Source organism: Pelecanus crispus, chromosome 4 (genome assembly GCF_030463565.1).
Source record: "Pelecanus crispus isolate bPelCri1 chromosome 4, bPelCri1.pri, whole genome shotgun sequence".
NCBI lineage: Eukaryota > Metazoa > Chordata > Aves > Pelecaniformes > Pelecanidae > Pelecanus > Pelecanus crispus.
This window is the reverse complement of record NC_134646.1, coordinates 60,285,883-60,357,528: the sequence shown is the minus strand read 5'-3', so window position 1 is coordinate 60,357,528 and position 71,646 is coordinate 60,285,883. Positions and strand designations below refer to the sequence as shown.

The following is a 71,646-nucleotide window of genomic DNA, read 5'->3' as shown; positions in this document are numbered from 1 at the left end:
GGCTGGCGGCGGCACCGGCAGCCGCAGGCCGCCCCCGGCCCCGCACGCCCGAGGCCGGGATGCGCCGGAGCCGCCCCGGGCGAGGGCAGCGGCGCTCCCCCGGCCTCCCGCCCGCTCGCAGCGGCAGCGGGCCGGCCGGAGCGGCGGCACGGTCCCGCCGCCGCTGCGGGGCACGCCGCAGCCTTCCCTCCCTCCCTGCCTCCCCTCCCTGCCTCCTGGCCCGGCCGCGGAGCGCACCTGCCCGCCGCGCCGCTCCGCGCTGCGCCGCCCGCCCCCGAGGCGCCCGTAGCCCGCTGCGGGATGCGGCCAGCCTTCCGGAAACGCTTCCCAGCCCGCTGCGCTTACCCAGGAAACGATTCCGGCCGCCGGCCGCCGCCGCCCCTCCTCTCCCTCCGCCCCGGCCGCCGCCCAGAGCCGCGGCCCGCAGGGGGCCGGGCGGGGCGAGGCGAGGCGAGGCGAGGCGGGGGGGCCGGCCGGCCGCCGCGGCGCCATCTTGTGTGCCCGCCGCCGGGCCGGGGCGCGAGGCGCGGCCCCCGGCCTCCGCGCCCGCCCCGACCGAGCCCGGGCCGCGGCCGGCGGCCTCAGCGCTGCGGCGCCGGCGGGCCTCTGCCAGCGGCGGCTGCCAGAGCGGCGGGCCTTGTGCGGAGGGGTAGGGGTTGGGCGTGGGGGCACCCCTGAGAAAAAAGGAAAACTCTTTTTTTCCCCTCCTTAGAAGAGTCAGGCTCGTGTAGGCAAATGTAACAATACCCTGATCAAGGTAGCGATAGGACGAGAGGAAACGGCCTCAAGTTGCGTCAGGGGAGGCGTAGATCAGGTATTAGGAAAAATTTCTTCACAGAAAGGGTGGTCAAGCATTGGAACAGGCTGCCCAGAGAGGTGGTGGGGTCACCATCCCTGGAGGTGTTCAAAAAGCGGGTAGATGTGGCGCTTGGGGACATGGTTTAGTGGGCATGGGGGTGTTGGGTTGATGGTTGGACTGATGATCTTACAGGTCCTTCCCAACATTAATGATTCCTAGTTTTACTTCCATTAAAAAATAGTCCAGCCACCAAGCCAGGGAACATGAAATGAATTATTACTCTGCCCTTAACTGGTTTAGTGGTGGACTTGGTAGTGTTAGGTTAATGGTTGGACCGGATGATCTTAAAGGTCTTTTCCAACCTAAACAATTCTATGATTCTACGATTCTAAGGTGAGGCAGTAGCAATTAAGATCCTGAAATGCCACCTGCAGTATCCCAGGACTCCAGCAATAACGAGAGCCAGAGATGTAGACAGCCAAGTGGGCTTGGAAGCCCACCTAGAAGGATGGGTTGTTTCTCACACTGGATATGGACTCCAGCAGCGGCATGGGGGTGGGCTGAACACCCATATGGCTGATGAACATCAGCGAACCCCTCTAGTCGTGGACTAACGGAGGGTGCTTGACTCCACCATAGCAGCTGTGTTCTGCTGGGTCTCAACAGTGACGTAGCCAGCATGGACCGAAAAAAACGGGGGGTGTTCTCAAGTGCGGAAAACAAATGAGTAAAGGGACCAGTCTTGGAAACCTCACACTTGCAGTACCGTAGAGTAAGGTTGAGAGTAAATCCTCCATCTTGAGATGAATGAGTGGAGAGTCACAGCAACCTCCCAGACAGTTAGTAGTGAGGCTTAAAAGAACGCACCCATGGGAAGATCATTCTGTTTAAATCCTTCCCAATATGGGGGATTTTGTCTGTTCTGTCAAGATGGGCTTTTGAGATTACAGGAGAAGAAACTGCTCATTGCCAAAGCAAAAAATTTAACATGGGATGGTAGCTTGCTGGAAAGCATGTAACTGCTAACAGACCTTTTACTCCTATACCTTCTAACAGTCTTACAAAGTCCGCGGAACAGCAGATGCAAAACAATCAGCAGTAAAATACAGTGCCATATTGGAGTGACCCAAGGCACAAGGAGGTCAAAGAAGACTATTATCATAATGAAATGGCCAGTCTCATTTTCTCTTAAATAAAAATACATTTAGCAATCCTATTGACGTGCCCAAGTCTACTTAAAATTTATCACACCATTTATAGTGGCAAATCTATTTACCTGGAAGGGATGATTTTTCATCAGTATTCCAGAACCTTCTTCGGTATTTTGTTCCCTGGCTTTACACTGTGCTCCTGATAACGGCATAACGCTCATGAACTGAGCACAATTAAAGACATCATTAAGATGAACAGGAATATAGCCTCTTTAATTAGAAATATTTATGGTTTTAGAAGATCATATTGACATCCACCAGCCTAAAGAACAGAGAAAGAAATTTGCAATTATAAGCACTACAGATTAACAAGAAGCAGCAACAATTAGGCAAAGATGTAATAATTCAGAGCAAAGCACCTGGAAATTATACTTTAATACTTAATAACTTAAATGTATTGTTCTTGTTTGTAGTGGTACCCACATTTTTCCATTTGTCTTAAAATTGGATGTGATTTAATCTTCTAATTTGTTTAAAGAGAGCAACACTTCTATAAGCTAGAACTCACATTTTAATTTATATTTTTAGATCCAGAACTATGATGAAGCTCAAAAAAAAGCCTCCAAATAGTTCTAATGATCTGTAATATAAACGTGTCATCACAATCAGTTCCAGAAGGACCGATGACCTCCTGAGACATCCAAAGGTGATTCATCAAATTCCAGCATTTGCAAATCAGGGTGCTTCCCTCTTCAACAAAGCACATCATCCAGCAGGAGGGAAAGCTTTTACGCTTTGACGGCATACTGGAGCAGAACTCTCCCTGGAATTTGCACTTTATCTATTGGAGAGATGCAAGACAACTATCGGGTTACCCGAGATTATTAGTGAATAGCCTATTAATATATTTCCCTGACAGAAATGGCCGGGCAAGATACTCATAAATTCATGTTCCTTTGATGAGAAGTGTAAAAGCACTGCGTTGTGGTTTTCGCTGTGCGGTTAAAATTATGATTAACGTTTAGTTAACATAGTCTATATAATGCACTTTGGATTGCAGTGTAGTAAGCAGAGTCATAAAAACGAAGTGTTGGGGAAACTAAATAAGGATTTTCATATACAACCTAAATGGACAGCCACTCAATACACTCAGACTTCTCAGAAGCGTTTCCAGGTGGATGTACTGCTTGCATAGGCTCAGCCAGCCTCATCAAATATAGATCTCTGGGTTTAGAGCAATCCAATGTGTTAACTTTCTAAGTACAATGAAAGAGTTCCTGCAGTTGTGGCCTTCCGGAATTGATACAGAGCACTTACTGCCTCTGTGCATAAGACATAAGCAGCTTGGGAAACAGTGATTATAAACGTAACGGGGGAAAAAAAGAGGCCTTTCTATATTATCAGCTCATACCAAAATAATTTCATCGTCATCTTGCTGTTTCTATGTTTGAACTATGACTGCAGATTTATTTTGGTCAAAGTCCACCCGACTTTGCAACAAGGAACGACTGCCCGCAGGAGTCTCCACTGGCAAGTAACCCCCTGCACCCGGCCTTCCTCAGTACGGCACAGGTCTGCAGACCCTGCTCCGGGACTGGCTGTGCCCCCCAATGCTATTTCAGGGGAAGTTCATAGATTTTCCCCCACTTTCTTCTATATACCGTCTTTTTACTTAAGGGAAGTTCATAGTTTCTCCCCCTGTTTTCTTCTGTATACCAGCTTTTTACTTAAGAGTTAGTCTATGTAGGGGGATAGTTAAAGTACGCAATGATCCCATCTCTTGAGAAACTGTCGCTGCAGAGGCAAGTAGAAAAGAGGTGATGATGAAATAACCAAGGCTACCATCTAGTGGTGCAACTGTACTTCCGTATTTCAGAGGAACCTACACTACCAAATAACCATTTTCTGAATATATTGATCCTAAAGCCAAGCTTAACATAGAAATTTAATTAGGGAAATTCATTTATAGCAGAATGGTAATTTTCTTTGGAACTGTTTCTCTAACATACTCACAAAACTCACTGTGACATTAAGTCTCCATCTTAAAATACTACATCGAATTATTTTTCCAGAAAAAACAAAACCCACCATGCACATTACACATGCAGCTAGGAGATTTAAGAATTAAACTTGTAGCATATAATTTTTCATTACAGGCTTGAACATGGTCAGAGGGTTCAGCCCCCCTGGACACATTACTTCCCAGGACCTGTGCAAAAGCATGTATTGCTCCTGCTACTTTGAGTTCCCATCTCATGAGTGCTCCCTGGGCAAGCATATAGTGAAAGACTAATTCTGCCATGGAAGAACTTCCCTGTGTTATTTATGGAGAAGCAAAGACCGCGAGACATCAGTCTCAGATAAGATTACGCCAGTAGTTCAATCAAGCCAGGAACTAAATCAAGGCCTCCTGTTATACTCATGGAGCCCTCTCCCGTCCACTGCATTAGCTATCTCGGGCATGTTACCACTACATTAATGAAGGCTGTATGGGTACAAGTTCAGTCCAGAGCAATCTGCAGGCCAGCAGTTTGCTGGTTTCTTGACATGCCAAGCAAGGCAGAATGGTAATTCCCAAGTTTCTTTCTAGCTCTTCAGGAATGCAAAGCCTTGCATCCAGGAATAGTTGTAAAATAAGTTATAAATGATCTCTTAGACATCTGACTAGATGCAATTCTCTGATCTCTCCCTTCCCTGCCTGTTATACAGCAGTATATTGGGATTTCCTATGGGTGAGGTGAAGGAAAGGTGGCCTGGCCTGGCTCCCAGGCATATAAACTCCCCGATTACATGATGCGCTTACCGAGCCCACCCACTCATCCAGACAGGGGCAGCTCCATTTTTTTTATCATTACAGGCAAGTTCTGGGGGAGGCGAGCAGGATGACTGCGTTAGCTTGCAAACAATTGCAATATTTGAAATAGGAGAACATACCAAGTGACCACTGCAGGAAAAGAGTCCGTTTTGGACTTCCTTCTAGCTGGAAGGGCCAGGCGAGGGAAAGCTGCTGTTTGTAAGAAAAAGCTGCTATTAATGCAGAGTTTCTAAATCCTACAGCAGCTGCTTAGGCACTCTGCTAGAAGGCAGTAGGTGCTTTCAGAGCTGACTTCTCAGCAAACTCTGTTTTACTGTTTTATGTGGCTCTGGCAGACAGAAACACTCAGAAGCTGCCACAGAGCAAGGCCTGTAATTATAGGTAGTCAAATAAAGATAGTAGCTCACACTTGCAAAGCTAAGGTGTAGCTAGATTTTTCTTGCCTTGGGTGCTTAAAATAGGAAGTATTGCCCTGCTTTCTCATGGCTACTGAAAAGTATGATCTGCAATATTTTTCTACATCTGAGAAATAGGAATGTGAAACAGAGATTTTGGAATGCCACTTGCCTTTGAGACTACAATTTTTCCATATTTAGAGAAGGCAGTTATTCAAACAGCACAAAATAAAGCATAGCTTAGAAGTTTTAGGCCAACACCTCTCCACCGCCGGCAGTTGCTGTGTTTCAGCCCTGGTGCTCTCACACCTTGGAGCATTCCCTGGAATTGCTGCGCTGCCGGTTCTGCTTCCCCATGGGCAGCTGAGGTGGTGCAGCAGTACAGCATATATGCACGTTCACATCCACTAATACACATTAATTAAGAGGTGTAGAAAGCTAAGATAAAATTGGAAACGCTAGGTTTACTAACAGCAGAAGGCTAGTGCTTTGTCTCTGAAACAAGAGACAAAAGTCTAGTGTCTAATGTCCTAAATACAGCTAGAAAAGCGCAGGCTGCAAATGCACTCAATGGGAGTTTTGCCCTATGTGTATAAAAATACACTGGAAAGAGCGGCATGGTTTGCGTTTATATTTGCAGCTGCAGAATGTGATACAGTCCCATTGTTTTTCTCATCCATAATGTAGTTCCCCTCGTCATCTAAATATTTTTTTCCACTGAGACAGGGATTTGTTTCAGTGTGTGTATTCATAAGCTAAACACCTCCACTAAAACAATAAGGCTCAAGGGCCAGACGATGGTGTTCTTCATACCCCTGTGTGCTTTGGGTAAACACTTCAAAACAGGGTTTGTTAAACTGATCTTCGGAAAAACAGTTTCTCCATCAGCGACAAACACTGTCTAAACATTTCTCTGAAGGTGGGGGGTTGGAAATACTCTCCTCCTTGAATAGCGTGGAAAAAATCCTGGAGCAGAGAGGGAGAAAAGCCTCCTGTTCTCAGTGCTGCTGGTGCTCTGAGACCAGCCTCTGAAGGCGCACAGGAGACACTGCGGAGCTAGGCTCTGAGAGTGGCTCGGGGCAAAGGCAAGCCTGGAAGGGATGATGTTTCTAGACTGAGCTTGTTTCACTGTGGTTTTAATACTAATTCCTTGCAGCTGAGCCAAGACTGATAACCTTCCACAGGTGACACCCACAGTAGTGTCAGAGCGGTTGGGCCCCGCTGGTAAGAGCAGCACGTACAACCCAACTGCTTTGCATTAGCGATATGCTGGGTGGTCACCATGTGTAAAAAGCTTTGTGACAGAATTAAAACTTAACTAAGGGTTATGTTCTGCCAGATGTACTTCTGGAAAGTGGTTATTAATGTGGCGTTATGTCTCATTCTTACACATTTTGAAATCAAAGCCTTGTCTTATGAGTACAAGTGAATAGCTACTGTTAATTTGTTATTAACATAGGGATTGGTACAGGCAAGACTTTGGAGATCTTAGCGGCTAAAAAGCACATACTGAATTCCACCAGCATGACTAAGGGATCCATTTAATGCTTCTACCCGCTGTTACAGAGTGGAGAAGCAAGAGCAGCTCAGATCTAGGTCTATGAGGCTTTGTATCTACCGTGGTCACACTGGAAAGTGACAGAGCTGTGCTGCTCTGAGTCACTTCTGAATCACCAGCCTGCCAGAGCTGCACACCAAAGATACATATATATATGTGTATATATATATATTGTGGCTAGGAACTCTAAGATGTGCCATAGACCTTAAGAGTGATGAAGAAGAGGTAGTTTGGGACCTGCTCAGATGCAGAAAATGTCTTTCCCATGCAGTCCCACACAGCCAGCCCACTTCAGGACAGGACTAGGTAGGCAGGCGGGTCTCAGGGCAATCCAGGGACCTCAGGCTCTTGGCTTCACTTAACTGGGCTGGCAGCAGCTCTGTGCCAACATCGCTCCCCAGGTGAAGAAGCTCTAACAGAAGAACCATGCTTGAACTTCTCACAAACTGTCTGCGGCTGAGGCTTTACTTCAGGGCACTTCTCTAACTAAAAACAAAAACCCCATGCTTCTCAAGAGCGTGCACATGTAGGTGAGGAAATAAATCCTTTACCACAAGTTGGTGTAAATATTGTGGTATGCATGTCCCTGTTGATGTATAGAAGTTCCGGGTAGCTTGTACTACTTAAAACATTTTTGTTACGGAAGTAGAGTTTTCAGAGAACATGCTGAGCTGAGCACGCCTTATTTCAGAATTTATATAGGTGGGGGTGAATATGTATATAAAAATCAGATGGAAACATTTAACCAGGAAACTACTCATAAGATACAGCAAGAGTACAGGACCAAGTCAGATGTCTGGAACAAAGCAAGCATCTTTCAGGATTCTGTGTCTGAGTTAGCTAAACAGATTTTTTCTTTTTCTAATGATGTAGCTTTGTTGTTCACTGATTTCAAGTGTCAACTACTTTAAATTCTGCTAAAGGTCGTCATTTGCATGAAAAAGACAGGATGAAAGAATGCCTTTTACATCTGGGTTAATCCCCATCACTATCCATCCCCTCTTCCCTCCCACAAAAGAAGATAAGCTGGACACAGTGTAAGATGGTTTGTGCTGCTGGACTGGAGATGCGACAACAGTTCACAATAAACCCTTCACACAAGATTTCTTGTCTACAGGTGCCTCTGTTGTCATGCAAGCAGGAAGAGCTCCTTTTTTTTTGCAACAGACACAAAAGCCCTTCCTATTCCTTTCTGGCAGAGGCCTACCTCTCACTTCTTCATCCAACAGCAGGCAGGCCAATGTCTTCATTTGCTCCTCACATTCCCCTGAGAAACACCAAAGCCACACTAGCATGTAAAGAGACCACAGGTGACAAGGACTTTGTCCAGAAGTTAGGTCCCTCCTCAGCAGCTCCCTATAATTCTGTCCCTTCCCTGAAAAGGTTTCATTCTTGAGGATGGAGACCACTGATGTAAAGAGGTATTTGGGAGGTGGCCCATGCCTTTCCCTCAGCACCCCATACACCTAAGGAAGTGCATCTCTACCGCCTTAAATTACTAGTGAGTGACTGTCGTGATATCCTTTCAACTGACTGGCAACATTCCTCAGCTCTCTTCTCTTTTTCCCCTACTCTCCTCCGGCTTAAGAGTAGACAGTGCTCAAGAGTTGATTTGGAGTGGCCCTTTATTTTTTTTCACAAGAAACTCAGCCTACCTAAGGGAAACTCTTCCAGCAGTCCCAGAGGAGAGGCTGTGAATGCTTTCTGGGTGCTCTGTATGGCTGACAAGTATTCAAAAGCAAGTCTAAGGATAGGGTTTGCTAATTAAGTTGCGACTGAAGCAACTGAAGACTGCAGGGGAGAAGTGGACTGGGGTCACCCCAGGATGGCCTGGCACAACACAGCACTTGGGAAGAGGCACAGTGTTGTACAGGAGAGTGTATTGCAAGGGTCAAGTGCTGCTATTTAATTCTCTCACAGGCATTAGTTTAATTCATGGGGCTCATCTTGTTTGCTCTTGTGCCTGTTAATCTGAGGAAAGCATCAACTGGATGAAACCGTAGGTAGGGATGTAAGTCCTTACCACAGATCATCCAAGTGCCACATCAAAATTAGAATTCATTATTATTAGCTATTATATGTATTACATGAAAACATTGCACAAAATGAGGTCCTCTAACTTGAGGTGTATATTTTACCTCTCTAGATAAAACCGCTAATCCCAAGAATGTATAAATTAACAAAACAAAGAGAGAGGAAGGAAGGAGGGATTGTTCTCCTCTACTAGTCTAGACTAGAAAGATTCATTGTTCCTGCCTTTAGAGGAAAAAGGGTGGCTTGCTAACATCACCAAAGAAAGCATTTAAGGGAAAGGAGACACATGATGGTTGCCCAGGTGCCAATATACTGTCTTCCTTATCCATTGAGACAAGCCTTGCAAGCTTTCATATCAAGTAAAAGCAGGTAGTATATAATTTCATTGGAAACTAAGACACCCTTGTCAACAATATCCCTCCTGCCTTTCTTCGTGGAAAGAGAAAAGAGTCACTCTCTGTTTGCCCCAGTTCTACCATGAAACAAAGCATACTATCGCTGTGCCTCTGATAGACACCATCACCATATGGTGGACACGATTTTGCAGAGGAACAAGGTGAAGAATCTTAAGCATCCTGCCAGACAGATCTAAATTCAAGAAAACCATGGCCACACTCTTCAGAACTGAGACTCTCAAGGCAGGCCTTCAAAGTTACATTTTAGCACTTTTAACACTTCCACCTGCAGGCTTCCAGAAGAGCCATTGCATTCTGTAGTGTTTGTTTTTTACGTGCTGGAGGACTTGGCTGTAGTTCAGAGCAATTACAGAGTCATAGCTGGCAGTCGATACACACAAAGGCAGTCCTTGGCAGAGCAGCCCCTCTCATAAGCCTGACCCTTTTATCTGGATAGCTTCAGCATTACCCCTCTCCAGCTGAGCTTCATCACAGGACAAACCAAGAGTTCACATCCTCCTGCGTGTCTCCACCTCAGCAGTCCTTAGTCATTACATCTCCTAGCCGAAATACCCCCTCCTGGTGGAGAAGGGGATAGAAGAACATAACTTTTCCAACCTTTACATTAAGTAAAGAAAGATTTGGGGTCTTTCCCCCATTCCCAGCTCAGCTCTGAGCTGCTTTGAATTTCTTTCACTTGCCAGTCTTACTTCTGCTTGCCATTTGAGACATTTTAGCCCAGAGCTCCTGGCCCATGGACTTGGAGAGCAGCTGCTGACAGCCAGGTGCTGAGCAGTAACTGGACTCACATTGCCCCACAGCGCTGGGCTGCAGTCACCGAGACTCCTCACAGAAGTATTTAAATTAACCTGGCTGCAATTCAGAAACAAACACATGCCTCTCTTCCTGCTCGAAGCTTTCACAGACCCAGGCCCTCTATAAAAGCATTCATTTGTGCTTGCCCTCTTGATCCCTCTGATCTTCTAATTAAAGGCTGGGGCACTCACACGCAGAAATTACTGCTGTGCTCCAGACAATTTACCAGAAGAGAAGGGGGATGTTACTGCCTTACGCAGACCCCTGACGCCCACCGTCCCTGCAGTGGCCACAGATATGTTTGTCATGTTTTATGTTTGGTGACACAGTGTACTGGTTCTGGCTGGGATGGAGTTAATTTTCTCCATAGCAGCTGGCATGGGGCTGTGTTTTGGATCTGTGACCAAAAGAGTGCTGATAACACACCGATGTTTAGCCATCACTGAGCAGTGCTTGCACAGCATCAAGGCCTTCTCTGTTTCTCACGTTGTCCCTGCAGCCAGTAGGCTGGGGGTGCACAAGAAGTTGGGAAGGACAGAGCCAGGACAGCTGACCCCAACTGACCCAGGGGATATCCCGTATCATATGGCGTCGTGCTCAGCAATAAAAGCAGGGGGGTGGGGGGGAGTTTTCCAGGGGGCCATAGCTCAGGGACTGGCTGGGCATTGGTTGGCTGGTGGTGAATGATTGCTTTTTGCATCACTTGGGTTTCTTTGTGTTTTTTTTTAATCCCCCCTCCCCGCTTATTAAGCTGTCTTTATCTCAACCCACAGGTTTTCTTACTCTTCTCCTTCCGATTCTCTCTCCCATCCTGCTGGGGAGGAGTGAGCAAGCAGCTGTGTGGAGCTTAGCTGCCTTTGGTTAACCCACAACACGTAAGACTTTCTCCAGCATCTAACTGGGGAGAAAGGCTTTCTTCAGCTAATGCCAATTTTTCATTTTGGAAAAGCTATATAGATTTGGTGGTATAGCTGGATAGCAGTGATAGTGGTATAGCAGTGATAGTGGTATAGCAGTGATAGAGTATAATATATATCTCTCTCCACTTGGTGGAACCTCTATGCAAATACAGCTGGGGGCAATTCCCTTACATCTGTCCTTTACAGTGATGCAGACATAGATGTGCAGATACATTAACGTGGAAAATGCTAGTGGTGGAAGATAAGGACGGTGTTTTATTAGCTTTCCAGTTACCGACTACACAGTAGTTGCCAAATTATAGGATATTGTCTTGTTTCACAGCCACATATCTGCCAGCCTAAAAGCCAGTCATGCAGAAATAAAGTCTGTCCTTGCTATATGCCATAATGCATACTCAATCATACCTTATCATAACATTCATTATGGTGAACTGCAAGGTAAAAACATGTATCCTTCTCTCATGACCAGGCACTTAAGCTTGAATTCATCCATCTGAAAGCCGGTGTCACCGCTGTAGACCCCTACACCTGAACTGGGTCCCATAGGCTCCCTTTATAGTCAAGCGAGAGAAGCTGGTGTTTCTAGAGCACAGGTTGTCTCATCCCAAAGCTAACATCACTATTCGGTCCACTGACTCATGCTCTCAAATTTCTTCTGCTCACTGCTGATTATGAAGGCATCCTAAATGTCCCTATGATAGATGGATGGATGGATACCACCTTAGTTACGCTATGACTTATGCCAGAGCTGGCCTTAGGCAAAAGTAGTCCTAGCAACTCTTCTAGGATGCTGCATTTCTGTTTAAGTCAACCTCTCTCAAGCACACTACTGTGGTATAACTGAGCTGTCGTCACTGCCCTCAGGCAGGATTTATCCCCGACCCAGCAGATGTACTGACAGTAATCTCAAATACCTGCAGCTCACTGTAGGGCAAGTGCAAAGGGGCACCAGGAGAATGGCGACACGCAGTAACGGGCTCCCGTGGCTCCAGCGCCTGCACCACCACGTACCTGCACGCCGCTGCCCTGGGCACCACCAGCCAGCTACGGACACCGGCGGTTTGTTTGGGAGGAAGGGAGTAGGGAATTAAGGAGATTTTCAGGAATTGGTTCGGGGTCCTTCTTTTGGGAAGCGAGTCATATTATAAGAAAATGAAGAAAGACACAGGTCTGAGGTGTTTGCTAGGGAGGTGCAGATAGTGCAGCTGAAGATGGGGACTTGGACTGCCTCAGGGCTTAGATTTTGGCAGGAGAAGAGCTTACAACCTCAGCTTCCATTTCAGGAGCTCTGCATTGTCTAAGGCCAGCTTTGTCTTGTGCACCACCCTGCTTGTCATAGCTGTTTTTGTTATATCTTCTGAACTCAGAAACAGCCCTTAACTGTAGGTCTAGTTCTTCCTTATGTAAGCCTTCAACTGAAACATGGAGAGAAAGTAAATACTACCACGTCCTGTATTTAAGAGAAAGAAATCTGCCAAAAGATTGCACACATAGCAAAGTCTTCTGTATGTGCTTTCTAGATTAGACATCTGAGTGAAAGCTTTATTGGCAGACAGTTTTGAACACCGCAAGCACTATTACTACATTTGGACAGTGCAGAAAGTCCACAAGTATTTCCAGTCACTTTTTCAGGTGAGTCGATTTTATTGTAGTAATGGGAATGTATTGGGTTAAATGTGCTAGGTACATCTACCTGCACTGAAGAAAGATGGTCCAGAGACTTCCTCTTTGCAAGGAGGTAGATGGGGACTGGATATGACACAGCACTCACTTTTTACATGACTTTCCAGAGGCAGGCATCTTTATGCAACTGTAGCAGATTTTTAGCAGTTTTTTCTTGTTATACTTAACTGTTTATTTCAAATTTATGTATTGATAGATTTGGCAGATTCTCCCTCAGAAATGGTCACTCCTGCTATGGTCCCTGTGTGCTGCTTGTGGCACACTGAGACTAAACAATGCTTGTACAGGTGTTTGCAGTCTCCCCGGACAGCCTAGACACAAGGATCCATCCCAGGGCTGACTGTGACCTAGGGATCTGAGCACTGCCATTGCTCCAAGGCAGGCAGAAGTTATAAACACCATTTGCAACAGAGAAATTCAGAAATTGGATTTTTCTTGCCATTTTTAGCTTTCCTTTTTTTGTAGGCTGCAAGATGTGTGCTTTGCTATCCTCTCAGAGGAGCTGCATGCAGTCTCTCCTACATATGTGGCAGGGATCATACTTGTTCATTCAAAAATGATCCGAGGGCTGAAGCACCTCTCCTATGAGGACAAGCTGAGACAGCTGGGGTTGTTGGAGAAGAGAAGGCTGCAGGGGGACCTCATTGCCGCCTTCCAGTACTTAAAGGGGGCCTATAGGAAGGATGGGGACAATCTTTTTAGCAAGGCCTGTTGTGACAGGACAAGGAGTATGGTTTTAAACTAAACAAGAATAGATTTAGACTGGATATAAGGAAGAAATTTTTTACAATGAGGGTGGTGAAGCACTGGAACAGGTTGCCCAGAGAGGTAGTGGAGGCCCCATCCCTAGAAACATTCAAGGTCAGGTTGGATGGGGCTCTGAGCAGCCTGATCTGGTTAAAGCTGTCCCTGCTCCCTGCAGGGGGGTTGGGCTAGATGACCTCTAAAGGTCCCTTCCAACCCAAAGCATTCTGTGATTCTACGATTCTAAGTTGCTTTGCTGTACTTGCATCTTACAATGCATGAAGAGTTGATCATTTGCACAGTCGAAGATACCATATATAGAAAAATATTTTTGGCCATTTTTAGCTTATTTATAGGTATCAATGACTGTTTTCAGCTAAAACATAAGGGGAAAAAACAGAAATAAATGATACCGTCATTTACTGTGAACCTTCCTTCCCTCCTCCCTGAAAATCTTTGGTTTTGAACAGCATGTACTGCTCTTCCCTTTACTGTGATAGACTTAATCATGGGATACTTGAGGTTGAAAGGGCCCTCAGGATGTGCCTAGACCAACCTCCTCCTGCTCAAAGCACGATCAGCTACGAGATCAGCCCAGGTTGCTCAAGGTTTTATCCTGTCTGGAAGCATCCCAGCTTTGCACATAAAGAACAAAACTCTCCTTGCTATCTTGTCTTTTCCTCAGTAAGTCTTGTTACGGGTAGAACCAATGTGATACTGTATCTTGAACCTTTTATGGCCATAGTTCAAAGATTAATCTGTAAGCTTCTTTCCCTAGCAGCTCACTGTAAACTGAGTAAGGCTGATAGATCTCAATTCAGAAACTTATGTGTGCAACCACCGTGGTGGGCTTGGCAGTGTTAGGTTAACGGTTGGACTCGATCTTAAAGGTCTTTTCCAACCTAAATGATTCCATAATTCTATGATTCTATGATGTGAATGATTCCCCGCTAACTTAGAGTGCAGTAGATCTAAAGAGAATTTAACTGTGCTTGAAATTAGGCACTTAGAAATTTTGCTGCACTGGGGTCCAAATCGTTCTGAAACAGGTGGAAAACCAAAGACAGAAAGTCATCAACCCCAAGCAGACTGCAGACATTCAGCTGACTGTTTTGTTCAGTATTTGCATTGTTTGAAAGGTAACTGTGAGGCATCTCTCGGTTATCCCCAAGGCTCCCGGCCGGCTGTTTACCAGGCTGAAAGGCCGCTTGGACTCCATGTGATTGCTAGTATTTCAAGTAGGTTGCTTTTGTTTCCTTGTGTAGAGATGTTCTAGTCCAAAGACGTTGCGTGGAGAAACTGTCAGGTTATGAATAAAAGATAAAAAGCCGTGTATTTTATAACCGACTTCATTGGACAGGTTCAGGAACTGGTTCAAACTGCAGAGATGCATTAGCAGGCGGGTGACTTTCGTGAGGGTCTTGTGATCATACGGGAATTTTAAGAGTGTCTAATGCTTATGTTGAACATCAAAACTGTGGTACACTTTATGCGCTACGCACCCATCAGGGGGGCGAGGGCGGGGCGAGGGCCGGGCCGGGCAGGAGGCCGCTACCGCCGCCTCGGCCGCGCCGCTTCTAGCACTTTCTCCACACCGACGTAAGGCGGGCCGGGGTCCTCCCCGCCGCCGGCCGCGCCCCGCTCCGCTCCGCGCAGGAAGGGGGCCTCGGCGTCGGGCAGGGCCCCCGGCCCCCGCAGCCCGGGCCGGGCTCTCCCCCGCCCCGCCGCCGACCCCCCGCGGGCCTCCCGCTCCGCGGCGCTGGCACCGCCGAGCCCCCCGCCCCCCCCCCGCACGTTGGTCGTGCCCTGCTCCTCCCTCTCCCCCCGCCGCCGTGCGCAGTGGGCCAGCCCGCCCCTATATAAGAGCCGGGTGGGCGGCTCCGCGCCGCAGCGTCGACGGCAGCGGGGGGTTGTGCGTCTGGTGCCGCGGGGGACATCGTCGTGCCTGGGGCGCAGCCTGCCTTCTTCCCGGCTCCCCGCCGCCCTGCAGCCATGGCCTGGCAGCCTATGGAGATCAACCCCGAGGTGCGCGGGGGGCGCCGGGGCCGCGGGGGTGGGATGGGGCCGGGGGCGGGCGGCGGGGCGCCGCTTCTCCCCGGCACTCACCCCTCTCCCCCCGCATTGTCTTCCAGATGCTGAACAAAGTGAGTCCCCGCCGAAGGACCGCCGCGGGCGAGCGTGCGGGCGCCGCCCCTTCTCCCTCCATCCCTCGGCATCCCGCCGTGCCGGGGCAGCGCCGGCCGGAGGGGCGCGGAGCGGCGCGGAGCCGCTGCGGGGGGGGGGGGGCGGCCGCACCTGCGGCCCGGCGCTGCGGCCGCGCCCTCCCCCGGGGGCGCCCCCTCGGGCGGGTGGGGCCGGCGGCGGCGCCCGGGCGCGGCCGGCAGGGGGCGCCGCGGTGCCGCGCGTTGTGCTGTGTCACCGGGGCGCGGCGGGGGGGGCCATGTCGGGGGGGGGGGGGGGGGGGCGGCTGTGTCGCGGCGGGCGTGTCGCGGCCCTCCCACCCGCTCGCTGTGCCCCGTGCAGGTGCTGTCCCGCCTGGGGGTTGGCCCCGGCTGGCGCTTCGTGGACGTGCTGGGTTTCGAGGAGGAGGCGCTGGGCGCCGTGCCGGCCCCGGCGTGCGCGCTGCTCCTGCTGTTCCCCCTCACCGAGCAGGTAGGCGGTGGGTGGTGCTGCTCCCAGGGCGGGGGGGCGGCTGCTGTGTCCCTCCTGGGCTGCTCTCCTTCGCAGGGCCTCCGGGCTGCAGCCCTGGAGGCAACAGCTGGATGGGCTGGGTTCAGGCACCGAGCCTGAGGCTGCCCCTGGTGCTGTGTGACAGCCGGTGCCATACAGGGTTTCTGCTGTCACCCTGGGTAGGCCAACTAGGCTGTGTCTGGCCCAAATGCCCCTGGAGTAAAAAGCAGGCTGTTGTCGGCAGCAATGGCTGTACCTGCTGGCTGCTGTCAGGAGTGTGCCTGTGTCATCCCTCCAAGCATCAGATGGTTGGGAGTGGGTTTGGCTAGGTGGCTGGTGGGTAGTATGTGCTGGGTGTTTGGCCCCAGCCTCCAAACAGCCTGAACTAAAATGCACTAAGCAACAAAACAAGGCCTTTTATTCTAATACTCTTCACTTTGTGTATCAGACAGAGGAAGAAACATTAGCAGTCTTGAGTGTGAGGCATACTGATTCTGGTACTGTGCTGAATCATTGCGTCTGGAGAGGCCTGCATTACTCCTGTATGATTAATACCTTTAGTCCAATTGGTGCTAAGGAAGTAGATGAGGAGATGGACTTTGAAATAAAGTATATTTAACAGGTCCTTTAAAGGAAGGATCATAGGCTTTCAGTAGCAGTGGGTTTTACGCTTGTCTATACATTGTTCTGATGGGGAGGGGCTCATGAAGAGAAGCAACCTAAAGGGACAAAGGCAAACTATTGCAGAGACATGCTGAGCAGTCTCATTAAATGGACCAAAACAATTGAGCGAGGATATAAAAGAGCCTATCCATTATGATTTCCCATACCAAGCTATTTCCAGTGTACGGAATGGATGGAGAGGCTAAGAACAGTGCCTTTGCATATGACTGAGTCATGCAAGTAGTCCATTAAGACTTGGCCTGCATCCAGTATAGACATATGATGCTTTACTGGACCTGTGCCACAAAGATGACTTTCTGGGTAAATCTTTGTCTCAGTCCTGGTATTGATTCTCCAGCATAACTCATTTGTATAGTAGTTTGCACGATAAAAAGTTACCACTGGTGAAATGCTTAAAACAGTTACATGTTTACAGCATGAGAACTTCAGGAAACAACAGACTGAGAAAATAAAGGACCAAGAAATCAGTTCCAAGGTGTATTTCCTGAAGCAGACAGTCAGTAACTCCTGTGGGACAATTGGTCTGATACATGCAGTTGCTAATAATAAAGACAAAGTGAAGCTTGGTGAGTATGAATGTTCTGAAGTGCTTGAATTTCCATATTTTTTTAATGACAGAGGAAGATTGAGTGGGTATGGGCTATAGGTGACACGTGGGGCTTTCATGCAGGCCAAGTTAAGGCATGCTGTACTGCTTCAGTTGGTAAGTGGGTCTTTCAGCTCTTGGAGAGGGGCATGTGGTCTCAACCTACTGCCTGAATCACAGAAGGGCATGTACTTTGACTCCTGTCTGGTCGCTGCAGAAGTGTCGTCCTAGTGAGCGATGCAAGAGGAAAAGGGCACATAGTAGGACTGGCCAAAGTCTGAAATTAGGAAGTATTGTGTTCAGAAGTACCTATTGACATTGGCGTTGATGATGTCAACTGAAGAGAGAAAGTTCTTCATGCCACTTATGTCTAATGTAAACAGATTTGCTCAGGGTAGCCTGTAAATCTATCTAAAACATGTTTTGTTTTTGCGGGGAAAGTAGTATAGGATGATAAGGGTCTGTAAGTAGACTTTTCCTGTAGAGGTAATAGTTTTGATGGTTCTCTTCCTATAGAAGAGGATATAAAACTGGCTTAGGCAACTGGTGGCTGGAAACTCCCTGGGAAATGGGATTACAGGTTCTTGTCAAAAAAGGTTTGTCATTGAGTCCAGGAAATACTTTATTGTTCAAAGACTAGAGATCTGAAAAACATAACTTAATTTCATTATTGCAAGAGAACTTGAACCCTTTGGGTGCTGTGGGGTTCCTTCTTAAACAAAGGAAAACGCACATGGAGGGCCAAATGAGAGTAGCTTTGCTTTACTCTTTTTTTTTTTTTGAGAGTATTTTCTGAAATAGCATACTCCCTTGATGAGTAAAATGAGTGATGCATGTAAGACCACAACTCAGTGCATCTTAGTACTGCACTACTAATTTATGTTCTGGAACACCAAAGTAAGCCTGGCATGACAAGTGCTGTGTTCATTTGAAGGCAGGGAGACAACTTAATTTCATCTACCCATATTCTGTTAGTTGATACTTAAGTGTCCTCGCACCTGCCACCTTTCTTGAATTTCTTTGAAACACAATTGAATACCTCTGCCAAATCTGCAAGGGGGGAATCAGAAAAGCTAAATCCTATTTGAAAGTGAGTTCTAAGACAAGCATCCAGAGTACCCTGAAGCACTTGAACTCTGGCTGTTTGTGTAGATTGTTGTTAATAGCTTCTGGATAAATAGCTTACTTAAGTGGTAGTTAAAATATGCTTATGCTAAAGATGGTTCCAGGCTGAACGCAATGTCTCCTAGTTAGTGCAACAAGCATTGATTACTGTGGGTTGTATCTGAACTGTAACTGATACTTTACCTACACTGAATAAAATCTTTGATCATCTTGTGCAGATGAGGGGTCTGCCCTGAAGAAGTTTCTTGATGAAACAGCTGATCTGTCTCCTGAAGAGAGAGCTAAACATTTTGCAAATAATAAGGTATATAAACTACACAAACTGCTGACAGCTACCGGCACTTAAGGATGTAATAACCTCTATCTGCTTTCTCTTAAGGCTATTCAAGAAGTCCACAATTCGGTTGCGCAAGAAGGACAATGTCAGGTAAGATATGAATGTGTAAAATCTTGGGAAAAGTGGTTAACAAAGGTGGTAGAACAATACAAGCTTTTGTCTGGCAGATAGCTCTTACAGTTCATGAGGAAAGAGAAGTGAGTGCCTCATGGCTGAATGCTTGTGTAGGGTTTCTTCCTCAAACGTGGATTGAAAATTTGGGTTCAGACCCAGTCTGAAAATATGACTACATTAGGATTTTTGGTGCTTGACCTCGTAGAGGTCTTGCAGAGACCTCTTAAACTCAGCTAAAATTTTTAGCTGTTTGCTGTTGCTTGTTGTTGAAATCTCTTCTGTCCTGTAGTCACAAGTAGGGTTCACAGTACTAGGCTTTTTTTTCAGTCTTAACAAATGTACCCAATGGTCTCTCCTAAGGTTGAGGACAACAGTGTGAACTTCCACTTCATCCTGTTTGTCCATGTGGATGGACATCTTTATGAATTGGGTAAGGCCCTGAGGACTCTGGAGTTGGACTGGGTGTACTTTATGCTGTACAGCAGCACTGGGGGCTCAGGCTGGATACTTGGAGCTAGTTAAGCTATTCACTGAGGCGCTCAAAGCCGATACGTAATTTGTATCTTCACTTGAAGATTTTAACTGAAGATGGGTTGCACTGAAGGCCTAGGCCCTCTTGTAAAGCATGTCATCTCCTGTAGAGCTGGGAATACTTAGTCCCCTTCTCACTCAAGCTATGTATTGACAATTTATGCTGACCTCCCAAGTATCTTCTTGGGCCTGCTATGCTCGGTTCCAGTAATTCAGAAGTAGTATTAAGTGCACTGAGTGATTGGGCTTTCTTTCACAGATGGGCGTATGCCATTTCCTGTAAACCATGGCACAAGCTCAGGTGACTTGCTATTGAAGGTAAGACTTCTCCCTACCTGCTTGTTTCCCCTGAAAACAAGACTTGCAAAAGGGCGAGAGGCATGGATTCAGTGTATAGTGGCTGTACCTACTTGCTGTAAAAGTTGGTGCTGCTTATACCGTGGTAACAGGGTAGTATTGTGCCACAAAGCTAGCTACCTGTTGACTGTATGTATTAGCTGGTGCTACAAGACCTTGCAGCTTAGTTGGTGGGACCCAGAGAGGAGCTGCAAAGACTTGGTCTCTACAGCAAGTGTATTCTGATAGTCTAAACAGCCTTTTTCTCCCCACCCCCAAGGATTCTGCTAAGATCTGCAGACAATTTACGGAACGTGAAAAAGGAGAAGTTCGTTTTTCTGCTGTGGCTTTCTGCAAGTCTGCCTGAGACTCTGAAGAGATGCAAGGAAAGCAGTCTAATAGCACACCAGTAAATGCAGTCTAAACTTCAGTGCTTCAGTACTTGTTAAACACAGCTGTTCTGATAACTTAAATTGTTTCCACCTTTTGCTATACCCAGGAGCAACATCAGCTGAGCTTATGCTAAAGGATGAGCTCAAGTTTTAATGTGAACAGTTTGGACACATCAGATATCTTTAGACTCTTTTTCCACATGTTAAGTAGAAAATGCTTAACAGGGCTTGTTTAATCTGTGTCATGTTAATTGAGCTGTTGGTTGATATTTCCTTGTCCTTAATGAGAATAAAATGTTCTGCTGGAAGACTAAATGGACTAAAGTGATCACTAAACTTTCTCCAAAAGGTATAATACATGTGGTATCCTCTCTAAACCTTGTTTTCAAAGGGCCCTCAAAGTTCTCCTCTGAGCAAAAAGTTAATGTTAGAACAGACTTTTTCCCTACCTGCGGTTAAAAGAAATCTGCTGGCTAATGCTGAACACAATCCTCAGCTAGCCAGTGTGTGCTTATTAACTTGTGATTGTGTTAGGAAGGCCTTGAAAGAGGCTCTACTGCCTGTCCCTTCCAAAATGACCTAAGAAAAGGAGAAACCCGCACTACATGCATTTTTTTTGCTTTTTTTTTTTTTCTTCTAATGGCAGGATGACATTTTGTGTTCAAGGGGAAGAAAGATACTTGATATATCTTACATATTCCTTGGCCTCAACTCTGTGACCTTCTGTGGAAACTATTCTTACCTGAGTCTGGCTGCTGTTTATCTGCAGCTCCTTGCTGATACCTCAGGTAGCTGTAAGAAGAGATAAAACACCCTTCAGCTCAGGCCTGCCTTCCACTGCATCGTGTCCCAGCCTGTCTGCCAGCCATGTTGTATGGTGGTGGGTAGCTTAGGTGGTGGCTGGTGCTCTGTGTATGCTGCAAACTGTTCCTGGCTTCCAGGCTTTATTGAAGGGCAATGCAAGCTTTGATTAAAGCCATGTGTGGTGTGAAGGTGTTTGGTATTGGGCCTTGTTACTGCTCATCTAATTACCCGATAGCTGAAGCCAGCAGGGGGTTGCAACACATTTTAATTCAAATTCTGAGGATTAGCTAAAGCTCAGAGTACTTCAATTCTGAACATCAGTCTCTCAGTTCCTGTTAGCAGGGAGGTGAAAGCTACCTGCTGAATTCTGCCTGTTAGTGGAAGCTGTTGCAGGGTGGAGGGAGGCCGCCTGGGGCATCTCCGCTGCGGTCTCCTGCTCCAGCGCAGGCTCAGAGCCATGCCTGCGGCTTAGGCTGCTTAGCAACAAAGCCTGCAAGAGAGGAAATGCATGTGGCATGAGCGCAGGAGGATGGAAGGAGCGATAAAAATTGGATACGGTAGGAGGAGGAGGCAGGAGAGACAGCAGAGCCCAGTCAGCTGTAAGCCATGCCTGGGGGAGCGTGCTTTAATTCTGCAGGGGACCCTTTTCGTGCCTTTAAGGCCGTTGCCGAGGGTACCTGCTGTGACTGTGCCTGTGTACAGCTACACAGCCAGTCAGCCAATGCTGAAGAAACCTGAAAGCGCCTTGGAGATACTACTGTATTTTTATAGTGATTGCAGCAGTCAAGTGTTTCTGGTTTTGGTTTTTTTTCTTTTTTTAACCTAGCAATATAAATCCCTAGTGCTACTGAAGTTATTTCAGTGTTTCATAAACTTTTTTCACTCTTTTGCTCGAGCTTCTCGTTAAGAATCTACTAAAAGGCAACATATGAATAATTTTGGCCTCATGGAAAAACAGGGAAAGGGATATGACAGACCTTTCTTATTTTCTCACCTTCTGGTCCCAGGTACGGCTTCAAAGGATGGAAATAAAGAGAACTACTAAGGAATGAATGTTATCCATCCACTCATGCATAACATCACTAGCAAGGCTGTTTTCCCCTACTAAGATTACCACAGGGGCCTGGCAAACAGCTGGGTTTTCCTCTACAACAGCCTGGGTAGAAAGAGGAAGATGAGTTGCTGGGGATGGCAAAGATCTCAGGAGCTGGAATAGAGCTGCTTCGGATGAAGGAGGTCTCAAACAATGGGTGAGGATCTGTAAGCTGAATAGATGGAAGCTTTTGCAATACTAACAGGGCAGCTGTTCCAGATGTGCTACTGCATTCAGAAGGAAAGTCACGATGCATGGAAGTGGGTACATGCCAAGTCAAAACCATACAGAATAAATCATAAATAGAAAAGATGGAAGATGTTCTCAAGTCATATCAGGTGTGTATAATCTCTAAATGCTTTTATGCATATTTTCCAGCTAGTTTTACCTACTTTTAAGTTTTTTAATTTTAATCTTTGCCCATTGTTTCACACTTTAGCAGAAGTGTTTGGACCAAAAGGTGGTGTCGTGGTTTAGCTCCAGCCAGCAACTAAGCACCATGCAGCCGCTCGCTCACTCCCCCTACCCTGATGGGATGCAGGAGAGAATTGGAGGAGTAAGAGGGAGAAACACTCCTGGGTTGAGATAAGAACAGCTTAATAATTGAAATAAAATAAAATAAAAATAATAACAATATAATAATAATAGTAATAATAATATACAAAGCAAGTGATGCACAATGCAATTGCTCACCACCCGCCGACCGATACCCAGACAGTTCCCAAGCAGCGATCGCTGCTCCCCGGCCAACCCCCCCCCCAGTTTCTATACTGAGCATGACATCATATGGTATGGAATAGCCCTTTGGTCAGTTTGGATCAACTGTTCTGGCTGTGCCCGCTCCCAGTTTCTTGTGTGCCTGGCAGAGCATGGGAAGCTGCAAAGTCCTTGAGTAGCATAAGCAGTACTTAGCAACGACTAAAACATCAGCGTGTTATCAACATTCTTCTCCTACTAAATCCAAAACACAGCACTATACCTGCTACTAGGAAGAAAATTACCTCTATCCCAGCCGAAACCAGGACAGGTGTAAATGTCTGTAGGCTTTTTTGGAGTGCTATGAATCAAAACGCATCATTTTTGTGAGAAGATGCTCTCTGATAATTTAATATTTTCTGTTGGTCACGTCCTCTCTGCAGTGACACTCATTTTGTTTCTTGTCTCTGCTTGTTTCTCCTCTTTGTATTTCTTCTCTTCGTATTTTAAATCTGTAGTTCCATATGGAACTGCTACCATTCCTTGATTTCCTGCACATCCTTCTCAGTTAAATTAGCTCTCTTGATCCTCTCCATTTCTCATCGAAAACCCTACGTGTTTTTCCTGAATTTATCTCTGAATTTTCACTGTGACAGTTACTGAGAAGGGCAGGAGCTTGTGAAGCCTGTTCCGTGTTTCATGCCTGCTCTGAAAGGAGCCTGTGACTGGCTGTTGCCACTGCTGCTCTTCCAGATATGCGAGGAGTCTATTGAGCAAATTCTTGAATTTGAATTAACGGCTTCCTGCCATTTTTGTGCAGCCTTCCAGAGGTGGACTTTTAACAGTTAATATATAGAACTACCCTTGGAAATATTTGAGAAATATTTAAGAATCTCAGGTAGGATTTCAGGCTTATCTGTTTAGACCTGTACGTAGCTAATTTAGAACTGTATCCAAGGTCGACCGTGCACAATCCATCATTTTCTTAACAGTTTTTCTTCTCTATGTTGAAAGCTGTAGTTAACCTGTTCTGTAGATGGCAGCATTGGGAAACTTTCAGCAGCAAGTCTGATTTAAGAGCCACCAATGGCAAAACAGATCCAGGCACAACGTTATTCAACCACGTATGTAATGTCAAGTCCACAGGTAGTCCTACCGCTTTCAGTGGGACCGCTCACATGCTTAAGCACAGTTCTGATTTCAGAGCCAAATACCCAATCCTTAATTTAGTCAAAAGTTAACTTAGGCGTGATGTAACGTCCAAAGCCTCTTACACGTTTCAATAGCCTCTGGCTTAGGTCTGTAGCTTATTTGCAGCTGATACAGCACCACACCACCTCTTTGTCCAGTATATACCGCTGTACTATACATGCACTACTATTTCTGTGCTAAATAGGATTCATTCTGGGGGGAGTAAGGAAAGAAAGAGTGGGAATAACTCCAGCAGCATCCAGCTTTTGATGCACAGACCAGTTTATCAATCTATAGATACTTAAGATGGAGAAGTAGTTACCTGAAAGAGGGAACTAAACATACTAGTATCCTCTGCCTTTGATGCAAAGGCATTGGGATCTAGGGGAGCTCTAGGGGCCAGTCCCACCAGCCTGCGCGCTGGGCGTAAGGAGAAAACAAGAGACTGGCAACAAACCTCGCAGTCACAGGATCCCTGTCCCGGTGCTGCCAACAGCCAAGAAGAGGCTGATGGCAGGACTGCGGCTTAGTGAGACTGTGAACCAAATAGGAGCAAACGAGAACTGGGAAAAATGCAGCCAGAAGCTGAGTAACAGCATTAAAATTCCTTTGTGACCAAAGGAATTAAAATATCACTCGCGTTTTGTCATTTTTAAATTCTTGCACAGCGTGATATTAAGTTACAGGGAGTGGTTGACATTCCAAACACTTCAAACGCAAGGGATCTCAAAAGATGAGAGGATGGGGCTGGAAGAAACCTCACAGAGTTCAACACGGCGAGGTGCAGAGCTTGGCACCTGGCTGGAGCCACTGTATGTCTCTGCACAGGCTGGGAGGCGACAGGCTGAGTTGCAGCCCTGCTCGACAGGCCCTGGGGGTTACGGCAGGTGCCAAATTGGATATAAGCCCATGTGTTGCGCGCTCTCCTTGCGAGTAAGGGAATTTGCATACTGTGTTGGGAGTTGCATTGGGAGGAGCGAGGCCAGCAGATGGAGGGAAGTTGTTATCCATCTTGACTTGGCACTGGTAAGGCTGCACCTGGAATAGTGTTTTCAGTTCTGGGTGTCGTCCCTTCCCCGGTCCGAAAAGGATGTGGAGGAATCTGGAGAGGGTCCAGCAGAAGGCTACTAAGGCAGCCAGAGGCATGGAGCATATGGCCTACAAGGAGAGGTTGGTGGAGCTGGGCGTGTATGGTCTGGCACGGAGGAGACTAAGGGAGGATCTAATTGTAGCCTACAACTACTTCAAGGGCAGTTGCAAAGATGACAAAGCCAATTTTTTTTCTTGGTGGTAGGAGATGGTATATCAAAGGGCAGTAACCACTAATTGCAGCTTGGAAGGTTCAGTGTGGGACACTAGGAAACTAGAAGAGTACTTCTTCACTGGGAAGGTAGTACAGTACTGGAACAAGTCATCAAAGAAACGGGGGCATCTCCATCCTTGGAAGTTCACAAGGGACCAGGATTTAACAAACAGCTTTTGTTGAACTGCCCCAGGTTACCTGGTACAGTATGAAAAATTGGAACAGCGATCAGTGTTGCTCCAGCCTTGGGAACGGAGTGCTGTGCTCCTTGGCGAGGAGCTAATGGTGAGTCTCCTCCCGGTGCCGTGCTGGGGGAGCCGTTCCTCGCAGGCAGAGCTGGAGGCTGATGCTGCTGACTGCTGCTTTTCTGCTCTGGCTGGGGTGGAAGGACAGGAACGGCTGCAGGAGCAGCAGCTGATGTATTTAAGAGGCGGCACAGGTTTTGTCACTGGTGGGAGGGTTGTCTCTTCACAAAGAGCCGGGGAAAGCAGAGGCCAGGGGCAGATCTGAGGCAGCTCTTCCACGGTCAATGAATCGGAAACAGAAGTATGGGGAGTCCTCCCTGAGGATATGTGTAACACCCCTAAGGGTGACAGGGAACCCTACCAGGAATGGGGTGCTGGAAAAAGAGCGGAGAATGCTTGATAGGGAAAAATGGGAAAAGGAGAGAATTCCTGCTTGGTTTTTAACAGTCATCTTTCCAGCAGAACCATAAACAACATGAGACGGTTTAATGCAGTTTCCCAACCCCTCAAAGAATTGCCATGCATCAGAAATGTAGTTCTAGATGGAGCCCAATGCACAAGTAACAAAGCAACAGAGAACTGATTTGAAAATTTCTTATGTACTTTTTGCTTAGATGAGTTTCAGATGTGGTTAGCTGATATTGCAAGGCCTGCAGCAAGATAGAAAAAGTGAGGAGATCTGCATGACATTGGAGGAACAAGACTGGGCAAAGGTATTCCAGTGGGTTTAGCATTTCAAGCAGAGTACTATAAAAAACAAGACAGTCAATTCCATTGCTTAAGAACACTCAATACCATACTGAGAGCTATTATTACTTACAGCACTGTAGCCAGACTGAATTGCATTTTCTTTTCAAGTCTTTATACATGTGCACATTAACATCTTACCAGAACAGCTTCCATTCTTAATGTATGGAGAGTGGGAGAAATGCAGTTTTACTGTCCCCACTTTGCAAGTAAGGAACTGAGACATAGATTCAGTGATTCGCCTAAGGTGATGCTTGAAATTGATGGCAGAGTTGGAATTAAAACTAACTTTATAACTACATGTGGAGCTTTTTGCAGGCAGAGTTTTATATTTACGCTAGTTTGGCTTTGGGCCTGAGTTAATATACGCTACCTCTTAGCATGGCTTATTAGGTAAAACTCAGTGTTAAGCTAACCACAACTTGATTGACTTGGAAAACAGTCAGGTGAACTCATGTCTGTCTGCAAAAGAGGGTCTGTATTGACATATAGTCCCTTGAGGCCCCTTCTAATGCCTCAAGATATTTCTCCAGTAGACTTCTATTGCATCACGATTCAAGAAATACTACTTTCTCCCTCCTTTTCCCCCTCCCATCCCACAAAAATATTTAGCGACACTGGGAAGTTGAGGAATATGCATAAATCTGAACTGCAGATGATTACAGAAAAGGGGCTGGTTGCAGTATTCAGGCTTTCTGACATACAGAAGAATCAGGTGGCAAAGTTGTGGCCATGTTCCTGGTGGTTTCATGTAATGGTTGGAAGAAGTATTGATGAAGGAACAAGATCGTTCAGAAAATAATATCATTATTTGGCTACCTCGGTACTTTCTCTGACTTTACCAACCATTCTTTCTCCTTTCACTGAACAATAGACCTGAAGGTCAAGTCGTGCCAATAAACAACATACTTGTCAGGATCAATTTTTACTGAACAAAGCGAGAGAAGGGGTTAGCTACTGGGTGGTTAATTTTTCCGTACTTCAGAAAGCAGCTATTAGAGGTTGCTGGTGCAGCCCAATGCTACATACAGAGGCAGACATGATCTCCCTTAAGTATGACACACAGTTTGGGACTTGGTTTTCAATTTTCTGTATCCCAACAAGACCCTCTGGCAACAAGTCATAAAGTAACACCTGCTGCATTTTGAGAAATGATCGGCGCAGACAACAGTGACGACAACCTTGCCTGTAAAATGTCATGCAAATCTTTTACAAAAGGTGGCAAAATCCTCTGTTTGGTTTGAATCAGTCTGATGCATGTTCACGGCCCTGGATCAGGCTGTGAGGATTTAGGAAAGTTTTTCTGCAGGCACACGGTTGCTCTTTGGGAAAGTGCAGTGTTTCGGGGCAATGAGAAACTGCTGGTTAAGCAGCTGGGGATCTTGCACGACATGTTTTACAAAAGTTGCTTCATTTCTACCGCCCCGTATGCCATGGCTGCTGCAGGGTTACATGTCACTCGGATGACTGACTTTAATCCTTTGCTTAGCTGCAGTTTGGATGTGGACAGCTTGTGGCTGCCACTCCTGAGGCTTGTAATAGGAGAGAGTCCCAGGAGAGCCTGCAACCGCTGCCTGTGTTTCCTGCAGGGAATATGCTTGCTACGTTGCGAGCTGAGAACTGCACAATCATTGACAGCCTGGAAAAACATGGGAAGAAATCAGTTTAAAATCTCTTTGATTTTCAAAACTTGAGATATTTCTCCCACCAGCAGCTAACCATGTGCAGGTCTTCAGGGTTTTTTTTATCCTGTAGGCTTACTGGCACATTTGAAAGGAGAATCCACATGTACGAATCAAAAAGAGTGAAAAATTCTTCTCAAAAAATGGAAACATTAGCTCCACAGCAATGTACGTTTGTTACTGACATTCATTTGATACATGCATGTCAGGAAATGTCATTTTATCACTTAGGCAGTAGACTCCATCAGTTTCGGTGGGGCAGGGAAAAGTTCTCTGCTCAAATACGCTAGATAAATTCAGCTCCTAGGCTGCAACAGGAGCACTTATTTTTAATAACTATGTAGCACTTGGGGTCTGATTTTACAAAGCACCTCAGCTGACGGTTAGTCCATGATTTCAACTGAAATCAAGCCTTCAGTAAGGCTTGAGCACATGGTTGAAGTTATGTATAAACTGAAGTGATTTCCTTAGTCAGACACTTGATGATATTTCCACATCTGCTTAGATTCAGAACCTGATCCCATCATGTTAGGAGGGCAAAAATCCATTTGCTTTCAAGCAGAAGCCCCTCGGTATTTTTCTCTCTGGATTGGACAGGGAATTAGCAAACTGCCAATTCTTCTTACAAAATTATACCAGTTCTACTACATCAAGTGGGACAGCTTTCCTTAGAATGATTAAACTTTTCCAAGATTTCATATCCTCACTCATCAGACTCCATTTACTGCAGGAAATTACAGTTAAGCTGTATGAAGACTTTCCCTGACTAAATCCAATGTTTATAAATTATAACCAGGCAGAAAATGTGAATCTCAACAATGTAACTATAGTCTGAAGTGTAAGCATTCACAAGTTCAACTGCTTTCCCAAATATTTTTTACCACAGCAGTAACATGAGTTTGTATAAATAAAGTATACATTTTTAGCATATTTGCACACTGCAATATAATAGATAATGTTTGTATGTATTAGAAAAGCGCAGACCTGTGTGGGCTGTCTCTGCCTTCATTCTCAGACAGGAGATTTTTGGACTTTTCGCCAGCGGTGACCACCAACAGAGCAACTTCCCTCTGTTCGGGTTTTTTTCCATAAGAATGCTGCTGGAAAGCTTCTTAAGAAATAAGCTTTGTAAAGCTTCTTAAGAAATAAAACAATAACAACTTGGATATGGTTTATCCAGTCCCACATTATTCTTCATATTTATGGCAAGATCTCAATATTCTTCCTTCCAGTACTTCAGCAGTCAGGCCAAGATATACTTCTTGCTATATCCATATAATAACTTCATACATACAATATGTGCCAACAGGTGAAGAAAAGGCTCTCCCTAGAGCAGAGAGCAGAACCAGCGGCAATGAGGGCCAGAACCAGTCACACAGTTTATCTTGAGTTTCTCTTTTCTTGCACTGTCCTGAACAAATCACTGACTGGACCCAGCTTCGTTATTTTCTCTTATGTACGTACCAGATTTAACACCTTATCCATGTTGTGTAAAATATGCGCATACAACATGGATCATCATAACATAGAGAATAATTTAAAAACTTTACATCTAAATAAGAAATCATAAAACCTAAACACAGTCAATATATCCTGCATGGTGCTTCTTTAAAATACTTGAGATAGAGCTACGGCTCACAAGCATATTCACGTGTAAGAGGAAAAGGATTTGTTAGGAATAAAAAGAAGATTGGTTACTGCACTGAATTTAGGGAAAGGTTATCATATGCTGACTACTGGAATAGGCTAGGTTTTAAATTCTAGGGTTTAAATTTCTAGGATTTAAATTAGGCTCTTAGTACCTAAACTTGGTGCAGAGAGATTGGACCCGACTATATTTTGTTGAGCTCCTCTTCTTCATGGATGATTGCAAGTGATCCCTCCAGGTATCGCCCTCAAACACTGCTGAAGTCACTTAATAAAATCAACATCAGTGAATGTATGGGGTGTGGGGGGGTGTAAACTAGGGAACTCTGACACCGGGTTAATGCTTGGCGATGGCAGAGTGAGTGGCCAGCCCCTTGGGGAGAGGACTTCACCCCTTGACTCTACACAGAACGAAAAACAGTTAAGCCAGGCATGACACTCAGCATTCCCATTTAGGACCAGCTTTAAAAAGGAAAATAGCTCCACTGTGCACTGACAAATTCAGCTTAATTGAAAATGTTAGCACCCGGGAGAATTCTGGCCCGTGACCTAGATAAAACAGAGGCAAACCATTGTGTGACTGCATCTCTTTAGTAAATGTAGTACTGCAGTCAGCAGTCTGCAGTCTGCAAAAATACTCATTTTCAAAGCAAGCTTTCAGTGAAGCTTTCAGAATGACTTCTGTTTCAGGAGGGAAACACAGATGCAGGAACTAGAAAGGGCTTTTAACGCCTGCTTGTTTGCTCATTTATAGTCATTCTTATCTGGGGCAAAATAAGTGATTGTGCATATTTTATTTGCAAATAAAGCATGAACAGTGAAATCCATAACAAAGCAAAAGGGCACACAGTGGTGCCCTTAAAAATCTGTCCCGTGTATGTAAGATAACTAGCTGGAAGAAACGTATGCAAATACTACCAAACATGCATATACTTCATAAGCTGTAAAAAGAAAGAAATCAGCCATAACGTAGGGAGTGCTCTGAAGCTCATGTCATTTTCTTGTAGGGAACTGTAGTTGACCTTTCTGCATTGAAAAAGGAACGGACACCTGAAATTATTGGAACGGACTACTGGAAAAGGCTTCCCAAACTACAGCCAGTGCATGCTTACGGTATTCAGATATACAACTACTGCCCACAGGACAGGACAGGCCTCTCATTTCATGGTTCATTTAAAACTATAGCTGATCTGAAAAATGTGCACAGTCTGGAATGGCCTTTTTATATAGATATGTACTGTATTCTAACACACAGATTTTGCACTTGAATCGGTAATGAGTTTCACTGATGTCTTGTGGCCCAGATGTGCTTGCTTTAGTACATCTCTAAGTCTGCCCGTCGGGGAAGCCTCCAGGATGAGACAGGACAGACAGACAGAAGCAACCCAGGTCTGCGTTCCTCCACAGCAGCCACACAGCATGAGCTACGCTGGAGTTTAGCTGGCATTCAATGATGTGGGTATTGTTTTCTAGAATGGTCTTTGTCTTAAGATATCCCCTCTATTCCCACCATATCTCAAAGGGTAATGGCTTCCCTCGATCATGCACAGAACCCCCCTGCCCAAGAGACTCCATCTCCATCTCCCAAGAGACTCCATGGAGCTCTCATCTCCATAAGAGCTAATGACTCTCATTGTTGTGCCCTTATTCTTGTGGAGTATCATCTTACTCTGTGCTACTTTCTACAGGCTGCTGGGCATTTAAAAAAAAGAAGTATTCACTTAGATGACAGGCAAAAGAAGGTGTCGGTGAAAGAACTACAGGTCTGTATTTCTGGAATGGCAGCATCTAGACTCTCATCTCAGCTCGTCAGACTTATATGATTTAACAACAATTTTGTTACCTCTCTGGAACTAAGATCCTAAGCATTAGTCCTCCTGGAAGGCAAATTTTAATTTTCCCTGCTCATTCAAAATATTTACCCCAAACCTAAGATGTCTAAGGCTTTTGAAAAGATAACACAGCATTTTCCGTGAATACCAAATACATTTTAAGAAGTTTTCAGTAGTAAAAGACTTCAAACTATTTCTTTTAAAAATGTCTGTGAACTTTTGTCTCATTTCTTTTGTTTTAATATTCTCAAAGTTGTTTTGCAAGTAGGTTTTTGCCAGTGTTGAAAATGGAAGCACGCTGCTGTAAGTCGGCACAAGAAATTCAGCTGCACAACGAAGCTGGTTTTTTCAATCTTATGTCCTCCAGAATCAGGGTCTGAATGAAGCAAGTTCTAGCAAGAAGACATTGTAAAAGTAATTGGCCTTAATAATTCCTTTAATTTAGCTTAAGAACAGTTAATCCAGTTTCTTCAGGGTCATAAAACCAACTGCTAAGCCAGATGAAGTTGGTGGCAAAACACCCAGTGATGGTAAATGGTACCACATTAGATCCTGGGTCTTATTTTACCCACCCCACCAAAATCTACAGACTGATAAGAGGCAGAGGGAGAGCTTCCAAACCAAAGCCATTATTCCCCAAAGCAATGAGGATGCTTACGGATAAGCCACAGTGCTGTGGCCAACTGGTAGAAAAAAGCAGGAGGGCTGGGCGGTCAGGCTCAGTCACCGGAGCCTTACATAGAATCATAGAATCGTTTAGGTTGGAAAAGACCTTTAAGATCATCCAGTCCAACCATTAACCTACACTACCAAGTCCACACTAAACCAATCAAGGGTAGACTAGACTAAACCATGTCCCAGAGTGCCACATCTACCCGTTTTTTGAATGCTTCCAGGGATGGTGACTCCACCACCTCTCTGGGCAGCCTGTTCCAATGCTTGACCACCCTTTCCGTAAAGAAATTTTTCCTAATTTCCAACCTAAACCTCCCCTGGCGCAGCTTGAGCCCATTTCCTCTCGTTCTATCGCTAACTACTTGGGAGAAGAGACCAACACCCACCTCACTACAACCTCCTTTCAGGTAGTTGTAGAGAGCGATAAGGTCTCCCCTCAGCCTCCTCTTCTCTAAGCTGAACAACCCCAGTTCCCTCCGCCGCTCCTCATAAGGCCTGTGCTCCAGACCCTTCACCAGCCTTGTTGCCCTTCTCTGGACACGCTCCAGCACCTCAATGTCTTTCTTGTAGTGAGGGGCCCAAAACTGGACACAGTATTCCAGGTGCGGCCTCACCAGCACCGAATACAGGGGCACAATCACCTCCCTGCTCCTGCTGGGAACATTAAACACCCTGCTCTGCCACCAGCTTTCTCAAGCAAACTGCACACTGCTAATTCCTCAGTGACCAGCGAGTGTGGCAAAGCCCCACTCCCACACACTCTGTCACTCAGGGAAACCTCAGCCTTCAGTTAGGCAGCGTGGTCCCCTACAAAACCAAGGTGAGGAGTGAGGGGCTTATGGCTGGGGAGCACAGAAAGCAACGAGCTGAGTGAGGCATTGCTTACACTAGCCACTGGGAAATACTGAGTCTAGGCACAGGTTTACTCCAGAAGGAGTTAAATATGTTGTGATGGCAAGAGGGAGGCCTTTAGCCTTGCTTAATACTCTTACTATGAATACTCTCCTAATATTAGGTGCCCTTTTGAATGAGAGCAAAAGAAGAGACATGACAGACAGCCCTGGGTTATGTTCCTTCTCTGGCTAGGCTTATTCTCCTCCTCTGCAGCCAAAACATGCGTTGAAGCCCTCCTCTATGTTTAACTAAGTTTAACTACTAAGCTATTTGGCACTTCATGGTGAATGGTTCTCTCTCTTTCTGCAGTGGTCCTCCACTTTGTAAGCAATGAAATAGTCCCTGGAATAGGAACTTGAATCGGACTCTTCCCCACCAGTTTCTAAATCCTCATCATGAAGTCAACATCTCAACATCTCTCCTTGGCCTGTTGTATATCCAGTTTCTTTATGCAAACAGTAATTCAGAAAGCTGTACTACTCACTGTACACTGTAACAGTCTGCTGGTGGTCACCAGCTCCTAAAATACAGAAGCACCAGCTACAGGTACAACGAAGGTAGACCCCTGGCCTCCCAGTCAGAGCCTTTGCCACTGGGCGGTAACTGGACATGTGCACCGAGAATTGTAAGACACTGTTCAATTCTGTCTTGTGCAAAGCCTCACCTAAGTGCCCTTACAAGCCTACTCCCTTGGCAAGGAGAAGGCCAAGTTTAAGAGTCCCCTGGCCCTTAATGAGACCACCAAGCAGCTCTGTGTTACCAGGAGATGAAGGCCCACTAGAAAAAAACAAATGCAGGACTGTGTCCTGGTTTTGGCTGGGATAGAGTTAATTTTCTTCCTAGTAGCAGGCATAGTGCTTTGTTTTGGATTTAGTAGGAGAAGAATGTTGGTAACACACTGATGTTTTTAGTTGTTGCTGAGTACTGCTTATGCTAGTCAAGGACTTTGCAGCTTCCCATGCTCTGCCAGGTGCACAAGAAACTGGGAGGGGGCACAGCCAGAATAGTTGATCCAAACTGACCAAAGGGCTATTCCATACCATATGACGTCATGCTCAGTATAGAAACGGGGGGGGGGGGGGTTGGCCAGGGAGCAGCGATCGCTGCTTGGGAACTGTCTGGGTATCGGTCGGCGGGTGGTGAGCAATTGCATCATCATCATCATCATCATTATTATATTGTTATTACTATCATTACTATTTTACTTTATTTCAATTCTTAAACTGTTCTTATCTCAACCCAGGAGTGTTTCTCACTCTTACTCCTCCGATTCTCTCCCGCATCCCATTGGGGTAGGGGGAGTGAGCGAGCGGCTGCATGGTGCTTAGCTGCTGGCTGGGGCTAAACCACAACAGACTGGAACAACACTGGCAGAAAAATACGGTCTGAGGGAACTAGGGGGTAAAGCTGAACAAGTTTTCTGGGGATTTCAGTAATGCCTAAAGATTCAGTGCAGTGTGCAGGGTTTTCTGTTGGATTTAATGTTTAGTTCCAGCTGATGGTTAAAACAGTTAAACCAAAACCTGGTTGTTGAAGGTACAAAATAAGGTTTTTGAAGGCAACGAGACCTCAGTTTGCAGGCTGGTGCTGTGTTCCTTCTATAGATGGCACTGTAACTTACCAAATGTTTGGCTTCCCTGCCCATTATTTTTTCTGATGCTATCAGCATTATGCCATCTCAAAAAAGCACACTGAAGGTAAAAAACCTCAAAACAATCAGTAACATCGAGATGCACCTCAAATCACAGCCGTGATTTCTGGTCTCAAGAGTATTACAGCATTATACAGGATCTGATCAAAAAGCACCCTAGATCAGTATCCAGCCTCTGTGAATGGCCGATAGCATGACCTTGGGGCAGAATATGAGAGGAGAGCAAACATATAGTGATGTGCCCTTACATGCTGTACCAGCTTACAAGGAGCTGGAGGGACACCATACAGGCAGGTGGGGTATCTTTCCATCTAATATCCCTTGACAGATTTTTCTTCAGTGAATTTCTTCAATTGCTTTTGCACCCATATAAGCTTTAAACATCCATAGCAGATGTCCTGGTTGAAACATAACTTTTGACTTTTTTCCAGAGTGAACATAAATCCAAGTGCATTGTAAGACATTTGAAGCAATTAATGTGCAAATAATTATCATTACGAGCAGGAGCTAACTAAAAACAACTGCTGACACATGACAAGTCATACATGGTTTCCTCCATTATCTTTCTCTTTGCACATAACTTCTTCACGATAAGGACTCTTGTATCTTAACAGTGCCATGTATAAATGGCACTGTCAGCATCCTTCGTGCTCATCGGTAGTTTAGCAAACATCACTCTCAGTAACACCGGGGCGAATACACCAGTTCACTTAACTCTGTAACCACGAAACATTTCTAAAAATATCATTGATTGAAAACACCCTCCACAGAAAGACTTGTTAGTTCATCAAATGTACAGGAGTATCAACAAATTAATTGCCTTGATTCACAGAGTCAATACCCTTTGTGAAATCCACACCGGCAGCCCAACAGCCTGGCTTCTCCTCAGGGCGTAGTGCTCACATTACAGCAAAGTGGGCTTTGTAAGTATTACAGACAGAAAGCTACCACACCACCAACAAACACCGCATCCCTGAAAGCAAAGTAACAAGCAGTTACACACATCCTAGATCCTACATAACTGACACGCCGAGAAAAACACACCATTCCTTTTTAAACTCTAAGGAAAGGTGTATTTCTAATTAACACAACTATTTCAATTGCGCCCCCCAAAATGTTATATTCTTTCTTCAATAGCCTCAAAATATATGTATTAAAAAGTTTTAAAAGCAATATCAATATTCTGTCTCCAATCCCAGATGCAACTTCAGTTGCATATATAATTTTAAGATAAATTGTTGTTATATACCTTCCCATCCGACAGTACTCCTGCTATTATCACCCAGAACAAGTAACTTGTAAATATCTATGAAAAACACGAATCCCCTTATCTTTCGGAAATTTAGAGCAGTATTCTTCAAAAGTAAATACAGATAGTAGAATGTATACAATAACTGAGGCAGATTTATGATTACGATTATGAAGAAATAGGCTATGGCTTATACCTGATAAGCACAGTATATTTATTCTGTGGAGAGCAGAAGATTTATTATGCGTTTAAGCATTCATTTCCTTATTTTTGTGCATGTTTTCTGTAAAGGATGTGTTAACTGTATTATGATAACTTGAGAACTTAAACGGGTTTGGAAAATCGGTCCTAAGTTTCACAATCACTCACCATGTTATAAACTAAGGATATCTGTTGATGTAAACATCTCCCTCCGTATGGTGTTTCTGTAAGAAGAAATCAGTCAGAGGATGGCTTTTGTGTTATCACAAGCTTTCAAATGCAGAATGTTCCAATAGTCATTTCCATTCAGGCATCGAGGGCCAGAAGTTTAAGAGGGAGATAAGAAGTGGATCCTGGAAGTTAGGATGTGTTCTCCCCACTGTATAGCCTCTTCTCTGGGACGGGTTGCAGAAACCCCATCTCTCTCTCTCTCCCCTCTGGGTTCCACAGCCTTGAGCACTGAAAAATACAAGTGTATTCAGAAAGTCTATGTGCTCTTTCTAAGTTCATGAGGGGCATGCAGCAGAATTAGTAAAAAAAACCAACAAAGGTCCATATCCAATGTATGGAAAAGCACACACCCCTTTCTCACCCCCTCACAGCTCCTTCTCACCTGCCCAAGGGCTGAAGAGTTTCTTGACATCTTACTCTTTCCCCTGCATTGCTCCTGGAAGACCCACCACTTTCAAGCCCTTGGAAACAGCCCTAAGAACTGGCAGGCTTAATGGAGCATGCTCCAAGCTCTCACACTTCTCCACAGCACAGCATCTCCAGCATGTGCATACACACACCACAACAGTTTCCAGCTGGGTTCTCCTATGCTGTGAGGGCCTTCTGCTGCTTTCAGCGCTCTGTGCTCAACTCTTCCACAGTGTTTCAGCAGCTCTAGGAATTAACTGCTGTAGAAAGCAAAAGGGAAGACTGTAGCAACCTGGTGATGCTGGAACATGCCCACAAATTGCCATAGCACGTGCCTTGAAGAACCACTGTTTCTCTAGACGTCATGCTCTCCACACATGAGCCTCCATTTTCCTTGCTGAAGTGTCCCCCTCCTCTAGGTTTAGATCATGAACACTTGAGTGCTGTATTGACATCAGCTACCTCGAAGTACAAAGGCGAGAATTTCACACTGCAAGAGCTCCCACAGCTGATATGCCAGTCAACCTGCACTGCTGGAAAATCTTCCACTCTGTAAAACCACTTGCATGATTTTCTTTACTCACTGGGATGAAGATCCCACAGGTCTTGATTGCCAACAAGGTTTGAGAGTCTTTATTCCTGTCAGGCTCTTGATTTCCCAGTTTCACCAAGGCATGTAAGATGCTGACCAGTCTCACAAGGTGCTCCAGAGGTTGATCATCCCTTCCTGCACAACAATCTTTGCTACATTCTGGTTGCAAAGTGGTCTATAAAGAGAAGGCTTTGCAATGAAGCTTGATTGAAAAGTCTGGAAGTGGTGCACAGACACAAATTTAGCATATAGACTGGTCTACTTCAGCACTGAAAACTGATTAAAATACTAATTTTCAGAGAAACATCATTCTGCAAACTGTCTAAAGTTAACTGGAGGTCCCTTGTCCCTTAGAAAAGGTTGATGCTGAACTGAAATTTGCCAAATGATTAATTACTCTGGTGTTCCCTGTGCTGCCTGACCTGAACTTAGAGCTGACTTCTACAAGGTGTTCTTGATGCTAGCACTCCAGTCTCTTAGAGACACGCCATCATTTTGATCTTTTGCTGACCTACTAGCATGCTAAGCAAACACGGTGTCACTAGTGTCTTAGGACTGGAATTTTTTTAAGGCACGGTTTGGACTTAGGTGCTTGATCCCATTAATTTTCATGAGGTTTAAGCACCTAACTCCTTTAAAGCCTTATGAAAATCCCTATCCAGTTTCCTGGGCATGGGTCATCAATAGAGTGAGGACACATTAAATGAATACTATATTTCAAGAAGAAAAAACACTCAGTAAATATGGTCCTTTCAAAAAAGAATGATTAATGAAAAAAATGTAGACATACTCCGAAGTGCTGGCTTGGACTAGCAACAGATACGGCAGTTCTGCAACCTGTGGATTGCCTGTCTTTTCTTCCAGCTAGATCAGGAGCTCTTGTGATAGTCCCATCAGCAGCCAAAAAGCACCAGAGAATAAGACAGGTATTGGCAATCATTTCAGTAACATGGATTATCAACTCCCAGAAAGTATTTTCCATGCTCTGCAATGATCAGCTGAAGTTTTCTTGACCTTTGGGTTTCTTTTGGAGGCCCACAGAGGGGCACTGGGGCCTCTAAACTGGGAAAAACTCCAGACACTTTTGCTGGCCAGACAGAAAGACATAATTAAAAAAAGTAATAATAAGAGAAACTTATGAAAATAACTTTAAAGGGATTTTTTTTTCCCAATTTTGCTATTTTAAGGGCAGCCCTCATGAACTTTCTTGGCTGTATGCTCAATAGCAGTGATTTCTTGGCAATCTCACTAGCTCCGCTTTTGTATGGGTGGGCAGCTCTGATACAATAAATCATTTAGCAGTTCAGACAGTGATTCAACAAAGTGTAATATCTTTCTCTTCCCTGACAGTTTGTCAACATGGCCTAAAATAGGAGATACGTCTACACAGTCCAACAGAGACCTATGTCACCACATCCATTCCCATAGCAGGCTGGAAGAGAGCCAGCTCTGCTCCAAAATGTGATCCATGGTACTTGGGCTTGAGCAAATACACCCAGCTTGTTAAGCCGGGGTCAGTGGTACAGTAATGGTGGTACTGGTTTGGAGCTGGCTCATGTCTGACCACCTGGGAGCAGAATGAACTTATCTCTGGGTTCGAAAGAGCAGAGTGAAAATTCACTGTGAACCAGCTAATACGCCAAACAACTTTGGATAAAGCCCAGTGTTAAATCCAGATACAGGTTGTCCCTTTTGATCTGCTCCAAAGGGAAAGTTACTAAGAAAAGAAAAGGGAAGGTAACATTCACCAGTTCTGGATGACGCAAGTGACGGCTAAAATTAAAGGCTAAATGTGATGTACCTTTTCCCAGGTCTCTCAAACTTTCACAAGCAGCTACCCAGCAAATAGCTGTTCTAACATCAGTGAGAGGGTTCTTTGCCATTCCATTTGCACATTTGATAAAAACAAGGTAGTTTGGTGAACTACACGGTTATGCCACCATTACACAAAATTTGTTACAAACCGAGAAAAGGAGTATCAGAACCCAGGAATTTACTTTGGAAGCTAGGACTTGGTTTCCAAAGCACCTTTTTCCACGTACAGTTTTATTGTAGAAGTTTGATTTTCGTCTCATTTGACACCAGTTTGGCAAAAGTTTCTAACTGCATTCATTGCATGCTGCCTTACACATGACAGCCCCTGCCTTCCCCCAAATGACACAACTCTATAGCACTTCTTTGAAGCTATGGCTTGCTGCAGAGGTTTGCAGACCGCTGAACAACCTGCTCTGGCAACTTATCATTTCATGTACTGAGCCTAGAGAGACTCAGCTGCAATTACTGAATTCGCAGCTGGCATGGGCTCTCTGAGCATGTTAGCTGGCTTAAAAGAGCCTCTTCCTAGGTGATGGCACTATGAAAAAGGTGTTTAGTACCCTCAGGGTACTAAAACCCCTCTACCACATAACGCCACTCCTCACCGAGGAAGACTTGAGTAACTCCATGTGTTCAAAAATTTACCCAGGGTGGTGAAAGGGGGTAAGATGTGTACTGGGTGGGTGGCAGCAGGGAAAGATGCTGCATTTAAATGAGCTGAGTGCAAAATCAGCTGGAAGATTATTGCACATACATACTGGAAATGGAGATTCCTGCTCCGTATTGGACTGTGTTTGAAAGAACACCCCGCTTCCACTTCCAGTCTTTAATGAAGGAGGTTGTAAGAAAGTAGCTGAAAAGCAGTCAAACTCAGAAAAAAACTGGAAGGGAAATACTGTTTTGTCCTTCTGTACCACTTCCGGCTCAGCCTAGAAGCAAAGGCTGTTTGTTGGTTTTGCATTAAAGAAATGGGGTGTCACATTAGCAGGTACACAAACCTACAAGCGTCCGCTCCCCACCGATGCGCTTTTGTTTTAATGGGCTAAAAAGAGCCTTGATAACAGCTGGTGAAAGGCCCATTGTCCTGCCACATCCTTTTCCCGGCTTGACGTGTCAAGAGAGCAGAACTCTGTAGCTCTGGGTGTACAGAGCTGGGTGGGAGAGCCACGCTTTCCTTCAGAGCCCTCTTGCAGTTGCTGGTTTGTGCTTGTGGTCATTTTCCTTTTGTGATATGGTATGTATTTTACTGGAGGCCCTAGAAAGAACACGTATGGACCTAGACCTTGCTCTGCTTGGTAGCTACAAACACAGAATGAAAGGATGCTCCCTGGCCTGACAAGTTCACTGGTTTTGTGCTCAGGTTTATTCTTTCTTTTACCTTGGGTTCTATTCTGTCTTTATTTTGGGTTGCTTTACTTCCCTTTCACCACTCCTCCACTTCTTTTTTATGTAATTGCTCTTCAGTCAACCCAATTTATGTCTTTTTAACCTTGTGTCACTTGGTATCCCTTACTTGTGATATTTCTTCTTTCCCTAGCCTTCTTTCTGCTCTTCTTTCCCAGTGGTTTTCATGGTTTCTATTTGTTGTGTTGTCCCTCCACCTACTGTGTGCGAACAAGAGGAAGGGAGAAGTAGCTGGAACCGGAGAGACAGAGAATGAGGTTGAATGCAGTTACAGCACTGAGAGACAGGAGACTGTGGCAGGCTGGGAAAAGCAGGCTGGTGGAGAAAAAAATGATGCTCATTAAAGAGGAGGCTGGATATAGGAACTTCCTATACCAGAGGAAAGGCAGGTCTTGATGAGAACAATATAAAGAAGGAAGGAAGTGGATGTTTGGGTGAGTAGGAGAACTGACTGTGGCTGCGGATGAAAGGAGAAGCTGAGCCAGGCTCTGTGCAATCAGCAGAGCTATCAGTCTGGGATCTGGAGGCCTCCAGGAGAGGCAGAACCAAGTGGCAAAGCCAGAAAGGAGGGCTGGGCAGGGAAAACCCCACACCTAAAAGCACAGCAGCACTCAAAACACAGAGATACTGATCAAGTGTTTGTTACACAGGGAACAGAGAGGATGGTGAAGACCCCCAAAATTATGCTTTGTAAATGATGCTGAATATTTACAGGCATTTATGCACGGGATCTCTCATTTGGAATCGCCGGCACTCTGATTCATTAGGCTGATAGCTAGCTAAATAGCAACATGTGTGGTAGTATATCAGATCCTGGACAGTCAACAGCTTCAAAATCTAAAAATTTAATTAAATGCAAAGACAGGGAAATAGGAAAACGTCAAATGGTGCTTAGCTACCAGGAGACAACTGGATGTATTAGCTTTCAAAAATCAATATAAAATTCCAAAATAGAGAAAAACTGCTTCACAAAAGGGCTTCACCCTCTCCCAGGACAGGGTGAGAAGGGATAATACTGCTTTTCTCCAAGGAAAGAGCAAACTCGGATGATCCATCCACTCCTGTAATTCCCAGAACGACACAGAACATCGATGCCAAGCCTGACAATATGTTGCTGAGTGAGTGGTAGCAGAGAGAAAGTGACTGCGATAGAAGACAGCATGGCTGGGATAAACAAACAGGTGCTGTCAGCCAAATGTTGAACACTGCAAATGCACCACAGCAGATGCCCTGATTAAATAAAATGTGAAGTCACAACATTTGTTTGAGTGATTGAAAAAAATCAACGTGCTCTCACAATCTCAGATTCATTGATTTTTCATGAGAACTAAAAATAACTAAAGCTCTGGTATTACTTTTCTTTTAGCTTGTAAGTTTTTAAAAAAAGAAATTAAAAAACCTCTTGAAGGGGAACAGTCTTCCTTTGAGTCATTTTCCAAAATCAGGGTTTTTCTGTCTCTTGCTTCTGAGTGGATATCTTTACCAACCTGCTCTCAAAGACAGGCTGCATGTCACGGAGAGTTGAACTGTCTTTGAGTCTAGCTTTAGCAATGAAGAAAATGCTAAATTTCTGGTAAAGATCTCTTCCGCCCTTCTCCTTGGCCTTGGCAGATGCTGCTGTGAGGGTTCCTCTCGTCCGCTCCCTCAGCCCACCTCTCAGTTCACCCCTTCACGCATAACAAGCTGTGAACGTGCACAACCTGCCTTCGGTAAAAGATCTCCAAACACTCTCCAGCAGGATTAATACCTGTTGAGAGGTATTAACACCAAGGATGCTTTATGCCAGGGCTGCCCCACTCCTGCACCATCACCAGGCAGCCACGTTGCTCTTTGCGACGGTGTGAGTCCCGTGACAGCTCAAAGGCTGCATCTCTGAGCAGCGCTGAAATAATCTGGAGGTTATATAGGGCTGTGCTGGATATGCCTACCCCTGTTTATACTCTGAGAACAAAGGAATTCCAAGCAGAATTTTAAAAATAAATACCACACGGCCTCAAATTCTCCGTGTGATATTCAGTGGTTTGCTAAAGGGACAAAAAGGACAAGCAAACCAATGAAATGTATAAAAGTCCTTGAGCAAACAACTGAGAAGATATTTAGCCAGAGCAGTCCGCTTATGGCTCAGCTCAGATTTCTCCGAAATCTGGCCCAGGATTGTGCAACGTCCCCAACGATGACCATTATGGTCTGGGGGAAAAAAGATCTGCTCAGAGAATATCAGCCCGGACTGACAGATTGCAGAGGAGATAAGGAGGCAGAAAAGCCCTGGTGCCAGCAGGATAACTTCCCTTCTTAACCAGCCCAGGGGCCTTGCTGGGTTAAGGCGCATTTATAAAAGCTCACAAAGAAAAGATTAATAAGCCAGGTAAAATAGAATAGAAATAGAGGATCCTTGGGTGTTTGCTCTTTGTCCGATGTTTTTTTGGTAAAAGCAATTTTTTCCTTATGGAGGGTGCCCGTGTTACTGGAAGCATGTTGTGTCAGATCTGCTTTGAAGAACGAGATTTATTGTCAGGTTATCACAACCAGAAAACGCAGCGAGAGCACAAAGATGCCATCTAGGAATAGTTTTGCACAGAGCTTGGTCTTGAACACCAGACCCACTCCTTCAGGGAGACGCATTACAGCAGCAGAAGTAGAGAGTAAAAGGGAGGCCTAGGTATATAATTCTAAGAGCTGAGTTCTCCTTCATTACTGTGCCACCTGTACAGCAAGAGGGCTGCAGTGCTCGCAGCATTTAGTGGCTGGACAAGCGATTTTGCTATGAGGACTATAAATTTTATTTCTGACAAGCTGTATAACCTTAGGGAAGTTATTTTATTTATCTGGGCTTCAATTCATCCAACTATAAAAAGTGGAAAATAATGATTTTCCACCTTTCTGAAGTGCTTTGAAAGCATTATAGGTACCATATACAGAATATGCAAAATATTGGTGATATTCAAACTGACTTGGAGGGAAACTCCCTATCTTCTTACCAATCCCTTGGGATATCAAGCTGTTCATTGCTGCCGTGGGATAAGATCAGGCCTGCCGTGACACCAATCAGGCCTTACTAACTCCCTGCTCCTGCTGTTCAAGAGGGTTAAAGATGTTAGATGTTACGTTGGAGGCAAAAAGGAACAGGAGAGTTCATCTTCCCAGTGGAGAAAACTAAACCGGGTAGAAAACCAAGCCGGTTAATACAAGCTGAACCCTCACTCTGCCTTAAAAGCCTCTATTTTTCTTTCTGTGCACAGCAGCAGAGAGATTCCTGATAACCAGAGAAGACCCTCTTCCTCTGCTTCTACCTGCTCCTATAACCACCACATTACACATTTTTCCACAATTACTTTACTTGCGCATAGGCACAGTCTGCTTTTGGGAAGGGTGACTGCACCTGGACAAAGATGCGCAGCTTGACACGGATACCTGCTCCTCCATAGGTTTTCCCCTGTCTAATAAGAAGTACAGATGCAAGTCTGCTGCAGGCAATGACTACTGAGACGCAGCTTGAGTTCTACTGGAGAGAAAAACAGAGAAGCTAAACCAAAGCGTTTGTTTTAAAAGAAGAGACTTTTGCAAACAGCTACAAGAAAAATTCTCCTATTATGTTGCTGTTACAAATTCCATTGCTATGTTTCTGGTAATGTTTCTGGTGAGGAGGAGCAGCAGCGTGACCCCAGGAAAACCTTGCTGGAGTTTCTAAGGTGCTCGTTTTCATATTTTGCCTTCTGTACCAGTTGCCAGGGTGGCTGTAATAGGGAAAGGAAAATGGTTGAAAAACCTACAACCAGTATTCGAGTGGCTTAGAGCAAGCCCTGCAACTCTCCAGGCAGATGGTGGTTTTAAAAAAAAAAAAAAACCACCAAGCTGGGCTGATGCTAGGATTGTGTTTCCATAGGAACAGGGAGGTAGGGATGCTGCCTTGTACTTGACCGAATGGGAAGCAGGTTCAGGATTAGGATTAGGAAAGAAGTGGCTAGATTCCTGCTGCCATTCAGGGTGTCTTTTAAACCCCTAAATACAAGACAGGGCTCTTTAAAGGACTGCACTAGCTCTATATCCACACGTCTTTGTGTGGATGTAATCAATTTAAAAAGTTGTATATGTACGTATATGTAGGAGTGTATATAAGAGCGTGTATAAGAGTATATATAAGAGCACATCGTCTTTAGTGATCCATGAAAACCGAGTATATAAATGAGAAATGAATGTCCACCTCTCAGTTTAAGACAAGGTGTGTGGTGGTGGTGGTCTCTGTATCAAACGGATGCTCTCTGTGGTACAATGGTTACCCCGGCCCATTCCAGCTCTTCTAGTTCTCCAAGAGGTGCTGTTGAGATCATCAGACAGCAAAATCATACATGTGATATTGTACAGTAATAAAAAGAAGAGGTAGGATAATTATTTTAAATTGTTAGTCTTCCACTGCCCCGGGAGAATAAATCTAATTGATGCCTGATATACATCGGTGCTATTTAAATATTACAAGAATCAGAATATAGTTTGTGTTAGCATAAGTATTTCAAAATACACTTGTTATTTCTCTTTAAATGTTTGAGATTAGATTACCATTCATCTAGTTTTCATCTAGTTGCAGTTCTCAGAAAAATGCCTATGAACCCATCGCCTGCTTTTAGGCCCTTCATTATTCCAGCAAATTTCAAACAACAAAGAAAGACCAAAACAAAAGGCAAAGAACAATAAAGACAAAATTGCAGAATGGAAACAGAGTCATATATACACATTTATGTGATATATTTATATTTTAAGTTAGTGGGGTTTTTTTCTTTGACTAATTTATAACAATAAATGGGATTCAAAATCCCAAGTTTTGAAATGAGGCAAATTCATGCCTAAAATAAGGGAATGTTGACAAGTAGATCCTACAGTTTGCTTCTCGTCAAAATTTGTTGACAACTATCACAAGCTGAAAATGTGACCAGTTAAGACCCCCTCTCAAAAAAACTCCTTAGCAGTAGGGGTTAATGTTTGCATACCTGCAGGTATCTTTCCATGCTTGACTAAATATAAACGAGCAACTTGGGCTCATCTTTCAAACACTTAGGAGTGGAGATTTTTAGGATTTAGCTTTAAAAAGGCCTCGTGAAAATTTTTTTTCTTCCCTGTTTCTAGAAACTTCCCTGCTTAACCTTAGGCTCAAGAGCATCTTCTCACGCTAAGGACTACTCACACGACGCAAGCCCGCAAGTCTGCAGGACAGAGTTTGTTTTCTTCCCTCGCATAAAGAGGGGGGGGAAAAAAGGGTATTCACGCACGGTGGGGATTTTTTAAGCGCACCTTGACGCCTGCTCGGCTCCCGAAAGAGGAGAGAGGCTGCGGGGCGCGGCGCTGAGCCTCGGGCGGCTTCGCAGGGAGCGGAGCGGAGCGGAGCTCCGGGGGGCGGCGGCTCTGGGGTGCTCCCCGCAACAGCGCGGATTAATTAACCGGGCGTTTAATGCCGCAGCCGCGGGCGGCCCCGCGTCCTCCCGCAGCTGCGGGGTGGGGGGGACCGGCTGCCCCCCCAAAGCCGCGGGAGGGGGGGGGGGGTCGCCATCCTCCCCCCGCCCCGAGGGGTGCCCCCCCGCGCCGCGGTCGCCTGCGATGCGGTGGTGGCGGCGCGGGCATTTGCATGGGCTGAAGGCAAAGCGGCTTCGCCCGTCTCGGTTTATTTTTAGCTGGCAGCGCGGCGCGGCGCGGCGGGCGGGGCGGCAGGCGGGGGAGGACCGAGCCGGCGGGCGGGCACCGGCGGGGAGAGGTTACCGCAGGCGAGCGGCAGGCAGGCGGGCTGCCGAGCGCCGCCGCCCCCGGCCCCCCGCCCCGGCGGCAGCCAGAGGCAGGCAGCGGCCTCCGCCGTCCCCCCCGCTGCGGCCGCGGCTCACCTCGGGCCGGCGGCTCGGTGCCTGCCCGCTCCCCCGCCGCAGCCGCGGCGCGCCGGGGCCCTGCAGATGGCCAGTCCCGGGCTGGAGCTGGCAGAGGTTCAGCCTCCCCCCGAGCCCCCCCAGCCCGAGCTGGCCTTCACCGAGGCTCAGAAGTGGATCGAGGTAAGACCGCGGGATGGCGGGGGCGCGGCCGCCCGACCCCCATCGGGGCGACCCGGTGTCCCCGCCGCCCGCCCCCCATCGGGGCGACCCGGTGTCCCTCCCGCCCGCCCCCCATCGGGGCGACCCGGTGTCCCCGCCGCCCGACCCCCATCGGGGCGACCCGGTGTCCCTCCCGCCCGACCCCCATCGGGGCGACCCGGTGTCCCCGCCGCCCGACCCCCATCGGGGCGACCCGGTGTCCCCGCCGCCCGACCCCCTTTGGGGCGACCCGGTGTCCCCGCCGCCCGACCCCCTTTGGGGCGACCCGGTGTCCTTCCCCCCCGCCTCGTCGCGGGGTCCGTAGGCATTTTATTCCACGCCGAGCTCCGTGTCCCGTCCCGTCCCCCCCCCGTTTCGCTCGCTGCGGCGAAGGCGTCCGGGGCCCGCAGCGTGCGCGCCCCTTTGGATGGACCCCGGCCTCCTCCCCGCGTATCTTTTCCAAACTTAATCTCTTAATCGCATTTCCCCTCCCCGCCCCCGGGGCTGGGGTGAACGGGGCGGCTGTAAACAGGGGCCGCGCAGGTGCGCGGAGCGGGCGCGGCCGCGTCCCGCAGCGGGGCTCCCGGGGGGGGGGCGAGGGCCCCCGGCCCTGCTGGGGAAACCCCCGGGCCCGCGCCCCTCCGGCCCCCCTGGCCCGCGGGTGACGCCCCGCAGTGCGCGGAGCGGGGGACTGGGGGGCCGGGGGCAGCCGAGCCGGGGAGAGGCATTCGGTCTCGCCCTTCAGGCAGGGCAGAAAAATAGATCCTGCTTGCTGTTCGCTCGTGCCATAAAATGCAAAGATAGGCAGGTGGCGGGTGAAATTTAATAGTTAAATATTTTGGCATGTAACAATAGACACACTTTAAATAGCTCTTCGTCGGATTGCCGGTACGGAACACGCGTGAAGGTGGTATAAACCCAGATACCAGGGTAACGGCTCCCTTCGTCTGCGGGCTTCGAATTTAATCTGCGGCTTTTAGTAAGCCTCGGTGGATTCTGTTTTCCGACAGTGGTTAGGCAAGCTCTTGTTAAAATTGTTGTGACTTTAAGATTCCCTGAAGCCCTGGGAATTTCAGCCTGTAATGGTTCGCTCCAATATCAGCCAGAAAGGTAATGCTGTGTCAGACTTCAGGGCATTGGCACTGACACAGTAAGCTGGCTGGTGTAGGACCAGAGGCGGATGAACAGCGAGGAACGTGGAAAGAAGGGCTTTTGTGCCAAGGAGAGGTGAGTATGCAGCCTGGAAGAGGGAAAGTGAGGTGCATATAAACACTGGTTGTCTTGGGAAGGTGAATACAGCAGTTTCTATAGAGCTGCCTTTATAGTACGGGACCAAGAGGGAGGCACATGACTCCGTCATACATATGGTACATAAAATACCTTGTGACCGTGAGTTCTGCTGACTGCTAACGAAGCCAAGAACTCAGTGGCGAAGCAGTTCTCTGTAGGTAACAAAGCTGCCAGCAATCGCTCCAGGCGTGATAATAATTAAGGGACTATAAGTCTTCCTGTATAAGAGCAGAAACTTGTGGGTCAGGCGGAAACTTCCCTCTTGAGCAGTTTATTCCGCAGTTCACCGTGACGGGAGGTCTCACGCCTGTTCTTGTGCGACTTGGGGCCCGGTGAGCAGAGCAGAAGGGCTCTTAACTCCTTGTGCCCTCCATGCAGGCCCGAGAGGTCCATGCGTACACAGGAAGCTGTCTATACCTTATTGTGCTTCCTCCTTTGCTTTTTTAATCTGCTTGAAGCATGAATGACGAAGCTGAAATGTGCTGTTACTATTGCCACCGTCCTCTTGCCTGCGGGAGCGTGTCAGGAGCCTGGAGCATCGCCCTGGCTGTGGTGCGAGAGGGAAGCATCTGCCTTTCCAGCAATGCCCAGAGTGAACGCTCCTGCTAAGAGAAAGGAGGAAGAAGCTGCCAGTGAAGCAAATGTGGCTTAATTTGCCTAACACATTGTATTTCCTTTTAATCCCAGTTTGGCTTAAGCTCTGGAGCATGAGGGTTATTAGTTCTTCCAAAAATCTGCTCAGCATTCACTGTGCTAAATCTGGATGATTTGGACTGAGCGAATTGTGCAGGACTTGACATGTTAGTTCAAAGTTATCGCAAAGCAATGTCTGTCTTTAAAAAGAAATAAAATAAAAAATCGAGGGGTGTTATAGGTATCAACATTCAGTGTGACAAGCCCTATTGAGTTGGGCACGAATCAGAAATAGGCGTCATGGTGTGTCTGGCTACTAGACCCATCTGCTTCAGCTGGCTCTGTAATTGTTTCTCACCAATTTATTCTTTGGCCTAGAGATGTTAGCAAATGTCCAGCATGTTGTGTCTTCCAGCTCACTTCTGACCATTTAAAATTACATCTCTCTCAAACAAAAATAAAAGAAACCATTATGGTTGCAAGCAGGGCTGGTGGACCTCCCAAGTACGGAGAAGACAGGCTAGTGAGGACGTTAGCGGTGTGAGACAGCTTAAAACCTGTCTTAGGCTGTAAAATAGTGCCATGCAAGGGATTAAAGCAGAAATGGACAGAGCGAAAACTCTGAGCTTGCTGTGCATTTTTATTTCTAATGATTAAGTTGTGTGACTCGCTAGTTGGATTCTCATCTGGTTTAAATCCTCATGTGAGCACTGTCACCATTGTGTAGCGCTGACAGGAATCCACCCTGTGGTCTGCAGCGCATTTCTCCTCTGGTGGGGCTGGAAAGGGAGGCTGTGCTCTTTTTACAGATGGGGAGCCAAGACACGAAGTGATGAATGTCTAGATCTGCAAGGATCGAGGTACTTCCCTTCCTCTGGTCCAGAGATCTTAGGGGTCTTGTCTTTACTCCTTGGGTCTGTGACCTTTCACCAGAGCAGGTCTTCTGGGTGCCAGAAGTCTTCTTTTTCTTCTACCAGCGTTACTTGAATCTGAACGCTGCAGGATAGGGGAGTCCAAGTTGCACTGAAGTTTGGGTGAATCCTTATAATAATCCTCCTGTCTCTCCCTGGAGCTCTGAACTGGTAGCACTAAGGTGTTCCCCTGAGCGGGGAAGACGGCCAGAGCTCTGACTCTTACTGCGAAGGCTGCTTATGTATTTAACAGTTTGTGTTTTTGTAAGAGAGTATTTCGAGTGGTGATAGATTTGGTGTCATCTGTATGTTGCAGAAGGCGGGATGTTGGAATTCTGTGGGCTTTCTGCTTTGATCGCGAGTTACTTCGGGTAGGAAACTGGAGTTCAGCCTTGCACACGTATTTAATTTTGCATAAATATCAACTGTGCTTCCCTATGTGTAACAGTTAACCAGTACTATTATTTTAGTTTCGCTTGGCATATGCTTCTTAAGTGAAGAATGCCCTCTTAATGATAAAATGAACCATATTAGTAGTACTCAAAGGAGTTAAAATAAAGGCACCAAATGAAAAACCCTGTGAGAGAGCTACATCAATCTGCATTATTAAAGGTATGGTATCTCATTTCAATTAATGCATCTCAGTTTCACTGAAAGAATATATCAGCCTTGTAAAGCGTAGGGGGTTACTACAGCAAAATAACAAATCTAATTTAATCTAATGGCCTGTAATTTTAAAATGTCAAGGTTCCCCATATCTGTGTTTGAACTAGAATAACTGATGGTTGAAAGAACATCTGTATAAACAGAGTTATTCTTGCTGCAAAGATTCATAAGAGAGTAATACAGTAATAGTCACATTTAATATTGGTGTAACTCCTAAGGGTTTTGTTATCTCCTCATCGCACCTCCTAGCTGTGCCTCATTAATATGCTTTCTCCTCATTTGTTGAGACTTGGTTCAATTAGGGATGGCTTTTCCGTAGACTTATATTCCTTAGAAGCTTTGCCAGCTGATAAGAATGCTTCCTTTATAGTTGTATGGTAATAATAAACAAGTCGTGTTTTTCTGTCCCCTATGGTCAGCACTTGACTTTGCCGTTCCCTCTAGATGTGTATAGGCTAAACCCCATCAACTTCCAATACTTTTCTCCTATATATATATATATTCCCTTTGAGAATTCTCCTGTTAAGGAGAAATTTGCCAGCCAGAGGGGTTTGTTGGGTGTGTGTGGGTTATTTTCTTTTTTCCTTCTAGCAGAACACTTACCTCTGTTAGATTTCCGTATTGAAGGTGGCAGTTTTGAGCTGGGTAGCAGTGGCATTGCTTCTTGGAGAAGTGGTGGGGCCAGGTGTATTTCTGAGTGCTTCTGGATGTGTCACATCATACAGCAGAACGGGCACACCGCTTCTGCACCACTGTCTCTGTGAAAGAGTATGAGGGGTACAAAACCAGGAAAGTGACTCAGGCAAATAATCTTCATGTGACTGACTTGTGCCAGAAGTCTGGAAACAAGGTTTCTTTAAGGTGTCTCTCCTTCCTGCAGGTGAAGTGCGGGAGAACTGAGGCTTATGGCTCCCATTGCAAAAATGCAACTTCAAAGGAGATGAAGGTAGTTAATGGACAAAATCTTGTCTACTTGGTGAAGGGGCTTGATTGGAAAATCTACTGTGGGGTCTGGAACTTGAGGAATACAGAAGTTTGTTTATATGACCTTCAAAATATGGAATGACACTAAGTGGGGTGCCCTGACTTTGAGGAACATCAGAGATAAAAGCTGTTTTGATGAAAAGTATTGATTAATCTAACTGATTCACAGATTATATGAATAACCTGTGACCCACAGGAGTATTTCTATTTCCAAATACGTGTAGACATCTATTTTCCTTTGCTTTGAAACTGATTTTAAGATCCTTGAATAGGGACTCTGGTTCCGCTGGACATTGGTACGGTTGTGCCTCTAGCCAGACTGGGACCTTCGGGTGCCGCTGCAGCCTTGCCATTAGGTAGGAATTTGGGTAGGATCCATTGGGTAGGAATGGATCAAATCCAACAAACATTTTCTCCAGTGAGCAGTTCCAGAGAAGTCAGTCCAGGTGCCTATGAGAGTATTTGAATACAACCATTTAAGTGTAGAATGATGCACTAAGCTTTAAGACTGCATGGTTTTATTAAGCAAATATTGTAGGAAAGTTGTTGAATTAGCCTCCACACAGTGCCTACAGTTCAAATTTCTCAGCGTTTAGCCTTTCTTTCTTCATTTTTTCTTTTTTTTTCCTTCTGCTGGAAGAGTGTCTTACCTATATAATTTACATAATGTATTGGGAATGAATTTACTAAAGTGAGCAAGTGTATTCTCAGACTAGAAGAAACCTATGTGAATGGCTTGGACAAGTTTTCTGATCTGTGGACAGCTAAAGTTAGGCCAGATTAATCCTTCCCACATTGTCTGTAAGGCAACCATGAAGAGTCAAAAGATGTGTGGCTGGCTTCTGGTCCTAGATGGATGTGAATGCAGAATAACTTTACTATGGTTATAGTGACTGGACTTGGAGATAAATTCTTCACTGCTATCTCTATATCTCCTCCTGAGCATCATTTAGGGACTGCAGACAGGGCAGATGGGATGCTCTTCATTCTGGCTAAGTTAGTCATTCAGTGGAATGAAAACTAAATTGATTTAAAGGGGGTAGAAGAACCCGCCCAAACTCTCTGACTCTGTCAGACTACCACCTTCTAGAAATTCTTTCCTCTCCCAATTGCCTGGCAGCCAACCTCCTCTCCTGTATACATGGACCCAATTCCCTTGTCATGAGATCCCTTTAAGCCTTGTTACAAGTAGCACTTGGCATGGGGGTGAGAATAATCAGAACAATAATACTATTGATAAAGGGATAATGCCAGGAAATGCAGGACTGAGCTGTTAATTGTCTTAAAACTGAATTAATTTCTCCTTTCAGTACTAAAATTTTAAAATAGGTAAAAGATCTGCCCTTAACACCAGAGTCTGGAATGCCATTATGCAAGTGGTGGTGAAGATCAGTTAATGCAGCTGTGTAACCTCATTGCACTTGTTCTGCTAGCGTTAACTGCATTTTTTAATTACTATTTTTTTAATGAAAGTATTGGTCCTCCAGAAAGGAATCTTTTCCCAAGTGTGGAGGATAAACAGCAAATTGATACAGCAGAATTGTTTTCTAGCTTCTAAAATGTGTTGGCCGATCTGGGAAGTGTTACTCTACACGATGTTATGAAAACTGTATTACTTTTTGTTTGGAAAAGCTACCAGTCTAGAAGCTTTTCATCCATGGATCAACACTTTTGTGTATTGGTTCTCTGCAAGCACCCCAACAAGAGCAGTTTTGGAACAATGTTACAGAAAAAGCAAGATTTATAGGGGTGAAAGTGTCATTTTGAAAGGGCAGCTGCATAGGGGGAAGGTATGAACATTTTGGCATGCAGACGCTGAAGATCTAAGCTTTCCCTTCTTCTCCTTCCAATATATCATTTAAAGAAGAAAGTACTGTCTTTTCCTTGCCCAACTCAGTCCCTTAGATCACAATGACTACAACAGCTACCGTGGCACCAATAACATAACATCAAAGTTGATGGCTGAAACTTCTCGCAGCTATGTTAATCGCTGTCTCGGGTGAACGGGCTGCAGCGTGTGTCCTCGAGACAGCCTTGTAAGAATGCGAAGAACTATAACACACCCCAGCTTAAAATGAAAAAAAACCCCTGCCTGTTACTGCCTTTTATTTTATAAACAGAATAAATGTACTCCCTGTACCTGGGACGGGGTGGGGAGTGACTGCTGGGGCAGCAGCTCTGCTGGAAAGGAGCTGGGGGGACCTGCGGGACAAGAAGCTCGGCACGAGTCTGCAGCGTCCTGGCAGCAGGAGAGGTTAGCCCTTCGTGGTTATTCTGGAGCCGGCAGATTGGTGGATATGGTTGTTTGCTTCTGCTTGGCACTTGCTAGGGCCACACCTGTGATACTGCATCCAGTTTTGGGGCCCGGAGGGCGGGAGGGACATTGGTGAGCTGAGCGGAGAGCCCCCAGGCTGGCTGGGGCTGGAGGACCTGCCCGGAGAGGCTGGCAGAGCTGGGCTTCTTCAGGAGAGGTGGCTTTGTGGGGACATGGCGGGGGCCTCCCAGCACCTGTGGGCAGGTTTTTGAGAAGACAGAGCCAGGCACTTCACAAGAGGTATGTGGCAAGAGGGAGAGATACTTGTCATAAGGAAAGATGGGGAGATACTTGTTTCAGGAAAGATGGGGAGGATCTCAGGAAAGATGGGGAGAATCTTTTTAACAAGGGCTGTTGTGACAGGACAAGGAATAACGGATTTAAACTAAAGAAGAATAGATTTAGAATCATAGAGTTGTTTAGGTTGGAAAAGACCTTTAAGATCATCCAGTCCAACCATTAACCTACACTACCAAGTCTACTCTAAGCCAATCAATTTCGACTAGACATAAGAAAGAAATTTCTACAAGGAGGGTGGTGAAGCACTGGAACAGGTTGCCCAGAGGGGTGGTAGAGGCCCCATCCCTGGCAACATTCAAGGTCAGGTTGGCTGGGGGCTCTGAGCAGCCTGATCTGGTTAAAGCTGTCCCTGCTCCCTGCAGGGGGGTTGGGCTAGATGACCTCTAAAGGTCCCTTCCAACCCAAAGCATTCTAGGATTCTATGATTCTATAAACTAAAACAGAGACAGTTATGACTTGGCATAAGGAAAAGTTTCTTCACCACAAGGGCACTTGAGTATTGATGCAGGTCACCCAGAGAGGCTGGGAGATCACCATCCCTGGAAGATTTCACGCCCAGCTGGGCAAAGCCAGAAACAGCCTGGTCAGACCTGAGAGCTGCCCTTGCATGGAGCGGGAGGTTGGACTAGAGGCCCCCTGAGGTCCCTACCAACCTGAATTATTCTGTGCGTCTATGACTTCTTGACAGCGGGTGAATGAACATCACTTTATTTTGAATGCCTCTTTATTTGTTGCTTATATTACTGTAGTGCGTAAGAGCCTGTTTACATGAACAAGATCCTTCTCTATACAAAAGCAAAACTCCTATGGCTTATGGCAGGCATTTTCAGGGTATGCTACTGAGTTTCCTTTGTAGAAGCTCCTCAAGGCAGTGTAAAATGTGTTTGGCTTCCAATCTAACTATTTTTGCTAAACCGGTTTTATATCAGAAAACTGTAAGTACATTTCCTTGGTTTGGTGAGAGGTTTTTTTGTTGTTGTTGTTATTTAATTCATTGTGCACTGTTATAATGGACCAATAAGGAATTAAAATAATTTCCTATGCTTTTCAGATCTTGAGAAGATGATATGCAGGCTTAATTCTTGAGAATTCAGATACTAAATCCTTAAGAGGTTTTTTGTTTGTGATATTAGTTGGTTACAAGAGTCCTCTACCTTGATAGTCACTCTGCTCAGTTCTAGTATAACTTGCTGCTGTTAACTAGTCTTTTTATTGTATGTGTGTATATATAATGATTATTGCTAGTAATCCTTACCTTAGCAGAATGACTAGCTTAACAATAGAGTTAATAATAGAACTTGCATCTGATGTTAAAATTGACTTAAAATAGTCCAGTGACTTCTTGGTTGGTGAGGAAAGGACAAAATCTGCTTCATTTGCCCATTTGAAGAGAAACTGTATTTTGCTGGTTTCTGCTGTTTTGAGGTCTCATGCCTAGTATCAAAGACAGCTTGATTTTGAAATCAGCTTTGACAAGCTAAGATTTTGAAAAATATTACTGGTGTGGCTTCTTGGCTCTGGTGTCATTGTCAGTGATTCACAGACCACAGGCTAAGGAGCAGAGTGGTGGAGGCAGGGGAAGCAATTCTTTAATTCTGCTTTGTACGGCTGAATGAGTAAGGTAAGAGGGAAATGCTCTTCATTAATCTCTCCTTCAGAGTTTTCTCCTTGATCCTGGTTCATGCTGGAAAGAAGATACGGATTTTTGCACTATGTGATCCTACAGTGAGTTTCAGGAACAGCATGAAAGGAAGAATCCTCTGTGATGTCTTTTCCCTATACTATTCCACCCTCCAAAATCTGACCTTTCCATGGGCTTCAGAAGAATCTCAGCCCTCCAGTTACCTATAAGCTATAGGGAAAGGAGCTGCACATACTCAATGTAGTGCAAAAAAAAGCCAGGAGTCCTCATCCTGAGACTGGAAATACATTCCCTATTGTTTCCTTTCCTGTAGGCGTTGGTAGATCTCAGTACAGTATTGCAATCATGAGCAATCAAGTCTCAGGCTGGATTACAGTATCATTTAAAAGGTTAATTAGGCTGTTACCTGCCTTCTGTTCCTTAGATCATACATTGCTGTGGTTCAGGTTTTTCTCATCAGCCGTGAGGAGCTGAAATCTGTAAAAAGATTAATAAACAGGAGTTCCCCAAATTTATTTTACATCTGATACAGTCAGCAAAAGAGCAGGTCAAGGGCTTTAACATACTGTATTGGTAATCCCTGATAGCACTGCATCAGGTGAAGTCCCTTACACAGGATAGGACTCTTGGAGGAGTTGTGAACTGAAGATGAAGAAAAGTGTATCTTCCAGTATTGGAACTTTCCATTTCCAGAGTGGCAGAAAAAAGCTCCAAATGACCTTTCCACTAAAGCCAGAAGGCAGAGAAACTCAGATGAATTTGTACTTCAGGAGCAGGCCACAGACTGGTACAAATAGTTGTAACCTTTGCTCTGACTTGAGAAGCACAGTCTTGCTTTTGCATAAGCAGAGGCTGATGCCCATAAATAACTGATTTCAAGTGGGAGCAGAATGGTTGCATGGCTACAGAGGACAGGGGGCTGAGGTTAAAATCTCTTTGTGGTGCTTTGCTTTGCAAGCACTGTTTTCCATGAAATGCATAGAGCTGCATTATGCTGTTGTATCAGGTGGAATTCAGAGGTCTTCCTACAACATCTTAAAACAAATGTAACCACCAAATCCAAACCTATCACTTCAGTCTTCAATAGTGTATAAATATTATAGGAAATTGTGGAAGTCATAATGATTTAATTTCTTGAGTATCAGTGATGCATGTTTTATACCTGACATGGGTGGATTGGGTACTGCCCTCCATCTCCCCCAAACAAACTCTGAAAACCCTTCATCCAAAAGCCTACTTGACTAATCTAGAAAATTCTTAAATAAGAGATTTTTCTTCAGCCTGCTGTCAGAGAAAGGAAGCCTCAGTGTCTGAGGAAAAGCACTGAAGTCATCCCCCGCCCCCCCCCATTTTTTTGCATAATTCTTTGTTTCAAGTGTTATTAGCTGCTTGCCTTTGTTAACAATTTTTCTTGTATTTTCCAATTTTTTTTTTCCAATTTGAAAGGAGCCATGGTGTGTTAGCTAAAGTCTGCTATTTGGCAGTGAGTACTTTCTGACTGGGTTTGGGGAAGGGTAGGGAGGAATGTGGAGAGGCAGAAGTGACCACCTCATCTCTGTCAGACCGGCACGGGCACAGGTGCCCAGTGTGCCAGGGTGTTCAGTGCTGAATCCCTTGGCTCTGTTTCGGTGCTATTGTTGTGATTCATTTCAGTGGGCTAACTTGCATGTACTGTTGCAACAAAAACAACTCTGGAAATTTTCTTTCAGTCCAGAAGCGTAAGTGTAAATATGTAATCTAAGCAGAAAAAAAAAAAAAAAATGACAGCAACTATCTTAAGTGTTTTTTCTGTTTATCATTGTCCTGATCCTGATGAATTTGTTTTTTAAAGTTGTGGTTTGGAAAAAGGAAATTCCTGATTTGGTAGCAAGCATGTGTGGTGTCTGTCTTCTGCCAGTGTTTGGATCAATTAAAGATAGCCAAGAAAATAAATTGTTTAGCAGGAAAAAATTATGCTGGCAAGAAAAAGGAGGTGTCGGAATCAGTGAGTCATAAAGGTGACTCTCTTCTGAATTGAAAGAAATGATATAAAAGTTTAGCCTAACATCCTACTGCTCCCAAACCCAATTTTTATTTCGACAAGGGGGCCTTCAGTTTTGGAATAACATGAAAAAACTCATAAATCAACAAAGTTCAAGCAACTCAAATGATCCTTTATTAGAAACAGCTTGCCTTTTCTAAAGAGAAGCAAAAATACGCTCAAAACATTTTAATTATGAACATGCAGATCTTCAATCTTGCTGGGGCCTTATTTTCTCCTTCCCTCAGATCAGTGTCACTCTACCCATGTCACTCCCCTGCCGAGGGTGCTGGGCTGATGCGTGCTTTCTGTCAAGGTGGGTACTTGTGCCTGCTGGAGGTACGGGCTGTAAGCAATGCTGTGTTTTTCCCTCCGGACAGCCCAGGCACACAGCCACTTCTGAAAGTGGAGGTGGTGGCTGTTGCATTGCGCTTCCTGGCATCCAGAGCCTCTTAGATTGGCACAGCACAGCTGAGGGTTTGGATATTCCCTGTGAGGGGATGAGCATAAAGGGAGCAGGGTGTTAAAAATAAATCTGGTGAAGCTGCAAAGTAATTTCACCTCTCTTGCTTATCTTTCGATGATTATTTTCTCCCAGGAAGCAGTCCCCAGTTAGATTTGCAGAGGTTCACTTGGTATGGGTGCTCTTCAAAGATGAACATCAAACTAGATTTATTCCAGGCTCACAAACGAAGGATGCACTGCAGTTGGTGCTAGAGACTTCTCAGAGTATCCTAAACAAACAGATCCATACTTTCATTTAAAAATGCGTCTCAGTAATAAATGCTTTGCTGCTTCATTCCTTTCCCTCATTTTGCTTCTTGTGAGTAGCTTCAGGGGAGAAAGTAAGCAGAGCTGTTGTAGATAGCTGTGGGATAACTTAATGAAAATTCACAGGGGTAGCACTGAGGTGACATTCCAGTAAGATTTAATAGAAAACTTGTCTTCCAGTGCTTGTGGGGTTTTATCCATTAATTTCCATTCATTGTAGTTTGGTAGTGTCTCTGATGTAGCACTGCTGAATAATAGTTTTAATTCTTTATTTTTTATTTTTGGATTTCAACCAAGACTTTTGAGTGCATATTCTGGTTATAGGCAGATCTGGTATTTGTGGGTTTTCCACCTCCCTCAATATTTGTTAGTTTTTCAGTGCAGCACTTAATTCTCCAGTGCCATACTGGGTTTTCTTTTTCATTTTAGAATTGTGTGGAGAAAACTTGCATTTCAGCTTCCCACATTAAGGGCCTTGAAATCAATAGATCAAAGCCAGAGCAGGCTTCTTGGAAGTCGTGCAGTCTCAAACTGTGTTGAAAGCTTTTGTTTTCTGCCTTTTTCCTGTCTCTTGGTATCTCCCAAGAGAAGGAAGAGCGTAAGGGGGATCTCTGTGTAGGGAAAGGGGAGTATCCCATCACTGTATGCTTGCGGTATAGGGCTACGTGACTAGGAGGAGCTGACTTCCAGAAGTAGCAGCGATGGCAGCCTTTGTACAGGATGGGGAGCTCCAATACGAAGCATCAAAGTGACAGTTCCCTGCAGCTCAAAGTGGGCTCCAGTACTCCCAGTAAATAGATACTGTTGAAGAAAGTGCTGGTGGAGAAGAGGCTGTCAGTGTTAGCTGTGGGCAGTGAACGTTTTCCAGTGTGCGCAACCTCAACCAGGTTGAAGTTTTCTTTTAGGATTGAGAGGGAAAAGATAGGCATCTCGTACACCAAAAGGTACGGAGAGAGCAAAACATAAGCTCCGGTCTTGTATTTGGTGAGGAGGGAGAGTGCTTTAGACTTAAAACTGCAACTGCATGCAAGGTGTAAGTGGTTGGTGAAGCAGATGTGATAGTCAACAAAGTTGAGATGTCTACACATGTCAAAAACTCTTGCCGGTGCTCTGTTTACTTTGAGGAGAAGCTTTCATTTCTTCAACAAACAGGAAGTTAGAAAAATGGCTCTTCTACAATGTAGAAAGCTTCTGGCAAGGGGAGAATGTCAGTCCAACTGTGGACACTCTTGTCCTATGTTGTCCAGAGGTGTATCATCACAGATTTCCATAGGACAATGGCATGACATGGAAGGAGCTGCTGTCTGACAATTCCTCCACAACCAATTCCATTTATGGATTGCCATGGAAGTGTCTTACAAACAACTGATCTCAAAACAGTATTTGTTGGCCTGTGTACTTGTTCTGCTCCTCAGAGCTGTGATTTCTTCCTGCCAGAAGTCTAATGAGGCTGTTGGAGGGAAAGAGTGCGTCTGGGAATTTCTCGACTGTGGTAGCTATAGCTCTTTCACTCCCAGTGTAGTGACAAATTATTTGGACTAATACAACTAGGAGAACTATGACTTTGTTCTTGTTAATAAATCAGAGTGCCTCTTTCTTGCTCATCAACAACCCATCTGATTTCAAATCTGTCTTTTGATTGACTAGAGGGCTCTGGGCCATTTTACTTGCTGTTTGTGCGGGCAAGGTTGGGGGATTTTGTTATCTGTAAATGACTGCCCAGCAACCCATCTGTTAATACGGAGCAGTATAGGTGGCAAAAGGCACTCACTTGATGCATGTCACATGTACGCTGCCAGCTGTCTGAATCCTATGTGCCCTAACTGCTTTAAAAATCCTTATGTAGGAGAATGGCTATTGCAAGCTCACTTGAATAATTTGTGTGTAGTTGGTCATCCACCCTCCTTGTATCTTCATATCTTCTGGTGTATATAGCTTCAAGGTTTTTTCTTCCAAACTTGTTCCTGGGTTTCTGAATGGGCCCTTCTTTTTAGTGCTGTTTTGAAGGACTGATAAAGCTGCATTGCAACTTCAAGCACCATCATAGGAACCAAAGTATATTTCTTAGGTAAGAAATGCAGTATCTCTTATTTCCTGTGCTGTATGTTGGAGCTTAACCAAGTAGGTAAGGTCTTGGCTCAGAGCAACTGCTATGCCTTGAGCTTCTGACGAATGATCTTATCCTGTCTTACCATTTGGACAAGCCAGTCCAAATGTGCTGCAGAGAAAAAAAAGTTTAAGAAATTTAGTTGAGAGAAGGGAAGAGATGAGGAGGAGCAGAGTCTGGACAAAGAGCATCAAGAGAATGCAACCTGTAACAGATAGGGACTTCAGAGGATATAAGCTAGATCAGGCATTTCTAGTCCACTGTAAAATCCTTTTATTTTTCTGGGGAGTCCTGGTTGGAGTCAGGATCATGATGCAGGGGAGCTGCAGCTCTTTCTCCTGGAAATACAGGATAGCAATTCTACCTTCAGTAAGCTGCTTGGCAGAGCCTAAGAGAGCTCCTCCGGTACATAGTTTCTGTGAAGTTGTTTCTTTTCTTAACAGTGACTCTGTGCCAGCATTTATTATCCCTTTCCACCTTAGTGGAAAGTGAAAAGCATTGAGTACAGATAGGTACTGACTTGCCTCCTCTTCGGAAGAGACTTGGATAACTCTCAAACTCATTCCAGAGTTACACTGCTGTATTTCTGAAGAGAACAGTTGCTTCTTGCCTTTGCTGCTTCTGTCTTCCTCCTTCATACGCTCCCTTTCAAGGTAGAAGGTGGTGGTGGTGGCAGATGTTAGTTAAACCGTAGTGTCAGCTCCTGCTCTTTGCTTTGAGGTTGGGCTGAAAATATTGCTTTCCTGCTCTAGGCAGTTGTTCCTCTAGTCAACTTGAACAGCATTTTATCCTGACAGCTGTTTTGCTGACATTATTCCCAGTTAGTTATTCACTGGGATTAAGGGCTTTCTGCAGCCAGAACTCTTTGCCGGGAGTGTGCCGTCAGTTGGCAGACCCATTAAACCAGTAATTCTATAGTGCTTAAAATTTTTTCTTTGCCCTGCATCCTTCATATTTAGAGTTCCAGCTTAATTGTCCCATGGGCAAAGAGTAAAGACTTACCATAAATACTGTCCTTCTTCTACCTTTTCCCCTCCCCCACATTATTTTTCAAGCCAAAACCGTAAAAGCCAGACTTTGTTCAGCTTTGCTTGTTCTTGGGGCACCACAGATACCATGTGTGTGCTTGGGGCAATGTATACAACTGTTCCCTGAACACTTAGTGAAGTCTGTAAGCAACAAGAAGGTCTCTCTCAGCATGTGTTTGTCTTGTTCACTCCCTGAAGAGGATTATTGCAGTTTCCAGATTTGGTCATATTGGTAGCACGGTCTTGGGAAGAGAGTTCTTGTAATGGTGGTGATGATAGCACTGGTGCCAGTGCCTTCTGGCGTCCTCCTGTCTTGTGGAGGTGGCAACAGTGGTTCTTGTCAGCACAGTTGCGCTGGGTGTAGCTAGAGGAGAGTACTCTGTGTTTTGGGGACGCTTGGTACTTGAATGGCCATTCTTCTCGCTTCTCTGCTGCTCAGCAGTCCCCTGAAAGTAACTTGTGTCTTACGGTTTGGGAGCTCCAGTTTTAAGCTAATGTGCAAATATTCTTCCTGTAATTAAAATCAAGAATCAGTTCTATTTTGGATCTGTAGCTTAGTTTGTCCTGGCACTGTTCCAGGCTGGATGGAGGCGCTTTGTTTCCTTATGCAGGTCGTTTTGCTGCTGATAAGCAGGTAAAAGGAAGAACTCTGATTGGGGTGCATGCTCTTGCCACATCTGTTTCTTTTCTAATACGTTTCTCACTGGCCTTGGATCTCTTGCATGATGAAGAGAATGTTAAGCATATGTGTTGGTCTCTCATGGACTGCATCTGACTTCAGCTCCAGTGACACCTATTCACACATTGCGTCTGTAATGTTCTGTGCAATTCTAGAAAGAATTGCGATAACCCCTTAATTTTTATCATACCAATACCCTTTCCCTAGGCTCATCAATTTGTTCTGATTTATCCTGCTGCCAGAGTGCACTGAATGAATTTGATATGCTTCTGGTGAGCAGTTCTCTCATGGGCTAACCATGGGTGTGAAAGGAGAAAAACAAAGGTGGTTTTCATTATTAGAAAGAACAAAGCCATGAATAAAAGGGCAAAAGAACTGATGTCCCTTTCAACAGGAGATAAATTTCCAATACTCTGTTCGGCTGATGTGTGTTGTATTTTTAGACTTAACTGACTTTGATTTAAGACACTACTAATTTCAAATACCAGCCCATTTTATATTTGGAAAATATTTGGAAAAGCAGGTATGTTTTCAGGAGTATGATCTGACACAACAGAATTCTGTCTCTGGAAGGACAGAATAATGTTAAATCCTATTGAAAAAAAAAACCCAACCAAACAAACCACCTCTTGCTACCATGTCTGTAGTCAAAAGGTTCATCTTCTTGAAACAGAAGACTATAAAAACTGACTTGCTTACTTAAATGTGATCAGCAGAAAGACTTACTAGGCAAGTACTGAGAAATTGATTTTTTTTTTTTCTTCCTTAAACGGGAGACTCAGTTTACATGTCCAGCTTTCTCTCAAAAACCAAAGAATTTTAATCCCATGCCTTCCGTTTGTATTGTCTTGTACTTGGCTATCCCAAGGATAGGTTTAGGACCACATTGTAGACCAAGCAGATGATCCGGCTAAGCTTGGTGGAAGTGGGAGTGGAACATGGCTTTCTGGGCCTCTGTTTTTTGCAATTGAAGTAAAAGCTGCCAGCTTTGCCCTACAAACCCAAAGCACATCAGCATCCAAAAGCCCACCACCTTGCTTCCATTTTCATTTAAATTATAGTTTTATAAAGTAGCCTACAGAGATTCCTATGTAATATGTCTATTACCAATATTGCCTGGAGTTTGACAGCCTTTGACAGTGGTCCAGGCTAGAGTCAAGATTCTAGCTCGAGATGAGCTCTTTAATTATTTAGTCCCTGACCGGGAGATTTCATAAGTGTGTGTCTTGAAAGATCACATTTTTTTTGCATTTCCATCGTTGGTGATGGCTTCTTATTTCCTTATTGAGTCCAGGTGTCACTAGCTTTGTTTTCTAGCACTCTGGGTTTAGGGTAAGTTTTGTAACTTTAGATAGAGTGACTCCTTCTGGTTTCCTGATGGTTGTTGTTGTTACCATAAGATTATATACTTAAACTTTTACAGGAGACTTACAGTTTTGCCTTAGAAATTTAGTATGCTAAGACTAACTTGGCTGTAGGTCAGTTTGCTCTCTTTTGTTGTGGCTTTAAGTTAGGTTAACAGAAGTAAATTCCATAACATGAAGGATAAGTAACCAGCTGTTTACTCTGCAAAAAGAAATTATTTGTGGGTTTAGGTACATTGATTTTTTTAAAATAATAATTATGATTCTTTATCTATTATGATTAATACCATGCAGATTAGTTGGTATAATATTGCAAAAAGCTGAGGAAGGCTCAGTGTATTCTGAGCATTCCTGGCTTTCTACACCAATAGGGCTTTCATACATACAGTGCCAGAAAATCCAGCTTCATGCCTTCTTATGAGCTCTGCTGTTCATGAAGACAAATGAATAGTAATGCAAATGATAGTTTCCTGTATACATAGAATGTCTCTGCTATGCATGGGCTAATGCTGGAGTTTTAGCCTCCACTAAAGCCCAGGCAAGCTACTTGACTTCAGGACAGCATGAGAAAGCTTCTTCCATTAGACTTCCTAATTTTTTTTCTTACTGTCTTTCATTTGAGCATATACTTTGACCATTCACTCTTTTGGCGTTTCATCTCCTGGCCTGTGCTTGCAGCATTTGTTAGACTGAATTGCATGTACAAACTTAAAAATGTTAAATTACCAAGAGGTGTGCTGTATTTTCTCTGGGGAAATAGCCAGGTTTTTACTTTAGTCATACAGTGCCCAGCATCTTAGAACCTGATCTCACTGAAGACTGCTAAATACAAGTGAAATAAGAATTATCTGAATAATTACATGTGCTAGTTTCTGTCTTCAGTCTTGGAGAACGTGATGAAATTTGCAAGGTCAGGCCTGCTAAAATAATACAATAGCGTTGTCTCTGCAAGCTCAATTCTCCTTCATGGGCATGCATATTAAATACGTGGTCACTGCTGTGTTTCTTCTGAGTATCTCTTTAGTGCACAGAATGAATAGCACAGCTCTTAATGAACAGCTATTCAGTGTTTCACTTTCTCCTTACTGTTCAACATGCGGTCCGATGCCATGTTTATTATGTGCTATTCAAGCCACATCCCGAGGACATTACTTTCTCAGAGAATTACTTTCTCAGACTTTTGTGGTGCTCATCACGACAGTATCTTTGCAAAAAAAATTCTTTGCAAACATGAATCTTGCTTCATGCCATCACTGTAGGTACCAGGACTGTGGTACAGAGAAAACAGATTCAAGACTGTATGCTAATTTGAGACTTTCAAGACCTTGTATTCTTTGCCGTGTACTTAGCATTCTGTAGCATTATAGAGGCACAGCTATGGCTCTCTTCCATGTGCTGGGATGCCAAGCACTCATAGCAAATGAGCAACGTGTGACTAGTAATCAGCTATCAAAAGCTTGATATAAATGACTTGACTAGTAACACAACTGAGTACAGTGGCACAAGCCAGAGGAGTATTCAAATCTCAGAGCAAGCCATGTAGCTGGCTGAAATATAAGATCATCTCTTCAACTCCCTGCAATTCTTTCCTACTTTTGCTGCCTACATACAAATTATACAGGCAAGGAAATATCATTGTCCTTGCCTGAACTGTTTCTCTCTAAGGCTTTCAGTCTCAGTCTCCTGTGATATGTGACCTAATGAATTCCTCTTGTTTTAATAGCAGTTCTTTGTTCTTTAGCATTCTCAGGCAGTTTCCTTTTCTCCTGTCTTCTCGTTTCCATCACTCTCATACCTCACTGGACTGTGCGCTTTAAAGATGGCACCAGCCTAAATGAGAGAGCAGTGTGGGTGCTGTTGAGTCACAAGATTTGGGACTGTGTGTTACTCTTACCTGCTCTAACAGGAAAGAAGCAGGGCTGAAATGCCCTTAGGTAGGAAACTGGGTTTTTTTTAATCCTACCAGGATACAGTCCTAGTGATTTATTTCCCTTGCTAACAGATAATAAACTGCTGTAGTTATTAGTACTCTTCTGACTAGCATTGCAGACCTTCTGTCTTCACCTCCCTGGATAAAGCCGATCAAAGACCTTGTCCAGCACGAATTTTCTGCCTTGCTATACACATTTCAGCTGGAATATAACATTTTTCATGCTTACGATCACTTTTGCAAATAAGAAGTCATGATGAATTAGGAGTCCATACATTAAGAGTTTTGAAATGACCTGTGGTAGGAGAGAGGGCTGGGCAGGCTACTCAGTAACATCTGTCCTGTTGCGTGGAGTCATCTGTTCCTTGGTATTCAGGTTGTCTGAATTCTTTGGCTGCAAATTCAGCATGTGAAGGTTAATAGATCAAAATTTGTCTGTCATAAAGGCTGTGGAAGCTTAGTCTGTCTGCTTGCTATCACTATGTTATTCTGAATCTGCTTTATCTCAATAACATCTTCACTAACTTCTGTAATTAGAATGAAAAGACAAACTGAAATGATTCATTTAATACCCACTATGCTCATTAATTTTTTTTTTTGGTATACTGTACAATAGTATTCACTTGGAACTCTCTAAAAACTAAGATGTCTTGTAGCAGATTTGAAGTAGGGATCTATTTTTTAATTTAAAAATTTACAAATTTCACTTTCCTTTTTTGACCGAACTATAAGGTGTAAAAACTGCCTAAGGCTGTTAGGTACATTTAACAAGAATAGACGTGTGCCATTTTTTGTAATGGTGGAAGGAGAAATTAAAGAATTTCTCTCTAATAAATGATCCATAATAAATTTGACTAGAAACTGTAATAAATTTGACTTCATCTTGGTAATCAGTAAATCAATTCAGTGTTATGGAAGTAGGATGACTTAGAGTCCAAGTGATATATCTGGAGTGATCCACAATACACCAATGTTTTGAACTTAAAGTGTGCTAAAGGTTCACAGGTAGTGGTCATTAAGCAAAATAAAGGATTCTTAAGGGAACACTGTGTGGGACCTGGGATCAGACTAAACCAGTATAGTTGGCTTTTTTACTTTTTTGTCCCCACAGTCCTTCTTTGGGCATGTACAAGTCCGTGCAGTTGTAGGGACAGCACTGACTCAACATATAACCCTTCAATTGTAAAATATGCCAAGTATTTTTGAGGCAAACAGGTCCTGCTAGCTGGTGATTCTTTGTGGTCTTTAGACCGGAAGGTCTAAAGAGATGGTGCGTGCCAAGTGTGCACACAGGCACACCAACCATGCACTTAAAGTGATGTCACATTTCCCTGCAGCTAATTCTTGGAAGGCCGTGGGGACAGCAAAGTGATACTATCACATTTAGGTAGGAGGTAGATTTCTGATGCATCTCAGAGAATCACTCTTGCCTTGGAGACCCTTCAGGTTTTAAAAAATTCTGGCTATTTACAAAGCACATGGGTGACCCTTTAAATGTTATGATAGAAGCTTGGTTTTTGTATCTGTATCTTCTGTGCTGCAACTGTAACATGAGCTGGCTTATCTCAAATAAAAGCTTCAGGGAATCAGAAAACTGTATTTGAGTTAAGTTTTAGGATGCCATTGTAAGACTTCTGTTACCATTTTCGTAAGATAAGTGTTGATCAGAAAGGAAACCTTATCTGTCTGGCTTTGAAGCACAGGTTCTACATCATGTGAGTCTCTTTTGGTGTGTTGGCATGAAGTCATCTCTTGGAACAATAGTTGCACTATGACAGTGGGGAGAAGTAGAGGATAGGCTCCCAAATGGGGAGCAGAATAAAAGTTTTGGCTGGAACCCTGGGAAAATGCTCGCAGCTAGTGTCTCTTGTGGAAATGAGGAGAAACTTGAGATTTTAGTACAAGGTAGCTTTGTGCTGGTTTCTGCTGATGGCAAGGAGAATGTGGAAAGTTGCATGGCAGACACTTGATAACCAGCCACCAAGAAAAATACCTTTTGATGTTAAATCCTGTAGGTCCAGATGGTTCCTGAAAAACTGAGAATACACCTTTTTTTCCCAAAGTAGCTGACCTTGAAGTAAGGGGAGGAGCTGGCAGAATGAAGCTGCCCGACAGAGGATTTTTGAAGCTGGAGTGTGCCTGTTGCGCTAACTTGATCCAGACGTTATCTCGTGCGGGCTCTGGAAAAAGCCCCAAATACAGTAAAGAAGGTAGTTGTATCCTGCTGGCAAGAGTGTGGTCATCATATCTGGGGATTGTTTATTTTTCCCGTTCCTTCATATGTGTGAGCACCATCAGTTTCCCATCTCTGAAAATCAGACTTTCTATTCTGTAAAGGGTGGAATAAGGTAGCTGGCTAACTCCCTCTGTGTTTTCTTGTGTGCTCTTGCAGAAAGCCTTACAGAAGACAGGCACAGTTTATCAGTCTTTATCTAGTTACCCTAAAATATGAGGACTGAGGTTATAGGCAGTAGGGTATGTTTTTGTAGGGTCATTAGTAGCTTTTTTCCCTGTGATTTCTCTGACTGGGGTCTCACGGCATTTACCTTGAAAGTGTTATGACTCTCATAAGTCCTGTTGTGGTTTTGTTTAATGTGGTATTAGAATATCATCAAGCATTTTGAGTAAAATACTATGTTTTATTGATATCTTCTACTGTATGGCCATTCAGTTCACCCATTAGATGTTACTGAGGACCCAATTTCCGAATACAAATATAAATTGGGGAGGAAATAAACAAGCAGACAAATACACATGACGAAACATTTGCAAAGTAACTTTTAGTCACAAATTTGAATAAACAAAGTTGATTCAAGACTTAGTCATGTCTTACCAGCTCTTAAAGAACTTGATGTTTTTTCTTCCAGTCCTTAAGTAAATGTGGTGAGTGAAAATTCTAGAGCTAGAATTTTTCTTAATTGGTTTTGTCAAAAAGTAGATTATTGGCTCACATGAACTAAATATCTGAGCTTTATGTAAACTATTTGCTTGGCATATTAATTTTTGACTGGGGAAAGATGTTGTTGAAGCTTAAACTGATTATGCAAATTCAGTTCCTGTGGAGGTTTTTGTGACTGCCAGCATGAGGAGCATCACCATCTTTATTTCAGGGGAAAATGAGTTTCAACATAACATTGTTATGATGTATTCAGCTGAAGTTCCTTTTACAAAAGTTTACATGCATTTATGAATCAAAGCAGGATGACACACAGAGACTGAAGTAGGATCTTGATTACCAGTCTTCAGATGGCTTTTATTCCATCTAGCCATATATAGAGTGTTGAATATATGTAGATAACGGACACCTGACTTTTTCATCCCTCCCTCTTAGATTCAGTTAAGGGATCACGGTTAGAGGAGTGAAGTCAGTGACCAGCTTCACACAGCTGGAGGCAGCTCATGCCACCTGCTCTAGGCTGGCCCTTAGCTCTAGCCAAAAGACTACCTGTCTCTGAGGGCTGACCTCAGAGATGGACTTTGCTATGAGGTGAGGCTGTCTGAGCACAGCATCCTTTTCCATCGTGCTTGGCTGGCATGCTGGGAAATGGCTTGTTTGTGGATTTTCTTTTTTAATTGTGAGGGTGTAACTCACTGTAGCACAGATCTCATTGTTGCTGAAGCTGGGAACATGCTAAGCTATTGATGTGGGCATCTGCCAGATTTCTGACCTAACTCTTGGCTTTCAAAAGACCCACAGGTGCTGTTGTTGCATGACATGTTTAAGAGCCTTGGTGCCTCAGTAAGGTTAAGGTTCTGCTGTTCACAGCTCTTCTACCCTCGCCACTGAGCCCCTGTGGCAGTATTTTCCACCTTAATTTTACTCCTGCTCTTATTTTCACACTGTTGGTTTCTTGGCCTTGCAGCTGTGACCCCTGAGAGTGTTATTAGGCAGGTTCCCCTGGGAGGTAATTCTCCCTGGTGTGAGAGTCACCCCTCTTTCCCTCCTTTTCCTTATCTCTTGCTTTATAGACTTTAGCTCATATTAGAGGAAGAACAAGACCTAGCGCACAGCAAAGTAGATGAGTCATTTGAATACTTGATAACTATTATCCCATGGTATATATACACAGAATCTTAACAGCTAATCGGTACGAAACACTTGTACCTAACTGACATTCTCCAGTCAGCACTAATAGCATCACATACGGGAACAACTGTACTCCTCCAACATTCAGGTGCAAAATCTGCCTCTAGTTGGGCGGCTGTGCAGGTAGATGGGCACTGTCCCCAGATGGACCTAGGAATGGGCCTTTTGAACTTCGAAGTCCGAAAGGAGACAGAGTGTTGTTAGCCAGCTCTGCTGCCCAGAAAATGTTCTGTAATAAATGGTGACATGTGAGTGCCTTCACTGAAGCGCCTTGCCTGTCAGTTTGGTGATAGGACTCATCCAGCTGTATCAGTGATGCAACTCAACGGGGGAAGGCTGTATCAAGAGCACAGCTTGACTGACGCCTGTGGCCATCTTTAAGCATGACATTCCTTTTCTGAAACATACACTGAGACCAAATATCCCTGACATGTCCAACTGCTCCTGGAATTCCTTCCTCCTCCCTCTCCCCCAAGATCCTGATGCCCCCCCTCCTCTTCTGTCTTGCCCAAATGGTTTGCTGGCCTCAAAAAAGACTAATCCTAATCTGGTGTCAGCCACTCTTCCTGGCCATGAGACTTGCAGTGTTTCCCCTCTGTTTTTACGTGTTGGCCCCATTCTGCCAGCAGAAGGGATGCCATGGGGATGGCTTGCTGTTTTACCTACCTTTTTAGCCCAGCCAAGACCCGTTCTAGCGATGGGCTGACCCACTCAAATGCTAAGCAGGCCCTGCAAGAGCCTTTAGGCAGGGCTTTGTCAGGGAAAAATTGTCAATTGGAAATGTAATAGGTCAAAATACACCAGAATGTGGATTTAATGTTAGAATTCATTGCAGCTGATAATAGGTAGATTGTTACCACTGCCACAACTCCATCTGTCAAGGAGGGAATATGGTGGCCAGGATTATTGACCAAGCCTCTAGGTTTCTCAGGGGGCAATGGGCTCCAAGAAAGGGTGTATAAATTTGTATTTTTTAAGTGTTATTGTATTTAAGTTAAGCCAGAAAAATGGTGTGTCCTTGCTGCTCTCAGAGCTACGAGGGGAAGGCCGTGCCGTGGTGGCTGGCTGGTTAAAAGCAGGTGGCTGCTTTTAAACGTGCTGTCAGGCGATGCTGCACCCCAGCCTCTCAGTGCCTGAGGTGAACCATAGACCGCAGCTGCGGTGCTCAGCTCCGGTGCGGGACTTCTCAGCTGCTCCCAGGGCCAGAAGTGGGCTCTCATGGTTTTTCTGTTTAGTTCAGAGATGAGAAAAAAGTTAGCTGGCTGGGGAAAAAAAAAAAAACAAACCCAGAACTAAAAGGACTGCAGGATGATGATTGAAATACACAGATTTTAAGGAAAGTGTAGTTTGTAAACTACAGCTTTGTCTTCACAAATATGTTCTTTCAGAAAAGCTAAAGACAGCTCCATCCTTTTCGTCTGTACATCAGTCATTTAGAGGTGATACATGTTCAGGGAATCAAATTCTGCAACAAAGTGAGCTCCTGTAATGGGCTTGGCAGATGCTCTGCAGGGTCAGAGCATTTTGGAATTCTTGGGTGGTTTTTTTTCCCATTTTCTTAATCCCCCCCTCCCCCCCCCTTTCTAGAAGCTGTGTTTGTGTGTGGTTTTTTCACGTTGTGTTTGCGTGTGGCTTTTTCTTTCTTTCTTTTTTTTTTTTTCTTCTTTCATTTTTCCCCCTTTAAGGGGCAGTTATGAAACTCTTAGCATTTCTGGGTGTTCTTATTTGCAGTTGATGTGTGTGGTTCATTTTCATCACCAAATGGGAAAGAGGAGGGATATGTTAAGGCTCCTATAGCAGTCTGCCTAAACTTACTGCAGAAAAAAATGAGCTTTGCTTGTCTTTGAATATATATGGGTAAAATAAAAGTATCTCAGATTTCTTTTGATTGCCCATTGCTTGCTGGCATGTATATATATATTCATTAAACTATCCCAGCAGTCCTGGGGAGGGCAGCTGAGGTAGTCCTGCCTTGTGCCAAGTCTAGCGGCGTGCTCGTGTCATTGCTTACAGCTGCTGGGCTGAACTGTCTCAATTAGTTGTGGAATTAACCTGGTAGCAAAGGGCATTGTCTTTTGCCAGGGAGGTCTTCAAAATAGTTCAGGTCTGGAGCTTCTGACTCTATGAGGTTTTTTTTCTGTCCTCTATCCTTAAGCCTTTGCAGCAAGTCCAAATGGCTTCTTCCTTTCGGACAAATTTAGGAACTGCTATCATGTAGCTTGTAGCTTGTGGCATGCAGTAGAACTGGGAACAAATGTCTGTACAATGATATATTTGATACCGTTTGATCTATGGAATGCCACACTCCACACCCGTCCCCCAATTTTTTTCTCCATTTCCCAAACCCCTCACTCTGATGGAGCTGCCTAGTAGTTTAAAATTCTACCAGCTTTTAAGAACAACAAAATCATCCACATGTTGTACTGAAAGA

General features: G+C 44.8%; 1 protein-coding gene across 1 annotated transcript; it reads left to right on the top strand.

The window, feature by feature from the left end:
* Positions 1-15,302: 15,302 nt before the first annotated feature.
* On the top strand, positions 15,303-20,060 carry UCHL1 (ubiquitin C-terminal hydrolase L1). Its single transcript, XM_075709457.1, has 9 exons — positions 15,303-15,335; positions 15,443-15,454; positions 15,834-15,962; positions 17,080-17,230; positions 18,594-18,679; positions 18,755-18,802; positions 19,187-19,256; positions 19,617-19,675; positions 19,974-20,060. The coding sequence occupies exons 1-9, from the start codon at positions 15,303-15,305 to the stop codon at positions 20,058-20,060; spliced, it is 675 nt and encodes a 224-aa protein (XP_075565572.1).
* Positions 20,061-71,646: the final 51,586 nt, after the last annotated feature.

Excerpts from the sequence above, each read along its gene's own strand:
- UCHL1 (XM_075709457.1), top strand. The coding sequence starts at position 15,303 with ATGGCCTGGCAGCCTATGGAGATCAACCCCGAG. Across the intron at positions 17,231-18,593 it reads TAAAGACAAAGTGAAGCTTG|ATGAGGGGTCTGCCCTGAAG; the intron begins GTGAGTATGAAT and ends CATCTTGTGCAG. Across the intron at positions 18,803-19,186 it reads CGCAAGAAGGACAATGTCAG|GTTGAGGACAACAGTGTGAA; the intron begins GTAAGATATGAA and ends GTCTCTCCTAAG.